The sequence below is a fragment of the Rhipicephalus microplus genome, chromosome 7 (assembly GCF_043290135.1).
Source record: "Rhipicephalus microplus isolate Deutch F79 chromosome 7, USDA_Rmic, whole genome shotgun sequence".
Taxonomy (NCBI): Eukaryota; Metazoa; Arthropoda; class Arachnida; order Ixodida; family Ixodidae; genus Rhipicephalus; species Rhipicephalus microplus.
The window spans coordinates 36770402-36842490 of NC_134706.1; the positions used below are offsets into that span (position 1 = coordinate 36770402).

The 72089-nt window shown below is 47.2% G+C and overlaps 3 protein-coding genes across 3 annotated transcripts; all 3 read right to left on the bottom strand.

Annotated features, from left to right (window-relative positions):
* Positions 1–15587: 15587 nt before the first annotated feature.
* On the bottom strand, positions 15588–31272 carry LOC142767749 (neprilysin-1-like). The gene is made up of 6 exons (XM_075869979.1): positions 31145–31272; positions 29118–29388; positions 22640–22948; positions 19880–20286; positions 18378–18843; positions 15588–15893 (listed from the first exon to the last, which is right to left on the bottom strand). The coding sequence occupies exons 1-6, from the start codon at positions 31270–31272 to the stop codon at positions 15588–15590; spliced, it is 1887 nt and encodes a 628-aa protein (XP_075726094.1).
* A 721-nt stretch (positions 31273–31993) lies between these two features.
* LOC142767417 (uncharacterized) lies at positions 31994–38565 on the bottom strand. The gene is made up of 2 exons (XM_075869035.1): positions 35388–38565; positions 31994–32675 (listed from the first exon to the last, which is right to left on the bottom strand). Exons 1-2 carry the CDS (start codon positions 35445–35447, stop codon positions 32061–32063), a joined length of 675 nt encoding a protein of 224 aa, XP_075725150.1. The 5' UTR covers positions 35448–38565; the 3' UTR covers positions 31994–32060.
* A 15158-nt stretch (positions 38566–53723) lies between these two features.
* LOC142766905 (venom allergen 5-like) lies at positions 53724–54901 on the bottom strand. The gene has a single exon (XM_075868110.1). It carries the CDS (start codon positions 54662–54664, stop codon positions 53750–53752), a length of 915 nt encoding a protein of 304 aa, XP_075724225.1. The 5' UTR covers positions 54665–54901; the 3' UTR covers positions 53724–53749.
* Between the last annotated feature and the right edge of the window lie 17188 nt (positions 54902–72089).

The window sequence follows — 72089 nt, forward strand, 5'->3', positions numbered from 1 at the left end:
CCTGAATTTAAGAAAGCTTAGTTTACTTTTGTTCTTTTTCTGTTTTTATAGTCTTTTCTTTTGCCTTGCGCTTAGTTTAGTTCCTTATTGACGCCTAGTATAACAATTTGTTCTGTTACGTATGCACGTATGTATAGAATCTTTATACAGGAATTTAAATAGCAAGCATTATCTATAATATGGACCCCTTCCACATCTCATGTTCAGTTCTGGTGTCACAAATGTATAATTATTACACACTATGCTCCATTTCTGACGAATATTAGATTGCTTGATTGCTTGATTGCTTGCTTGCTTGATTGATTGATTGATTGATTGATTGATTGACGTTTATTGCAGTTCGGCGGTGTTCTATTCAGCCTGGTCATGCACAACGTCATCCTCGTCCTCATCATGCTGCTGTCCTTCGTCCTTTGCGTGGTGATGCCCGCGGTGGCGGTGGCGACGATCGGCTTCCATCGTCGGTGCTACTGCTGCAAACCTTGGATGACAACCGAGCATAATAGTGATACGACGCCCGAGATCAGATCGCGCAAGAAGTGGACCGGCGCTTTCTGCGTGCTCACAGGGCTCATGTCGTGAGTTCGAATCTCGTGATCTGTCACCTTTATCTGTGACTTCACCTGTATAATCAGGTGAATTAAAAGGTTGCCACACAAAGTGAGCGGATCCCGAATCCCATGGTTACGGTTCAAATTGCACGATGCACCTGTCACCTCTGTCTTTGACTTGACCTCTGTAGCGAGCACACTTGAGCCGCATGAAGTGAACGGATCGTGAGTGTAGTGGTTATGGTGGTTATTTTCAGACCGAAAGGTTGCAGCATCTGAAGCCTCCCGTGACGACTACATTTCGGCGGGGGCTAAATGCTATAGAGGCCCGTGTGTATAGATTACGTGTAGGTGCACTGTAAAAAAAATACCCAGCAGCTTTACATTTCTGGAGCTTTACGTTGCGGTGTCTCTCATATTCTCACCCTAGTTTTGGGACATAAAACCACTAATCTTATTACTGTAATACATCTATGAAAAGCACGTAGCTGGTCATTCGTTCTCCTAATTAGTGTGTTGTAATTGGTCGTTATTATGTATGCAAATTGAATGGAAGAAGACGAAAAAAGCAAGTTACCACGCATCCAACCCGCAAACTTCTGATCGCGCACGCGATGCACGATCAGTTGAGTTGGGACGGCGGCCGACCCTTAGCAACTTTCTTTTTTACTCCTGTATGCGGAACACTGGCAGGTTACCCAGCGTCTGTCATTGCCACCACGGTTCTAGTGACGTTGATTGCCACGGCGTCACGCGAAAGTTCGACTTTTAAATCCCACTGGCCGAAATTCGTTTGGATGTCCACTTTCGATTTCATTATCACATGGGTGTTATCTTCCATTATCTCTACTAGGTAATGTCCCACATGTTTTTGTTCCCACCACTACCCGTTGGCTTTATATAGATCTGTCTATAAAACAGGTCACTGGTTGTTCTCTGAACGAGACCTTGCTTAATTGTTACAGCTTCATGTGTCTTAGCAATCGCAATCGAATGGAGCAATCCAGCACTTGATATCCGGTGCAGAAATGTAGCACTTGCTATTTAGCAAAATGTGGCATCATTGAGTAAAAAAAATGTGGCAGTCGTGCTATACAGTGGTTTAGCCGCTCAACGTTAAGATCCCTTGCTGAGTGGCAGCACCATTTAACAATCAAGTAATATAAGACCGGAGTTGGTATAAAGCAGGCAATTAAGCTTTCAGCTAAACGTACATTTTTCAACTTCTTTGCACCCCGTACGCTCATTTTTCAACTTCTTTGCACCCAGTACGTTCATTATTCAACTTCTTTGCACCTCTGGTACCTCAAAAGGTAGCCATTAGTACTGATAGTTAACTTCTAAATTAGTGAAAGTAGAAGTGCCGGGGCGAAAGGACTTCGAGAGACATACCCCATCGTCGTATTCCTTCCATACACTGCAGCATATAAAGGGTCACTTGGTACAGTTGCATATGCAGATCAGTTGGTCTTGATCAGTTGGTACAATCACAAAATAAACAATAACAACCGTGCCATCGAGTGCCATTGTTACCATCTGCACTGTCGAGAGGTGAGCCGTTCGATTGATATGTGAAGTTTAACGTCCCAAGACCACCTTATGATTATGAGAGACGCCATAGTGGATGGCTCCAGTAATTTCGACCAACTGGTGTTCTTCAAGGTGCACCCAAACCTGAGCACACGGGCCTATTGCATTTCCGCCTACACCGAAAATGCAGCCCCCGCACCCGCGATTCACTCCCGCGACTCTCGGGTCAGCAGCCGAGCACCTTAGCCACTAGAATCCTGTTGCAGGGCAAGGAGAGCCGCCTGTTGTCGAGTTCATTCGCTCAGACGAATGCGGGAGGGCCGCGCATTCGCCAGTATACAATGTTCTCTCTCGACATTAGACGACTCGCTTGTAGATTTCGCTGTTGGTGATTTCGCCACGTGCTCTCGTGGTCTGTGTGAATTTGTGGCGGACTGTACACTATGGTCCACTGTTAAAGGGAACACTCGAATGCACATCATCAATATTCCTGGTCCTCTAAGAGCAAGTGGATTCAGAAACGATCTTCATGCAATTCAATGGTCTGTCAAGAGGAATCGGAACTTTTAACCACCGGTAGCCTCATGCATATCTGAGCCACAATGATTCCGTAAAATAGCGAAATCAAAACATGCTGCTCAGGCAGGAGTTCCTTTTAACAGTGAACCCGTCTGTACATATCCTTGAGGATTCAAAAACAGCTGAAATACGAAGAACGGTGACGCGTGGCACGCAGCGGCTACACTGACAGGTGCGCTTCAATGATAACAAACCGTCTCTTATGAGAGTCGAAGTTGCACGCGCAGCTCAAGAGCGTGACACGCGCCAAAGAGCACTGGAAGGAAAATATATTTATTTGTTAGTTTATTTATTTGTTTAGTTATAAATACATATACAACCAAATACACACTAGATACACTTGCACTTACATGCGAAAATGTGCGACTACAGATATTCTTTTATAATACATGAAGAGTATAAAAGCACAACCTGTGTTTGTCAGATACACACGAAATTATTATACTACGTAATCCACTGATAACACTGACATATTCAAAAAGCAACCAAGAGCTGTACAAGCGAGAAAAGAAGCATAAAAAAACATAATTTCAGCTATGAGTGTCACAAATGTGGTTTTCAAGTAAAGTTTAAAAAGTACCCAAATCTTTAGTATCATCCAGACAAGCGGGCAATCTATTCCATTAAGAGTGTAATAGCAAGTTTAGTTCCTCCTGCATCAGTGAAATCCATGGTGTACTGATGTAATTGGTATGTTGGTGTCCTGTTATATGGTGATCATCTCTTCTGCATTTTTTTTACTGGTTCAAATTCTTAGAGATACATCTCCCCCTTAGTCGTCTTGATGACTTGACGTACTAGTTATCATCATTTGTGGGTGAGAAGTGGATTTACGCTCTACGATCAAATCGGCAAGCCTTGCTGCGTCCTTCGTGGTTCGTTGTCCTCGCAAGTTCATGGCCCTTGGTGCTCTGGTAATCTGTAGCCACTTATCGAGGGCATCCACTGGTATCGTGGATCAGTCACACTTCCTGAGCTCGGCTCTGCCGACAATCGTAGACAGGCTGTTCAAGGTTCGTCCTTCGTTCATACTGCGGGCACTTGAAGTGAAAACCCGATCGCTACGCCAAACCTGTTCGAAAGACGTACAGCTTGCAACAGATTCAGGTGGTGAATAAACGCACCTCAACAATTTCCGTACAATTGTAGGGTAAAAGTCCCTTTTATCTGCTACCGCCTCTACGCTGGAATAACCAGAGATGATTAGAACACAAGAGATCGCTAACTGGAGGCTACCTTGTAACCTTTATTTATATAATCGAGAATGGAAGTGCATGTTAAAGTGCGACAAATGTGCAGTTTTGTACACTGTCGTTCTTTATGAAAGGGAACACGCGAACGCGTGGCCTGTGCTCTGCGGCGACCGCCTACAGCACCATCAACCGACAAGTGAAGAAAGCACGTTCGCTTTTGGCGTCATCTATGGCCAAGTAAAAAACGAGTCATAGCCTGTGGACAAGCGCTGCTAGATTACGTTCCCTCCCCGCTCACGCGGCGAGCGATATCGGGCGATTACTGCAGCTTGCGCCGTGGTCGCGCACAACGTTTGATATGTTGGCTCTCCCTCGTTGGCTGTTCCAACAATCGCTGCTGCACCCTTTCTCTCTAGTTTTTAGCTGTTGCGGTCATTCTTCTTGCGCTCTTATCTACGCGGACGATTACAAAATCGCTAGGAAAGCTGGGGTTCGCCACTGCTTCGACAGCTTCCTTAGACGAAAGTGATCACGGCTTAAGGAACACCAAAAAGAGTGACCCCCGTGTTCACAAACGCTCCTCGATTTCCACCTTTCACTTGACAAAGTTGAGCACTGCGCCACCGCTCGGCTGAAAATGACGCTGCGCTACTCAAGAATCGCAGCATATTATCGCTTATATGCAGTGACTTGCCGTGCCTAGAGGCGGCACTCCCATCGGCTTTCTCAAGTGAAGGGGAAGTGTTGAGGGAAGGGACGTTCTAGAATACGGGGGGAGTCAAGCTTGCGTGATGTAATCCTCTTTTCAAAAAAGCATTGTGCGACGTGGCGCTGTTGTGGTTCTAGGTCGCTGCTCGCGCGATATAACCTTAATTCAAATCGGACTCGACACTACTTAGCGTTTCGTGCGCCGCAGTGGTTGCCGATGAAACAGTGCATTCGGCCGTCATCTCAGCTCCCACTGAGGAGCTGCAGCTTTTTTGCAAGACTCGAGTTGCGCCCATTCCGCAAGTATATCTAAAGCCACGTTCTCTTGGCGGAAGCTCAGCGTACTCGAAGGGATACTGTTAGTTATCATTTATTGGTACTGCATTCCTAGACGGAATTTTGACATGGTGAAATATGATATACAATGCAGAATATGCGTATATGCCTGCAATGTTACAGTGAAGGAACACTGTAGAAGTAACTAATGCATATTCAGCAAACCACAAATGCGAAAATAAAAACAGAGGAACGGCCAGGCAACGCCGATATAACATGCAGAGTTTTTATGTTTCTCTCACCAAGAAGAGATGAAAATGCTGACAAAGAATCTGCGTGAACGTTTGTGTTAAGGTCATTTCAATATCTGACAGTGCGCGAGAAAAACGGAATACTTGAAAGAATCATTATAATGTACCGAAGCATAGTGGCGCCAGCTCTGTGCCAGCGTGAAAGAAGACGTTGACGTCCATGTGTGGCTCGTGCTTGCCGGATTCCTGCCTGTACCAGCTCGTTGCGGCTGACGTTTCTCGAATAACAACCTGTGTTTTTACGTGACCTTGCTCGTTGCATTTGGTGGAAACGTGCTGGGTAACGTCCTGGAGCCTTGTTCGGTCACTGTGAAAGAAGGTATCTCTGATCACAAATTACTATTTGTAGAGTGTCCAATTTCCAGCTTTCGACCCACTATTAAACATTCCGACTAATTTGCCAGAGACTACAAGCATGCGCTCGATGATGCCGTACCTAATTACATGGAATCCTCATTTTCTTCTTTCAGCGATTTGGTTCATGTTAGTGAATTGTGGTCACGTTTTAAAGCTATAGTATTACAATGTGAAAATAGCTATGTGCCATTTAAAAAGACACGTATTAACAGAAAATACCCATGGATGAACCGTGATTTGATTGATATGAAGCACAAAATCAAACGCTGTCGTAAACGGGGTGACAAGAAACGGCTACAAAGTCTAGTACACATTTTTCATGAAAAGATGCATGTAGCAAGAGACCAATTTTTTTCGTCTACTCTGCCTTCCTTCATCACAGACCAACGCGAAAAATTCTGGCGTTACTTATCGAAAGATGAAAAAAGCATCACAGAGATAAAAAAATCTGACGGAACTACTGATAATGCTGCTGTCATTGCTCAAAGTTTCAACGCCTTTTTTCAGTCCGTATTTACGCGGACGGCCTCACATGCGCACTTGCCACCTAATACGCTCGTCAAACAAATGCCTAAAGTATATTTAAGTAAAGAAGGTATTTTTAGCCTCTTGTGTAAATTAGACACAAAGAAATCTCCGGGTTCTGATGATATATCAAACGTTTTTCTTAGTAGATATGCATTCTAGGTTTCAGAATATTTGTATAATATATGTGTACTTTCCTTAGAAATTTGTGTGATACCCGATGACTGGCGCTCTGCAAGAATAGTCCCAATTCATTAATCTGGCTCACCATTAGAATTAAACAACTATAGGCCAGTTTCCCTTACATCCACAGCTTGTAAGCTACTAGAACACATAATATTTAACGCGATTAAGACACATCTGGAAGAGAATAAACTTCTTCACGACAACCAACACGGATTTAGGTCTGGCCTATCCACTTCAACTCAATTAGCCGAGATCACTCATGACATTGCATGTTCACTAATCTTTAAGACCAGATCGATGCAGTGTTTTTAGATTTTTCTAAAGCGCTGGATGTAGTACCACACGATGATTTATTTACGAAACTGTCAGCTATTGGTGTTGAACAGAACATTGTCCGTTGGGTTGCATGCTATTTGTCATCGCGGAAACAATATGTGATGGTCAATGACGGCATTTCTGACTCATTAGATGTACACTCAGGAGTGCCGCAAGGATCCGTGCTTGCACCATTATTGTTTTTAGTGTACATGAATGATATTTATTTCTCAGTTCAATCACTTGTGAAAAACCGACTTTTTGCGGATGATCGTGTTATTTATGCCGACATTGTTCAGCATTCTTATCAAGCCAGACTCAGCGATGCGTTGCAATCCATCTGCACCTGGTGTGGTAAGTGGGGCTTGAAGCTCAACGCATCAAAAACGGCATCCATCACAGTTGCGAACAAACAAAATCCATTAGAATTCCAATATACTAATAATAACGCTTATGTTAAAAAGGCTACGCAAGTGAAATATCTGGGTGTCACACTTAAAAGCAATTTAAATTGGGAAACTCTTATAGATAACATTTTAGCAATGCGCTAAAGAAGTTAGCATATTTAAAAGGTAAACTGCGTCGCACTTCACCTTCTATGAAACTAACAGCTTACAAAGCGCTTATCAGGGCTAAGTTAGAATATGCAGACCTGGTCTGGGCACCGTTTCAAAAATACTTATTTTAAAAAATAGAGATGATCCCAAAATCTGACTCTGAGATTTATTTATTCTAGCTACACTCGTTTTGCAAGCTACTCTGCCCTTCGCGAGAAGGCAAATCTGAAAACACTCGCTCATCGTAGAATAGTTTCGATTGAAATTCATCTACCAATTGTACCATGGTCACTTCGAAATTCCACCCTATCGCTACATAACCAACCCGTCCATGCGCTTTCACCGAATTCTTCATAATAAAACAGTTAGACAACCATTCAGTCATCTGAACGTTCATCAGTACTCATTATTCCCTCATGCTCTTTAATTATTGGGCAAGTTACCTCAGGAGGTCGTTAATGCGGACGTGACACAATCGTTCGCCCATCTCGTCAATGACCTAACAATTGATTTTTAATATGCAATATATTATGTTCCTCATTAGTGCTGAGATTTTTTGTATTTCGGTATGAATGCCATTATTGCTATGTCTTCTTTATATTTTCCGTCATGTTGAGAATTTCCTTATTTTTCTACTTAGTATTGTATTTTCTTATATTTTTATATTCTGTTTTGTCACTGACATTTGTTACCCACTCCTGCTTGGGCCCGAACAGGACCTGCAGTATTTGTAAATAAATAAATAAGTAAAGAACTAACTGCTTGCGCGCTCTACCAATGCCACCTAGATAATTTCATGCTTGCTGATCTGCCGCGAGCTCTGACGTCACTCCGTTTAGACCACTGTTCCCCTGCACATGACTTGCCTACGCTTGTTCTCGTTGTTCGACAGACATGGATTGCCAAGCCTGACAGACGTTTTCGTGGCGCGCTGGTGTGCTTGTTGGCGACTCGAGAAGACCGTGTTTTTGTGTGTCCTTTGTTCTGCTTTACGCGCTCAGCAAAGACACAACCACACGAGACGCTAGCTAGCAAGGGACTGTTTATTGATGGCTGCCGCGCCGCGCGCGCGCCCTCTCTCAAGGTGGCCAGGTGAGGTGGGATCATCCCGATTTATTAAGCGGTGGCCCGCCTGGTACATCCTCCTTTTTCTTTAGGTGATGTAGTCGGCAAAGCGCGTCGGTGCTCTACGTGGCCTAGTTGATCTTCTGAGACTCGAGTCGGCTGCTTCTTGTGCCTGGCAAGTGACCTTATGCTGGGACGGGACCACGTCGGGGTCCCTTGATGGTTGACTTGCAATGGGTGGTGCACGTGCAGCTGACTGGTTCAGTAGAGCATCCGATGCAGGCGCCTGTTGTGACGGATGTCGTTCCTTTCGTGATGCGGATGCTGTTGTCAAATCGGGCGCTGTATCTGATGTTGAATGTTGTCTATGCTGTATAGGCGACGGGATTATCGGTGCGACATCCTTGTCATCCAGTGGGTCTAAGTGTTCGGGCGTCCTTTTTAGATGCTGACGATTCCTTCGATAACGCCGGCCTTCATCTGTACAGACTATGTAAGATCTAGGGCCAGCAAGTTTCTCTACTCGGGCTTTCGGAAACCACCCCTTGTCGTTTCTTATTCTGACGACGTCCCCTTCGGAGAGAGGTGTGAGAGGTATGCCTTTGCCGTGATCCTGTGGATGTTTCCGCACTGACGATGTCGAAGCCGATGAGAAGTCTGGAAGTCGTCCCCGAAGCATCCGTCCCATAAGGAGCTGACTTGGTGTGCGTCCGTCTATCAGGGGCGAGATTCGATAATTGAGCAGTGCAACCCAAAACTCCTCGCCAGCGTACTCACTTTTCTTCAAGAGGCGCTTTACGACCTGTACCCCTTTCTCAGCTAGACCATTGGCCCTGGGGAAGTGTGGACTGGATATGGTATGAGTAAAATCGTATTTTACTGCAAACTGTCTAAACTCTCGCGATGTGAACTGTGGTCCTCCATCGGTACAGACTTCAATGGGTATACCGTGGCGAGCAAACATGGTCCCTAGTGTGTCCACTACGACCTGACTTGTTGACTGAGGCAACTGTTCCACTTCTGGGTAGTTGGAGTAGGCACAGTACGCAACCAGGTAACGCTTGCCCCCATGGTCAAATAGGTCGACACCAATTCGCTGCCACGGCCGCGTTGGGATTTCCCTCGATAACAGTGGCTCTGAAGGTTGCCGGTAGGCAAAGTGCTGACATGTGGCACACTTGCTAATGAGTGACTTGATGTCAGCATTCATCCCAGGCCAGTACATCAGAAGGCGTGCTCTGGCTTTGCACTTGCTCATTCCCAAATGGCCTTCATGAAGACGTTGCAGCATGGATCGCCTCAGACTCTTTGGGATTACCACCCTGCTGCCCCGCAAAAGCACTCCATCAACATATGACAGTTCTGACAAACATGGAGCTAGTTCGCCTGAGACTGGTCGTCCTTCCTGGAGTGCCTCCACCACTTGCTTGAGGTATGGGTCCGCCAGGATTGCAGAGGTCAGTTCAGTCTTCGTGTTCTCACTTACGATGCTGGCTAGCACGCGAGTCGCATGGATGCATACGTCTTGTTCGCTTTCTCCGTCACTCGGTTGGGTTCCTGGAATTCGGGACAGTGTGTCCGCCACTAGCAGATGCTTCCCAGGAACATATTGCAATTTGATATCAAAAGGCATTAGCCTCAAGAAATAGCGCTGCAATCGTGGCGGCATTTCACTCAGGTTCTTTTGTGAAATAGCAAGCAAAGGTCGGTGGTCTGTTTCGACTGTCACTGATAACCCCAGTACGAACTCCCGGAAACGCTCACAAGCAAACGTCACGGCCAGCGCTTCCTTTTCAATTTGGGCATATTTTGTTTCAGCCTTTGAGAGCACCCTTGAAGCATAACCCACTGGGCGCCAATCTTGGTCATGGAGTTGAAGAAGAGCAGCACCTACTGCAAAGCTTGATGCATCAGCTGAGAGTTTCGTTTGCTTCAATGGGTCAAAAACTGCGATCACTGGAGCCGATGTCAAAGCCTTAATAAGATCTTTCCATTCTTTGTCATGGTGAACTTCCCATATGAATTCAACATCATTCTTTATCAATGACCTAAGGGCGTCAGTTCTTTTTGAGAGATTAGGTATGAATTTGCCAAAGTAATTCATAATACCTAAAAACCTTTGAACTTCCTGTTTACTCGACGGCTTTTGCATGTTGGCAACGCATTCAATGAGACTAGCATCGGGTTTTATTCCTTCTTTGCTGATACAATCTCCCAGGAATTTAACTTCGGCCTTCGCGAACAGACACTTTTCTTTGTTCAGTGTCAGGCCAGCCTTTCTCGCTGCCATCAGTGCTGCACGCAGGCGTTGATCATGCTGCTCTTTTGATGCACCCCAAATTAAAATATCATCGACATATACGCGTGTGCCCGGCAGGTTTTCAAACACTTCCGTCATTGCCTTCTGAAATACTTCGGGGGCGGACGCGATACCAAATGGCAGGCGCAAAAATCGGTATCTTCCGAACGGCGTGCTAAAGGTGCAGATCTTTGAAGTGTCTTCGTCTAAGGGGATCTGGTGAAACCCGCTATTGGCATCAAGCTTGGTGAACATCACCGCTCCTGCCAGCTCTGCTTCTATTTCTTCACGTGAGGGTAGCTGATAATGCTCGCGTTTAAGGCTTCGATTAATGTACCGCGGGTCTAGGCATATTCGCATGCGGCCATTCTTCTTCATAATAAGAACAAGTGGACTCACCCAGTCTGACGGCTCTTCCATTTTGCATATGATGCCCTGCGAGACCATCCGGGCCAACTCCTGCTTAAGTGGCGCTCGCAGTGCGTGTGGCACTTTCCTCGGCGGCATGATCGTGGGGCGCGCATCATCCTTCATTGCCAGCGAATATGGTCTACGGATGCAGCCCAGACCGTGGAATAACTCCGGGAACTCGGTGACCCAGTCGGTGCTAACGTCACTTCTTGAAGATACATCGTGAACGCGGGAAATCAGCCCGAAACGTTCTGCTGCATTCAATCCGAGTAGGACTTGCTTGCCTCTCTTGACCACAAAAAAACTGATATTCTCTTGCTGCTCTCCTAGACGTAGTGGCAGACTGATAACGCCCAAATGATGTATTTTGCTTCCTTCGTAGTTAGTAAGTACTGTGGTCGATGGCCGCACCATGGTCGGCAAACGCATCCTGCGAAAGTACGAGTACGGCAATATGTTCGCTTGCGCTCCTGTATCCACTTTCAGTTCTGTCGGGTGCCCGGCAAGGTCCCCTGCCACCGTCCAATCCTGATTTTTGGACACGTTTCTGATTTGTACCGTGAGAACTTGAATGTCTTCATCGGTAGCGTCCGAGGACTCCTCCAGTGCATCTTCTGTTGCAGCGACGCCTAACTCATGAACGCCGCGTCTACTCCTGCAGCAAGCTGCAAAATGGTTTCTTTTGTTGCACAGCGTGCACGTTTTTCCAAACGCTGGGCAGCGTCTTGGTCCGTGAAACTTGCCACAGTAGCCACAGCGTCGACGTTGTCCGCTCGTACGAGACTGTCCGGCAGCGTTTGCAATTTTTTCGACTCTCTGCACTTTCGCTTCGCTTTCAAGAGCCCGGTTCTGCGTTGCTGCCAGTTCCGCGGCTTTGCAGATTTCTACAGCTGATTCTAGGGTTAAGTCCTTCTCCTGAAGCAGGCGTGCACGTAGCTTCTTGTCGACGATACCGCACACTATCTGGTCCCTCACCATCGAGTCCCTAAGTTCGCCAAAATTACAAGTCTGTGCTTTCAACTGAATATCGCGCAAAAACTGTTCGAAAGGTTCACCATCCTGTTGTTGCCGACTGCGCAGAACGTACCTCTCGAATGTCTCGTTGCACCGAGGCGTGCAGTAGTCTTCGAAGGCTTTGACGATCGAGTCATAGTCCTCTCGTTGTTCTGCTGATAGAGGTAGGGTGTTAAACACTTCAATTGCCTCTGGGCCCGCGACGTGTAGAAAGATGGCAGCCTTCTGTGCTGGCGTCCGTTTCTTGTTGGTCTCAGTAGCTTTGAAGTAGAGTTCGATTCGTTGGCGGAACCTTTTCCAGTTGTCGGCCGGAGTATTTGTCAGTACAAGTGGCTCGGGTGGTGGTAGGCAGTCCATCTTCAGCGCAGGGTTCGACTGTTACACTTCTGACACCATGTTCTGCTTTACGCGCTCAGCAAAGACACAACCACACGAGACGCTAGCTAGCAAGGGACTGTTTATTGATGGCTGCCGCGCCGCGCGCGCGCCCTCTCTCAAGGTGGCCAGGTGAGGTGGGATCATCCCGATTTATTAAGCGGTGGCCCGCCTGGTACCCTTGAACTGCAGCGTGGATATGTGATGCGCTTTCTGCACTGGATACGGCCGTAAATCCGAACGGTTGGGCGATGCTGCGTGGCGTGTTGCCGCGGTAAGATGGACCGAAGTTTCGAGTGTTCTCGTTTCCTAAGGACAACCGAAGAACAAAATGGGGGCGTGTCATTCGTCAAGCTGACGTCGACATCAGTTTTCTTCGTGACCCGGAGGTACGTGTGTCCGTACTACATATTTACAAGTCATTCCAATGGCACCATCTCCATAATGTTCCGTTCTTGCTCTAAAATAAAGGTGTCATGTGTGTTTCTGACTTCTTGGCGTAAGTCCTGGCATAAAATTGGTAAACGCGCCTGGCAGTACGTTTTCAGAACATTCATTTTACCTTGAGGGTCGGCAAAAATTATTGCCATCGGTAATTAGCGCAGCGAACTTCTTGTATTACCTCTGCTTACTTGGTTGAAAAAAAAATAGAAGGAATGCTGTTGCATTGCACAGTTCATCGGTGTTGTGCATGGTATTTTCTCGCTGGTGTTCCAAATACTTTTTTATAATTTTGCGCCTGTCTTGCCAGCACTTTAGCCTAATATGTTTCCTTGAACTTTAGATGCGTGTAGACACTTATAGTAAAGCGTTTTCTTAAATAGTGTTCTGGTGTGTGACCTCTACTTAAAAATAAAGTATTTAAGAACCGCTACCAAATATACCGATCCAAGAACCAGCAGTGCACTGAAAGCACCCACGGGGCTTACCCGGTATAATGTAGACCCAGTAGAAGCATTTTCCCCAGGCCCTAAGTTATATGAGTGACTACGCACCTTTGTGACAAGGGCGAAGAAGCGCCGCTTCTTGTGTCGGTCACAAGAGATTTTTGTGAAAGGAAAGGTTTTGTTTTCTTTTGCGATAGACATCATCCCGATATTGTGCTAAATAGCATATTTGGAGCAGCAGCACACACACTGCTCAATAACTACGTGCCTATGTAGACAGATGTTCGAAAGGGTACAAATAAAACTGCAAAAACTTCGCAAATGAGTTTGGGACAGTTTCTCTGCAGGAAGTGTGTAAGTAAGTGCATGTGTGTAAATAAATAAAGAATGAATAAAATGTATCTTATTTTTTTTCCTCACTTTGTTGGTCCGTCAAATTTTGCTCTTATAGATCTACCACACCTTTGATACCACACCATCTTTCTTTTATTTGTTCGTGGAAGAAATGGCTCACAAATCAAACGCCAAACGCTTTTAAGCGGTGATAGATTACTTAAACCAGTGCCTTTTTTTTTACGCAAAAGGCAGACTAACGATATTCAGCATTTAAAGCTCACCGCGAACGTTTTATCTCTTCACGGGAGGCGACGGTGGCAATGGATTCATAGCCTCCCGTACGCACACTCACTCGGGCTTGCCCCGCCGCGGTGGTCTAGTGGCTAAGGTACTCGGCTGCTGACGTGCAGGTCGTGGCATAAAATCCCGGCTGCGGCGGCTGCATTTCCGATGGAGGCGGAAATGTTGTAGGCCCGCGTGCTCAGATTTGAGTGCATGTTAAAGAACCCCAGGTGGTCGAAATATCCGGAGCCCTCCACTAAGGCGTCTCTCAGAATCATATGGTGGTTTTGGGACGTTAAACCCCACATATCATCATCATCATCATCGCTCGCTCGGGTAAAACGAAGGACGTCACGAAGGACGTCACCTGCTTATCTCGTGAATGGAGGCCTGTGGAGTAGCTTTAAATGTTGTTTATTTGATTGATATGTAGAGCTTAATGTCCCAAAACCACAATATGATTATAAGAGACTCCGTAGTGGAGGGCTCCGGAACTTTCGACCACCTGGGGTTCTTTATGCTGCTCCCAAATCTGAGAACACGGGCCTAAAGCGTTTTAACCTCCATCGCAAATGCCGCCGCCACAGCCTATCCCTCGACCGGCGGGTCAGCAACCCAGCACTTTAGGCACTAGACCACCGCGGCGGGGCAGCTTTAAATATTGTTTCCTCGATTTCTGGCGGGGACGTTCAGCTTCGGAACATAAAAAAAAAACTTAGCGAATAACTTTGTGATGTAACAACAGTGCGCCGTGCAAATATAAACAGTTTCATGCACAAATAAAACCAATCATTTCTATTACCACGCAAAAAAAGAGAAATAGTGTTAGACTGTGCCTGTGTGACCTAGCTAGAACCCGCAAAGTAAAGCCCCATGTCACATGCTCGAAATGGTACAAAAGGTGTAGCCCGTTTGTCAGTTGTGACTATGACTTCACGTTCAGTGTCGCTGCCCTCAAGGATAGACTTGGGTGGAAATTACTAAGTACACGAAGTAGTAAAAGAGCCCCGTTTGCGCTCTTATAACAGTCTGGACTTGCTGAAAAAACAGAATGAAAGGGCGATGGTACTACACTAACATTACACGTTTTTTCTATAACTTACACACCCATCTTTACGTGTCTTTGGCACCGTGCTGCAGGGCGTCTGCACCACGATGCAATACGCGACTACAAGTTCCATCGATCGGATACATGAAACTGTTTAAAATACAGAAACAGCTACAGAGAGGGCTGCATCTCCATAGCACAGGTGGAGTAAAAGTAGTTATCGACCAGTCACATTTCTTGCTGACAGATATGTCCTGGTACACCAGTCTGCTAGCATGCGCTCTAGGCCGCATGCCATCAATGATCCTGTTTTTCGTAGGATTCGCGTCACTTTGCCCACTAAAGGGGAGCCGACAGTGGCACGTGCTTCCATTTTCGCAAAGTGGAACTTCACGTTGATGCTCCATCTGCGGATCGAGAGCATCGACAAATCACTGCTTCCTTTTGTGTCAAGGTGTGTCGCAGCAGGTGCCACACTACCCTTCACTTTATTTACACTTTCTACCCTATCGGGGTTCGTTTCTGGAAGGGTATGTGCTTTCATAACTTAAGTTATAAAAATAGTGATATTAGTAATTAGAAAAACAAAACAAAACCTTGGGCAGTAAGCAAATGAAAACAATCAAACGTAATATTACGTCGTAAGTGTGTCAAGTCAGAAAGGTGGTACACAGCAAATAGCACATCTCAGTGCCGAGAAAACATAGGCGGTTAGTAAATGAAAACAACGAAACGTTATATAAAATGCATCGCAATTATAGTAACTAATGGCGTGCAAGGCGTTAGAAGCCTTTGCACTGCCTCGCTGCTCGCATGTCGCTTCGCGGCGCGCACGAGAAGGCGTCCGCGAAGTCGGCCTTGTGCCTCAGCGGCTGGTTGCACGAGAACTGGCCGTACTCGTCGCCGCAGTACGTGTAGCAGTGGATGACGTAGAAGAGCTGTCGAGCCGTCAGTGGCACGTCGCCCAGCCGGTCGTCGTCGAAGGACGGCGACTGCTTGAGCACTGCGAGCGCGACGTCCAGGGCGGCCGCGGTCATCACGCTGTCCTCCAACCTGGCGATCCATTCAGCGGTGAGGTCCGGCAGTCCCTGAAAACGGCGAGGACGATAATGAACCTGCAGGGCTCTCACGGTGTTCTTAATGAATCATCGCCTGGGACGAGTATATAAGGCAAAAGCCATTTTTCCCCCCATCGATGTCCTAGTATTATCTTTTGCCTTGGTTCTCGGTGCAAACAAATAAGCAAACTACCACTACGGCGTCTCTCGAGGTGGATTTGGGACGTTGAAATCCACATCTTAATCCATAAATCAATTAATCAATCGATCGATCAATCAGTCAAACATACAAAAACAAAATCAAATCGCTGTTTCGCCGGAAGGAAAGAGCAGTGAATGTGAAAACGATAAATGGACATGTCACAGGAAGAACGGCAAGCAGCTAAAAAGTTTACTACGCTCTGCCCAAACAAAAGAAATGACTCATGAAAACGCACAAATACACGCAGAACGAGCCTGAACTGTTGTAGTGAATAGTTGTCGCTTTAACTATATAGGCTCCATTTTGGCACTTCTAGCTAGCAGTTTACTCCATTGGCAAACGCGATCGCTGCAGCCAGCAAAGTGACCTTGTTGTGGTCTGTAGCTTGAACGCAAACTCTGCCGTAAGGGCATTGTAGACGTACGAAATCGCCCCACAAGAGATAAGCGTTGCGGGCACTTGCGAACATGCCTTGTATGTTCGAATCCCAATTCCGGGGACGTCGCGATTCCAGCCAAACTTGAGGAAATTTCAGAATTGGGTACGCAATAAATACAGAGTGGCACGTGAGGCCGCGGCTCGCGTCCTCCGCTTGCGTCGATTCTGGACTCCAAAAGAAACTTTTTTTGAGCCTATAGTTCGTACATATTCCTCAGGCTAAAGTTACAGCGCAGACGCACTTGCTTGTCGTTCTTACTTTTTTATTTATTTGTCCACGTACCCATCTAAGTATGATTATATGTCCCACTGTACCTTCTGGTTCTGAGCTATTGCGTGCACCAATGCAGTTATATTGCGTGCATGAGGCGTTTGCCGCCCGGTCATGTAGGCTTCCTAGTATGGTCCATGGCGCAATTGCCTAAGGCAGCGCGCTGCGCAGAGAGAGGTCGCAGTTTCGAATTCCCTGTCGCTCGCTTGAAAAAGTTGTCTTACCCGTTAGTTTCTTTTGAGGCTGTCTTGTGCATATACATACATATGCGGGACATGACTGCGACGGCTGCGGCAAAAGTCCACCGAATGTGTCTATGCAATAAGAGCTGTCAACTTGCAGTTTCCATTACGTCTCAATGGCGCAGTAGCTATTGTTCTCGGCTGCTGACCCGACAATCGTTGCGGCCACATCTTTGAGGAAGGTGTAAGCATTTGAGCGTGTGAACCAAGATTTAGAAAGCCATGGTGGTCGAAATATGCGGAGCCCTCTACTGCGACGTGCCGCATAATCATACGCTTATTTTAGGACGTTGAATCCATACAGTTATTACTATTGTCTAAGGTAAGACATTTACCCTTATTGCGAACCAAGACTACTTGAGCTATAAAAAAGGCCGAGCCGGCTCACGCAAAAAAAAAAAGTCTTTCTCGTTATGCGCTGTACCAGTTCAAGTTCTCCAACCGACTCGACCAATCTTCAAACTTTCGGGGTAACGGAGATACCATTTGAGGAGGCAAAACACCCCTACATCCCCAAATTCGCATGTTCATGGTTGGCGAAAAAGTTTTTTTGCTTGCTTGAAATAGCCTAAAAATATGAAAAGTGGGTTATAGTGGGATATATTGGCTTAGGGGAATAATTGAAGCGGTTGTCTCTCTGTTGGGCGCCAGAAAGCAAGTTTTGGCATTAAGACACAATAGCGGTGCCTAGACTGGAAAAACAGCGGAGCTAGCTCATGGCCCTCTTCACCCTTGCTTCTTCTTTCCACTCCTGTGATATTTTAGAAGGCTGTTCTATGAAAAATTAAGGAGACGGGCCATAAAAAAGAATACGAAAAAAAGTAATTTTTTGCTGAGCCTTGTTCACATAGGAATTCTAGTTTCGTTTTGAACGGGGCTCTTGCCAGAAGAGTCGAAACATCATGTATCGCAGTCTTTTTTTTTCACTTAGGCGATGTTCTTTTAATTATTGCGACATCGCTCCCGACCAGACGGGCATTCGTCAAAAGCTCAATTTCGTGGCTTCGCATTGCTTCACACTGTCCCCTCCACAATTATATTCCCCAATTTTCTCATTACTCCTCGCCCTCACTTCCTTTCCTACCCCTTTATATAGTATACTATGCAAAGCTGTGCTACGCTTAACTCTGCCATTCCCCCATTTTCTTCATTTACTGTACTTCCTTAACTGTGCTATACTCTTCTTCTACCGTACTATTTATACTCTCCTGTTCTTTTCTTTTCTCCTCACTTTCAAATCACTTCTGCTCTCTCTCACTCCTTTTCCCTCCGCTTCGTTATAATACACCATGCTCCTATCTCGGTTTTGCGTGCCATGGCATAGCTAGCTAGGCTGGGATATGGAGGCTAGCTGGACTCACCCTCTCATGATACGACTGCTCCTTGCTCGAACAGTTCATTCGGGGCGAGAACAGAGGTTTGGTAAGCGCAAACAACTCGCATGTGAGAAATGATTGTTCTGAACTTGCCTCTTCTCTCATTGCGGCAAGTATGCAGTCCTGGAAGTTGTCTATGGCCGTTGTCGTGTGGCCGTGGTGTCGGAGCTCTTCGTAGGCCTTGATGGTGGCCTTGGCCAGTTCGACACCGAAGGTGCCCATGCGGAGCGCCCTAGGCGCGCCCTCGTGGTACATGGGGGGCGTCAGTATGGACGGCTTGAGAACGTAGTCTGCCCTGTCGCCCAGCGAGAGTGCTTGGTACAGGTCGTCGGCCAGTATCCACGACGGGTCCATCTTGCCGATGGAGTCGAGGTTCGTTAGGCGGTTGGCCTTGGTCGCGTCCCGCAGGTTCTTCACGAAGCTGACCTCCATGTTCGGGAAGTGGGCGAACCTGCGAAACGAGAGGCTGTTGGGAAATGACTCAACACGCGACGATTTTCGGGCTGTGAATTTGCTTGCAGTGAAAAAAAAAGCCAGGTCCGATCGCCCTCTCCGCAATGGTGAGTAGTGAACGACTGACGTATGTCGGTGAACTCACTCAGACTCACGGCTCATGTCGGCGAACCCACTCAAAAGTAGCCAATCTGGCATAAACTTAGCCAAATCTGGCAATCCTGCTTGTTATTGATTAATTCGTCTAGCAGCAGTCGATTAGGGAAGCAGTTACAGTACAGGTGTCGAAGTCATTCAGCGGTTAGTTAGAAAAGTAGTTAGGACTCCTGTGAAGGCGGAGTAGTTTAAAAGTAAGAGGCTTGGTTAAGGCAGGTGCCACTGGGCTACTGCGGCGGATGGTATAATATCTATTCACTCTTTTGACAATAACGACAATATTGCGCAAGCACTTCTTACCCAACTTTCAGAAACGTCTCAATTAGGTTACGGCTTGAACCTAGAGAACTCGGAAGTGCGCCGTGGCAGAATATCGTAAAGCTATCGCAGCGTTTTTTTTTCGAGGATGACGGTTCTATTTCAGTTCACGTCGGCAGCTATTCGATGGGTGAGAACTCGGTTCACCTTACGGAACCCTATCGTAAAGCTCATTTGCATTGCCACACTGACGTGCCTCGTATTTACAACGTGATTGTCGTGACTAATACTACAGATTTACCTGCTCGGAAACACATAACAGTTTTCAACATCAACGTGCCGTATGCTAGGGTGCTTTAATATTTCACCGACGCAGTTTCTGTCACGGGAGTGACGTTCCCTGGCGTCAGTAAACTGGGCAGGAAATATGACAATAAAATTTTTTGTTTACGCGGGTGGTTTGCATTGGAGTTGAAGCGAGTTCCCCTTAGTCCACGACGGTGGGTTTCGGGTGCTCTACCTATTGTGCTACCGCCAGACGGGTTAAAAGGTTCACAAACGCGCCTTATAGCGAGGACGGTGTTTCGTGTCAGTTTGGTGTACGATGCGTCTCAACTGACCTGGCCTCGAGGTCATGCACGACTGCAATGTCGAGGAACCTGAATACCGAGCTGATCTCGTGCCACGGATAGGTGGCCTCGTCCAGCGTCTGGTACACGGTTCGCCGCACGGCCCGAGTGATGCCCCAAACGTCCTTGCGCACTGGTTCGGTGTAGACGCCTTGCACAAACGGCACGACCAGGGCGATCCCGGTGAGCGATATGGTGAAGGCAAGGCATATGCGCCGGTGCCGCAAGTCCGCGTTCTCTGGGTAGCCGTAAAAGTTGGCGATCAGCTCCCGGTTCGCGAACCAGGAGGTGTACTGGACGCAGAGCCAGCCGATGACGAGCTCGAGGACCTCCTCCTTGGTTGCGACCAGGTGCAGAATCAGCTGGAAGTATTGCCGATTGTTGGCGACCGTCTCGATCTGTGGAAGCACAGGTGATGTGCACGAGCTTCGAGCTTCAGAAGGTCTGGTGAACCTCGTAACTTGTATTGTAGTTGCGAAAACGCGGTGAGGTCTTCAAGAAACTATTGAGCTGAATGCCTTAGATGCGTCATCAAGCTCGTGATTGTACCGTCAATGGCGTCAACACGAGTGGTGCAAACAACCATGCGATGACGCCGCCACATGACAACACAGGACACCGAAATGCATGACCTCATTATGAAGTCGCACGAGATGTCACGCTTGTCACAGTGCAGGGGACGGGAAGAAAGAATAGACATGAGTGAGAGATCTCCGTCCGTTCTTCATGTTTCAAGCATTGCACCGGGAAGAACACGTTTAATATTCATAGGCGCCAACTCGCTGAGGTGCAACTTTTTTGACGTCGCATAACTTGACGTCATTCCATGACATCGTTGTTTGATTAAAGGTGTGTGGATCCCAGAGGCGTTGCAGAGCCAAACCAGGTGCAGAAAGGTTCCAATGCTTCTGACCTCGGATACATAATAAACAAAGTGGCTGGCTGGGCCAGTTTGTTTAGCATACTTTAGGTTTAACAACGCGAAAAAAATCACGGTGGACAGGAAAAGGACGAGAAAAGCGCCGACTTCCAACTAAAATTTTTTTGACAAGAAAGCTTGTCCTGTCTTTTTCCTGTCCGCCGTGTATTGTTTCGTGCTGTTGAACCTCAAGAAGACATAATAAAGACATGGAAGGTGGAGAAAGCTTTCCGAAGGGGGATGTAATACAAATGACTCGGGAGGAAACTAAGAATGTAGCTTTTTATTCGAGTCGTTTTAGTCAAATGAATGAAGTACCATGTGACACGTCTGAGTTTAATTTACTGCATACTTATGTCTAGTCCACTACTTATTTGGAGCTGTAGCACTAAATGAGTCAATAGGTTTAAACTGATCTAACGTGATTATAGCCTTGAATCAGCTTCCCGAAGGGACTACCTCCTCGCCTAACAAGCAGACACTGTAAGCACTGAACCTTAAGCTTCTCAGGATTTCGTGGTTTTCGCCTACACGGTGTTGTTTTCTTTTGCGCATGTCACATACGTTCGCAGCGAAAAAGAAGCACAAACAAAATGGTTGGGCTGCCATGCGAGTAGAGATAGAATGGGCGTGCGATCGCATAATTGTGGGGATATTACGTTTCAGAGCACGATGTGGTTATGAGGGACTAACTAGTGTTTTTTAGAATGCTAATAAGTCAAAGCCCACAGGCCTCACTCATTAATACTCCATCAAAATGCAGCCACGGAAGCCGTGATGCGCTCCCGCGCCGCCTTGGGGTTCAGCATTGGAGCACCAGAGCCCCTGGACCAACCTGACGGGCGCTGCGTGGTGAAGGAGATTACGGATACACAAAACTTCCATGCCTCGTCTGTGTATTAGTCGAGAGATTATTTGAAAATGACATCACGCGAAACAGACTACTAGCGCCATGAGTTAACGCGAAAAGACGGGGAACACCGGGACAGGATAGTGCACGGGTTCTTTTAGTTGATGGACGCTGTTATCGTGTCTAAGCCGTCATTTTGTTGGGTATACAATGGAAATATACAACACCGCCCGCCGCATCGTATGTTTTACGCACGCGGAAAAGCAGGCGAGCGGGACGCAGGTGGGTGGGACAGATAAAACAGGCCAGCCATATCACTGCACAGAGCGTGAATGCTATAACAACCAGATTTAGCTGGGCGTCTACGCAGCAGTTTTGCGGACGCACCGTGGCAACAATTTTGAATTGCAGATTGCATTCGCAGAGCCTTTGCGGACGCTCAACTAAACCTGTTTAACGTCGCACAGCGCGTGACGCTGGCAGCTGGTGGCCTCTCAAACCGAGAGGAATCGCCGTGACCGTGTTTCGTCGGACGAAAGAACGTGATCGTGCCGGGGAGAAGGGGGCTGCGTCTCTGGTGCAGCTGCAGCGAACTTTGCTCGTAGACACGCTCAAGAGCTCTGGCGCACGCGCTAGCTCGACAAACATCAGGAGGCTGCAGGTGAACTGTAGCTGTCCTCTTACCACTTCGCTCTTTGGGGCCACCGTATTTCCTGCGTGCTCTTGTTTTACGTGAGATTCGATTGAAAAGTGATAGCTTCTGGCCTTACCGTGAAGCCAGAATCTATCTGAATGCGAACAAGAATGCGATAGCAACAGATTTGAATGTCGGAAGGTGGCCCATTCCAACATCGCCATGTTGCTATCGCATTCATTGCTTCGTGTTTGGGGCTGGTCGCATTTTCTTTATCTTTAGAAGTTGTTTAGGGTCCTCTTAATTTTAGGTTTACCCGTAAGGCTTGCTCAGTAAATGGCTCCGTACCAGCTCGTTTCCGGTGAGATTGTAGTGCCTGGCGATGGCGCTCGTCCAACGTTCCCACATTCCGAACACGTCCGAGGGGTCCCTCTCGAAGACGTATGTTTCGGGCGGCGAGAAAAACTCGGTCAGTGCGGGGTCCAGGATCTCGGCTTCGAAGTCCATCATCTGTTCGAACGTGACGCCGTCCACGATGCCGCCTCCGTAATGCGAGTACAGTGTCTCGAAGTACCTCCGATGAGCCGGTGACCCCACGCCGAGTTTTACCGCGTTGTACTTGAATTGCTCGAGGTGTACAGTGGGGTGTACGGTCAACTGCAAATTCGAGAAACAATTCGTTAAGGCGTGAAAAACTCTTTAGAACGCTAAATCCTGGTTGCGCTCACGTAAACAAGCGAGCTGCTGCGAGCAAGTGAAGTCGGCATCGTAAGTTTGGATATCTCCATGTCTGATAAAACCTAAAAAGACTAAGCATTTTTTTTTCTTTAGTATATTCGGCTGAACTGTGTAGTACAATTATATAGTGCGTTGAAAAACAAATGAGAAATTTCAACTGACTGGTGGCTTCCGAAGAACGGAAGTGCTCCATTTTTTGTCTTGCCTTTAGCAGCTTCTCAACTTCGGCCGCTAATTCTACAAAGTTGTCCGTTGTTAAAGCGAACATTGGAGCACTTGGCAGGCCGCTGGAGTCGGCTGGCGGTCGTAGCGAGTGTCGCGCAGGAACAGCTTGTTTCGCGACGATTTGCAAACGGTGGCGAGTGACGAAAGAACACGGCTCACAGTACACACAGAAAGCACGGCGCCTGCGCGAAACTCGTCCCAAGGTCCGTCACCAATTACAATGTTACGTTCGACAAAGCAGCGATGACCGAATACCCGACGAAGTTTACCAGAGGGTTCCCGATGTAAAATCAGTGACAAAAACAGCGCTGCGTACGGTCAACTACCTGGAATGCACAAGAGGTCACCAGAACAAGTAAGCGCTATTAAACGGTCTATACTTATCACTCAGTGATAGAGACAGTAAAAGCTGTGGCAAGAGGTGACTCTAGCTTTTTAGGTTGTAACAATTGCCCCACCGCGGTGGGCTAAGGTACTCGGCTGCTGACCTGCAGGTCGCGGGATCGAATCCCGGCTGCGGCGGGCGGCTGAATTGCTGATGGAGGCAAAAATGCTGTGAGCCCCTATGCTCAGATTTGGGTGCTCGCTAAACAACCCCAGGTGGTCGAAATTTGCGGAGCCCTCCACTATAGCATCTCTCAATGATCATATTGCTACATGCATGTATACTGATATTCTAGGGGGCGACGCGCGTGTGTGCCTGACGAGGAAGACGAAGGGTGGTCTCCGCTCGATCGCTGGTGAACCGGGCACGCCATTACCGCTGGTTTGGAATATATCTAATCCCCAGCCTCGTCGTTACGGCGTCTCTTCTTTTCCGTAACATATTTGGTGGAGGTGGAACGTTCCCCGTCTTCACCACGAAGCTTCGCAGTGGCCGCACCATTCAGTCTCCGGCCATGGCTACCAATGACAACAGCCTGTCAGCGTCTCCCTCTGTAGCTCCAGCCACTACATACCTGACGATGCCCACCCCCCGTGATCCAGGTACATTCTCCGCACAACCTGGGCTCGACGTCGACTACTGGCTCCGTATGTACGAGCGTGTTAGCCACACACACCGATGGGACCCTACCATGATGCTCGCCAACGTAATATTCTACTTGGACGGCACCCCACGGGTCTGGTTCGACGCCCATGAGACCGAGCTCACCAGCTGGGATACCTTCAAGGAGCGACTACGCGACATCTTTGGGGACCCGTCTGGTCGCCAAATGGAAGCGCGAAAAGAACTCGCCACTCGTGTGCAGTCGTCAACAGAGTCGTATGTCTCGTACATACAGGATGTCCTCGCGTTGTGCCGAAAAGTCGACGAGCAAATGACAGAGAGTGTCAAGGTAGGCCACATACTTAAGGGCATCGCGGACGACGCCTTCAATTTGCTCGTCTACAATAACGTCACAACCGTAGATACGACTATCAAGGAATGCCGTCGCTTCGAAATGGCCAAAAGCCGCCGTGTTCTGCCACAGTTTACGCGGCTACCAAACACGGCTGTTACATCCACTTGCACCGATCTCGGTGCCGCACCACCCATGCAGGACAGCGTGACACGAATAGTTCGACGGGAGCTTGAGGCGTCAAGTCCGGCACCATTTCCTCCACATCCGCTCGATCATGGCGCCGCAGAAACGCCTCCGCCGGTCTCCGTTATTCACGCCGTCGTGAGGCAGGAAATTGCAAAGCTTGGTTTTCCTGTGGCCTGCTCTGTGTCCCGACCCGTCTCCAGACCAATGACAACAAATGCACCACATTTTATTCCGCGATCCCGCAATCCGGCGGAATGGAGAACTGCAGACAAGCCGATCTGCTTCCGCTGCCACCGAGTTGGCCATATCTCCCGCTACTGCCGCAGCACTTGGACGCCCTCAAACTGGAGTCAATTTTCCTCTAATCGACCATACGAGGACTCCCGTCGGTATTCGCCCAGTCGTGTGTACCTTTCTTCCGACATCCCCAACAGCCGCTCCACTGCTCGTTCGCCGCCACCTCAACGTCGCCGTTCCCCATCGCCCCAACCACGCCGCTATCCGTCGCCGGTCAACTGTGGATCCTCTCGGACGGAAAACTAGATCATGCAGCTCCGGGAGGTAGTGCTGCATCGCTTGCGAATGATCCAAATCCTCCATTGACGCTCCCCACTGATACGAACTTGATTGAGGTGTATGTGGACGGTATTTCCTTGACGGCGTTAGTCGATACCGGAGCTCAAGTGTCTATAATGAGTGCTCATCTGTGTCGCCTGCTCAAAAAAGTCCTCACGCCTGCAGCAACTAAAGCCCTCCGTGTCGTGATGGTGGAACTGTGGCCATCACTGGAATGTGTACCGCTCGTGTTAGTATTGCCGGCCGCCATGTTCCCGTTTTATTTACGGTGCTTGCAAATTGCCCCCACGACCTAATCTTCGGCATGGACTTCCTATCGACGCATTCTGCCCTCATCGATTGTGCCGCCGGTACTCTCTGCCTAGAACTTCCTCTTCTACCGGATTCTGACCCTGAACTCCCGAACAGCTTGTGCACCACTGACTTCTTCCGGATACCGCCTAAAGCTCTCACATTCATCGAATTGGCAACACCCTCTCCCGTGCTTGACGGTGATTATATCGTGACGCCGATTACTGATGTTCTCCTGGCGCGTGACATTACTGTCCCACACTCTGTCGTAAGCTTGGCCTCTAACCGAACATATTTACCTGTTATCAATTTCGGTTTCATAAAACAAGTGCTACCCCAAGGAATTTTGGTCGCCACACTAAGGCCCTTAATTGACGACCACGTCACCTGTTTTACGGCAGACGTATGTCCCGAGCACCCACATCACTCACAGGATGTCACGCGCCTCGATGCGACCTTACGCTCCATGATCGCCCCGGACCTCAAACCTGAGAAGTCAACCGCGCTATGCCGCCTTCTGGCTTCATACCGCGACATATTCGACGTCGACCACCGTCCACTCGGCCGGACTTCACTCGCCAAGCACCGCATTAACACAGGTGATTCTCATCCCATTCATCGGCGACCATACCGGGTGTCTGCTACCGAGCGTAAAATAATTCAACAAGAAGTCACCAAGATGTTAGCCAAAGGAATTATTGAACCCTCTTCGAGCCCATGGGCGTCCCCCGTTGTGCTCGTTAAAAAGAAAGATGGCACGTGGCGCTTCTGCGTGGATTACCGTCATCTGAATAGAATCACGAAAAAGGACGTTTACCCTTTACCCCGCATCGATGACGCTCTCGATTGTCTCCACGGCGCCCGATACTTTTCCACAATAGACCTACGTTCCGGCTACTGGCAGATTGCTGTCGACGAAAAAGACCAAGAGAAGACTGCATTTGTAACTCCAGACGGCCTATATCAGTTCAAGGTTATGCCATTTGGGCTATGCAACGCCCCAGCCACGTTTGAACGCATGATCGACTCTCTGCTACAAGGGTTCAAATGGTCAACATGTCTTTGTTATCTTGACGATGTCGTTGTACATTCCCCAACATTTGAGACCCACCTTCAGCGTTTGTCAGCTATTCTCGACATATTCCGCACTGCAGGCCTCCAATTGAACTCGTCGAAGTGCCGCTTCGGACGCCGGCAAATTACAGTGTTGGGCCACCTTGTCGACGCCTCTGGTGTGCAGCCGGACCCCGAGAAAATTCATGCAGTCACCAGTTTTCCTGTACCCCAGTCAGCCAAAGACGTCCGGAGTTTTGTAGTACTTTGCTCCTATTTTAGAAGGTTTGTGAAAGATTTCGCAACCATCGCTCGACCCCTCACAGAGCTTCTAAAGAAAGACGTCACATTACGTGGGGTACCGACCAAGCTGCTGCTTTTTCTCACCTAATCACGCTACTGACGACTCCACCCATATTGGCTCACTTTGACCCATTCGCTCCGACGGAAGTTCGAACCGATGCTAGTGGTCACGGAATCGGAGCCGTGTTAGCCCAGCGCCAACGGGGACACGACCGAGTTGTCGCCTACGCTAGCCGCCTCCTCACAGCTGCTGAGCGCAACTATTCTATTACGGAGCGTGAATGTCTTGCTCTTGTTTGGGCAGTCTCAAAGTTCCGTCCATATTTATATGGCACTAATTTCACTGTGATAACTGACCATCATGCGCTATGTTGGCTTACGTCACTGAAGGATCCTACTGGCCGGCTCGGGCGCTGGGCACTGCAACTCCAAGAGTATATCTTTACGGTGACGTACAAGTCCGGACGCCTACATCAGGACGCCGACTGCCTGTCGCGCTACCCGGTCGCTGAGTCAAGCACTATGCATGACACCGACACCGAGCCTTGCGTCTTTTCCCTTTCGCAAGTGACATGCATCGGTGACGAGCAGCGCTATGATGCATCCTTGCGTGCTATCATTGAGAGCCTCGAATCACCATCTTCCAGTCAGTCCTATCGCTCGTTCGTGCTCCACGATGGTGTATTATACCGCCAAAGTTTTGAGCCGGATGGACCGGCTCTGCTGCTTGTCATTCCGAAACACCTTCGCTCGGAAGTTCTACATGAACTTCATGACCTTCCGACTGCTGGTCACCTTGGTGTGTCACGCACTTACGACCGAATACGCCGACGCTTCTACTGGCCAGGGCTTGCACGCTCAGTCAGAAGGTACGTTGCGGCTTGTGAGAAATGTCAGCGCCGCAAAACGCCATCGACACTTCCCGCCGGACGCCTTCAACCACTCGATATTCCGTCAGAACCGTTCCTCCGCGTTGGCTTGGACCTACTTGGCCCTTTTCCCTTGTCTTCCTCGGGTAACAAGTGGATAGCCGTGGCCACCGACTACGCCACGCGTTATGCCATCACACGAGCTCTCCCAACAAGCTGCGCCACAGATGTCGCCGACTTCCTCCTTAAGGACGTGATTTTGCAACACGGAGCCCCACGGCAGCTGCTTACAGACCGTGGCCGCACCTTTTTGTCGAAGGTCATAGCCGACATCTTGCAGTCCTGTAAAACGAGACACAAGCTGACTACGTCATACCACCCGCAAACCAATGGATTCACGGAGCGCCTAAATCGAACTCTTACAGACATGCTCGCTAAGTATGTTTCTACCAACCACACCGACTGGGATCTCGCGTTGCCGTACGTCACATTTGCCTACAATTCTTCGCGCCATGACACTGCCGGTTACTCTCCATTTTTTCTGCTGTTTGGTCGAGAACCAACATTGCCTCTAGACACCGTCATACTGTCTCCTGGAGTACCCACCAGTGAATATGCCATGGACGCTATCACTCGGGCCGCTCACGCACGCGAAATCACCCGTACTCGCCTTCTGACCTCTCAAGAGAAGCAACGGCGCTTGTATGACCAACGACACCGCGACGTACACTTTCCACCCGGTTCTTTGGTACTGCTCTGGTCTCCGACCCGTCAAGTTGGCTTGTCAGAAAAACTGCTTACTCGCTACACAGGCTCATACCGTGTCCTCCGTGTGGTTACGCCTGTAACATATAAAATTGGTCCTGCCACCCCATTGTCTTCATGTGCCCAACAGGCTACCGATATTGTACATGTTGCGCGCTTGAAGCCCTACAACTCTCCTAGTGACGTTGACATCTAAATGCGCCGAGACGGCGCTTGCGCCGCCGGGGGTTATGCTACATGCATGTATACTGATATTCTAGGGGGCGACGCGCGTGTGTGCCTGACGAGGAAGACGAAGGGTGGTCTCCGCTCGATCGCTGGTGAACCGGGCACGCCATTACCGCTGGTTTGGAATATATCTAATCCCCAGCCTCGTCGTTACGGCGTCTCTTCTTTTCCGTAACAATATGATGGTTTTGGGACGTTAAACCCCACATATCAGTCAGGTTGTAAGGACTGCAGAACGAACGCGACGACCTCGAACGAATCGCTGCTTCCTCGCGTGTAGAACTCGAAGAAGCACGGCCAGCCCCACTTGTCGCTGATCTGAAGCATGCTGCTCAACACGTCCACCGCGGAGTGATCGCGTGTCGCCGGGTGCTGCGGCCAGTGCAGGTTGGCGTCGTGCATGTATCCGCGGATTCGAGGCACGTAGTCCGTCTCTTGCGCCACCACGTCGTCGCACGTCTTGAAGAGACGCGCCGCCCTCTGCGACGCGGTCTGTTTCTCGGCGGGGACGTCCTCGCGTCTGCATGGAATGGAAGGCGCGAAGTCATCTATAAAGGGGCCCCGAAGCACTTTTTGCAAGTGGAATGAATTCACTGGAAAAGCTTATTGCCTCGCAAACTCAACGCCGCAAACATTTGAGAATCCGTCCAGTACAATCGGAGTCACAAAGATTTGTCGCACGCTGCTATTGCATTCTTTTTTCTCTCATCCGGATGAAATCACTGGAAGCTAAGCACGAAGGGATGGCAGGGGCAAAGAAAATACGTCACGCCCGTGCCTCGTGAACTTGAGCACTCTTTTTTTTCTAATACGTGGCTTTTTCACTAAGATCGCGCGCGCATGCGTGAACAAGTGACGGCCTTCCGCGGCGACCTCTGCAACGACTGAGCACGCCATGTTTAAATTAGTTAATGGCTGATAAGTTAGCTTTCTACGAGTGATTTTTGAGCATCATCCATCATTTGACAAAAGAAGAGAAAGCAATTTTTAGTCGACCTTGATAATTTACTGTGAACTCCAGGCCACGTGCGGCGCTATATTATTTGGCTCGCGTGTTGTCTGGAGCATCTACTACCGATGGGTAGCGTTTTCCGGCCATGCTCAAAAAGAGTTGTAGGGCCACTTTAAACCGAAAACTGAGAGGTTCCTGAACTTCGAAGTTTGCGGCTTTCTGCTTTACGCGAAGACATGCAGAAAGGTGACCATGTTGGTAGCGCGGACTTCTGCATCACGCGAGAGACTAGCGAAATGGCTGTTTCCCTTTTATGGGGTACTTATGGTCGAGCGCTTACTTCTGCAGAAGACGTGTTTCCTGAATAAGACTGGTGACACGAAATCAACTGCTCAGGAGAGTTATATTGGTTACATATTGCTACGTGAAAGCACACAGGAAAACCAGGCATGTTTTACAATATACTTATACGACGCCGAAGCGAATAAGCATTCGCAGGGTTTCCGCTTCCGGGGGGGGGACAAGGTTCGTCGCAGCGCCTCCCCCCCTAATATGCCAATGTGTGGGGATGACATTGGACCCCCTCTTGCCTAACATGACTGTTACACGTTATGAACAATAATAATTATGTTTGTGCATTGTTCAGAGTGTGGTTGCGCACCAATGTATGATTGTTGCACAGTAATGGCGAAGAACAAAGATAATAGCTTGAGAGGTCCAGGTAATTTTTTGCGAAAATGGCTTGGTTTGAATGCACCGTGAATTGATCTTTTAAGTCGGGAAAGAGGTTTTGTGGTTGGTTTGTGAATAGACTGGTAGCGCCACTGTACACGGATAAACAGTTTGACGTTTTCTGGAAATAAAATTGTTGAATTCAGCGCATGGTGCTGTCTTCTTACATCCCTGTTCGCTAGCGCTGAATGTGTTTCCGAGTTATGGTCGATGTTTGTGTGGTCCTGTTTCTGCGTGTTTGTGTTTGAGTTCTCTTGCGTTATCGACAGATTTTTTCCCATACTTTTGAGAAAAACTCGAGTATGAATCGCACTGTGGTTAGGGGAATCTTGCGGCGAGAGAAGGCCGTTATGTCCATTACATAATAATGTCTCTCGTTACCGGTCCTTCCTGTGCCATCACAGCACCAACGAGGACCCATGGTCGGCCCTATATAAGGTCTCATGACGAAACGCCATCGGACTGGACGTAATGTCGCGCTAAGGTTTCATGTCGTAGTCTATACCGACCAATGCGATGTTGCTTTTTTCCATACTACTCTATTCTTAGTATTTTATGATAATTCTGCTAGGATACGAATGCTGGTTCCTACCTGGCAGAACTAATGACAGCATCGATGAAGCGGCGGTTCAGGATGTGACGAATTGCCGTAGCGTTTTTCGCCATTCGGCCGCACACGAACCGGTGGAAGTCGTGGCACGGATGTACAGACCAGTCCATGGTTTCACCGAGCATCTGACCGGGAAAATATAGCTCGTTAGAGATGGGTCCGGACAACAGGTCGGGCGAGCTCAAAGCCCGATGTTTTTCTTCGTGGACAGCAACCGACAGGTTTCCAGAGGTAATATTACAAAGTGCTATTCATTGTGAAAGCAGCGCGAAAAAGCAAACAAAAACCAAACTCAGTTTCGATGAAATGGCAAAGCAATGAGCGTGATAGATAGATAAATTGATTGATTTGCGGGGTTTAACGTCCCAAAACCACCATATGATTACGAGAGACGCCATAGGGGAGCGCTATGGAAATTTCGACCACCTGGGGTCCTTTCACGTGCACCCAAATCTGAGCACACGGGCCTACGACATTTCCGCCTCCATCGGAAATGCAGCCGCCGCAGCCGGGATTTGAGCCCGCGACCTGCGGGTCAGCAGCCGAGTACCTTTGCCACTAGACCACCGCGGCGGGTCGAGTGTGATAGAAATAATTTGGAATGATTTGCAAAGTAGGGTTTGCATCTAACTCTGTAAAGATCCGATCTGGCGCAACTACAGAACTCTGGCGTTAGAGAATACGGCCGCTCCATCAAGCGAAGAAACGTTCGTGCCGCCTGCCGCCTCAACGCGAAGTTGAGGCGGCAGACGGCATGGTGCCGCACGTACAGAGTTATATAGCAGCCAAGGTGCAGCACGTACAGAGTTATATAGCAGCCAAGGTGCAGCACGTACAGAGTTATATACAAGACATCTGCTATATCCGTTAAGATGGCGCACGCTGCTGTGCCCTTGTGTTAAAATTTCTCGATTACTGCCGGACCAACGCCGCTCCTTCCCTGACCTACCGGTGCCCCTTCACACTCTGACGAATGAAGGACTGGGAGTTTCCTCTCTGTTTTAGGAGCATCGATAGCAGGCCTCGCACGCGGAAAGTTTTTCATCGCCGATTTTTCGCTCACGATTAATGACAGCGACGTCAACATTAGAGTTCCAGTGAATCCCCTGGCGTGAAATGTGAGCAACGCTAGCAGGTCACACGCCCCCACACGACTGCACGTGACTGATCGAGTCCATACCATGGTGTATTCGCTGCAAGCCTCGTCACAGATGGGCTTTTCGGCGCCCGTGTTCCAGGCGACAAGCAGCACGGCCCCGCATATGGAGGCCACCAAAGCCAGAGCGACGAGTGTGTACATTGTGCGACGCCAGGGGAAGTCTTGGGCCCAGTGTCTCAGTTCCTCGGGCACAGGAACGGCCGCGACCATGCGCTGGCGTATCAGCTGGGGCCTGAGTCGGTTGCCGAGGGGCGTCTGCTGGTTCGGTTGCGGAGCCGCAGACGTGGCGGTCGAAGTGCTGGATGCCTTGCTCGCGTGTGCGTGGAAGTCCAAGGGTTGATGCAGCTTGACCCTCTGGAGTATTGGTGGAGCAGAAGCCGAGGCAAAGGGTCATCACGCACAGTCGATGTCATCGTCATTCTGATCGTCATGTTTTACGGCAGCTATACCTTAGTAAAACTTGTTGTTGGGCTAGTTGGTGCACGTTACAAGAAAAATTTGACGATGCAGACCACCAGGGGAGCATTTTCTTTCGCCTATTCTTCCCTGGTAGTTTGTATTGTCTAATTCTCTTGTAACCTAGGAAATCATTTCTAGTAGCAAGTAGATCGCCCTCTTGGTATAAGCTTTTAATATTTTATGCAGGGGCAGTGCCAGGATTTTTTAAACTTGGGGGACTGGGATGCACGCATGACAGTCAAGTTCCTTGAGGGAACAGGTAGGCTGGGCACAAAGACACTGTGTTTTTAACGCGTTTTGTCTTGGAAAAGCAAGTGGAAGGAGAGGAGGGGGGGGGGGGGCTTGTGAAAATCTGAGGGTGGCAACTGTGTCTCCTCCCCCCCCCCCACCAATACAAAGTCTGAAATGCTGTTAGCGGGCTGGGAGACAAAGTAGCAGATTGAGGCTGTACGGAGTGCGGCTGTTTTAGGTTTTACCATCTAATTGTTTTTTGCAGCACTCGTTCGTGGGATTTTTAGTGCATTACTTTGAAGAAACTATTTGATGTATTGAGCGCCAGGTGTAGGGAGATACAAAAAAAGAAACAGAAGAGGCGACTCGTGTTTTTTTCCCTCTTCCCATAGCGGTGGCGCAGCTATGGTACTGGTTTCTATTTCGAAAGTTCGCCGGGGACCTACCATTTTTTTTTTCGCTGAGAGATAGTATTGAGGCTTGCTGTGGCGCAATGACAGCCCGAAGCGTTAGTCAAATATGTAGTCCCAAATGGCTGTAATGGGACCATTAGGTTTTTTTGTTCAGCTGAACATGCTATTTACGGCGCAATGCTTTAAAGGGCCACTCACCAGATTTGACAATTTTGAGCTGACAAGCGCAATGCGTAGACAAGGCGTTCATAATCACTTCTGCCAAAATTTTCAACGCTACGTTCTGCGGAAACGGGTCAACTTTCCATATGAACGCTGCTCCCCCTCCGCTCTGCCGGTGCACGCTTAGAAAATGAGGGCATGACGTGGGCGTAGGAATGGCCCCACGTACACGGCAATGCGGTGACGTTGGTCCTCTACGTAGACAACTCTGCTCTGACGTTTTCAACAGTATACCACGTGACATGGCCAAAATTGTTTAACGCAACATGCGTAGTTTAAGTATTTGTTGCTTTAAGAGAATAATAAAGCTTGAAATTAATAATGAGACGCAATAAAAAATTATGCGTGTTTTTCCTTCATTTTTCCCGTGAAATGCTACGAGATGCGGGGCTAATGTGCCAGTGTTTCGCATGTGTTCGGGTCCCCGCGGTCAGCGCATTGAGCAGACGACCGCCGTGGAACGCTCCTACGCGTTCGCGCACTCATTGTGTTCATCTACTCTACCGCGTCTAAGCCAGCGTTTCCAAACAATCCCGCAGAAACAGGCAGAATACCACAAAATAACGCTGGTCAACAAAGCAACGCTGCTCGTGTGCTCGGGAGTTGGACTTGTTTGCGAACGTCATGCGCACGTCACCTCATGGTTGGATGCTGGAGAGGGTGGGGAAGAGATTTGGCTTACGAAGGCTACGCGGAGGAGCGGCAAGGGTTTCGAGCTCGCCTCCTCTCATCCTCGTTTCAAGCCGCTTCAAAAAACCTGTTTTCTCCGCTCGTAATGAACCAATTCGAAAAATTTTTGTGGCAAAATGTTCCTCATCGGACACCCAACAAATTCCACTGTCTAACTAAAATTCGGTGTGGGGCCTGGTGATTAGCCCTTTAAACATCAAGAAAGAAGGATGAGTGCCAACTACCAACTGTGTATTGACAGCAATTGAAGGCTGCAAGCCAAGAAAGCTTCCGAGCATGCGCAGGTGCGTGAAGGGAGGACATGTCATCCTGGAAGCTGTGTATTGGAAAAGGATAACTCGAATCTATATAGTGCAAGTGATGTGTCACTGACACAGGCAGATCCCTTCCCTCTAATCTTAAACGCTTGTAGTAGCTCTCTGGTCGTTTGATCCTGCTCTTGCCGATAAGCTTGCGCCAAACCTGCCAGTCATCATCGGGACTTAACATTCGCCGGAAGACTCGCGCCGTCAGTTTTTCCAATGTTATTGGCATGCTTCTTCAGGCGGTCATTATTGCACCGTCCCGTTTGTTTTTGGACTTGTCACAGCTCAGGAGAATTCTCGTAGACTACACTCGTGCAACGCCCGAAGGGGTTCTCGTGCTCCTTGATACCTTTGTGGCTTAGCATCGCAGATTCGCGGGCACAACTGCAGAAAATGAGTTGGAGAGAGAAACACGACAAGATTCGCACATCTCATGGCCAGGCTAGCTGATAGCGAATGCGAGCCAGCTTTTCGGATGAAAGCGGGACTAAACAGCGTCCCGCAGGAAGGCTGTCGGTGCTGCGAGACTCCATCCGGAAAACCGGGACATAGGTCCCGCCCAAGTCTGGTCGCTTCACTTCAAAGGTAAGCCTTGCCACAGAGTAAGAAACATGGCCTCCGGGGAGCTCTGAACAGAAATGCCAGTAAGGAGGCCATTCACTTTCAGCGCTCCAGCTGATCGTGTACTGTGATCTCGATCGTGGTTGATCATGCAGATGTACGAATGCACTAGGGTACGTGCTTACCGAAGGCTTCTCCTTCTTCTTCCGGGTGATGATCTTTCGCAGGTTCGGCAGGTAGTGCATGGCTGTCAGCTGAGAAAAACGCAGGCACTGCGAAGCTCGGCGAATACGTGCACACCTTGCAATTGCGATATTCTTCTTCTGGCGCGTTCACGTTTCCACGAGCATCGTTTTCCTTGGAGACGTGGGCACTGGGCACTGCAACGGGGGCATATATGCGACTGTTTTTAAATGCGTAAAACAGACAGAAAGATTGCCAGGGTCTTATAATCGTATCTATTTATTTGTTATCATTTATTCATTTGTTTTCTCTGTGTTTGCAATTCTATGATTTTACATGAGTTTAACATTTCAATAAAACAATGTAACCACAAATATTTTTACTTTGAAATAAAAAAAAAACTTTCCGCATGCCTCCCCCTTCCCCCCACCCTACAAATTTTACTGGCCACGCGTTTCGTGGCCGATATTCCGTGGTGGGTTGGGCCATTCTTCGAGGAAACATCATCAACCGCCAACACCGCTGAGCGAGATGATAATGAGGATGACTTCCTTTGCGTATGGTGCGTAAATAAACTTGGGGGATTGACCGAGGAGTGCTGAAACATGATTTTGAAGAGTATTTGCGATAATAATAATGAATAAACAGGAAATAAATAAGCAGCAAATGTACAAAGGAGAGAGTGTAATATTTATGTTTGTGCGCAGTAAGACAAGACAGCCGAATGGTTATCCTGAAGATGAATCAAGGTAATGTGATGAGGCTAGAACCTTGTCTGGTGAGGGACGTCTAGCTGTACTATTCGAGGAGCTAGAGGGTGTTAATAGGGATATAATAGGGCTCGGTGAGGTTAGGAGGACAGATCATACATATACGGTGCTACAGAATGGGCACGTCCTTTGCTATCGGGGCTTGGCTGACGGAAGAGAACTGACAGGGGGTTTCCTTATTCACAGAATCATAGCTGGCAACATAGAGGAATACTATAGCATTAATGAAAGGGTGGTAGGTGTCGTAATTAAACTCAATAAGAGGTACAAGACAAAGATGGTACAAGCTTACACGCCTACAGCCAGCCATGATGACGCTTCAGTTGGAAGCTTCTATGAAGACGCGAAATTGGAAATGAGTAAGGTAAAAACGCAGTATACTATACTGATCGGAGACTTTATTGCAAAGGTAGGGAAGAAGCAGGCTAGAGACCAGGCAGTAGGAGATGATGGCACCGGTACTAAATATTCCAGAGGAGAGCTACTAGTAGAATTCACAGAACTTAATATTTACGGATTTTGAATGCCTTCTACCAAAAACGAGGAAACCGACATGGAGGAGCCCCAATGGCGAAAGTAAGAACGAAATAGCCTTTATAATGAGTGCACACCCAGGCATTGTGCAGGATGTGGAAGTGCTTGGCAAGGTACGATGCAGTGACCAAAGAATGGTGCGGTCTCGAATTCGCCTAGACTTGAAGAAGAAACAGCAGAAACTGATACGCAAGAAGCCAATAAATGAGCTAGCACTGAGAGGGTAAGTAGAGGAATTCAGAGTCTCACTTCAGAACAGATACTCGGCTCTTATCGAGGAAACCAACCTTAGCGTGGACGCAATGAATGATAATCTGATGAGTATCATTACGGAGTGTTCATTGGAAGTTGGAGGTACGGTACTTAGACATGGCACTGACAAGCTGTCCCAGGAGATGAGGAACCTTGTTAAAAAACGTCAAAGCATGAAAGTCTCAAGCACAACAGAGAAAATAGAATTGGCAGAGCTTTCGAAGTTGATTAATAAGCGTAGGTATCCGATGTAAGAAGGTATAACATAGACAGAATTGAGAACGCTCTGAAAAACGGAGATGCGTCAAAGCAGTGAAGAGGAAACTTGGGATAGGCAAAAATCGGCTGTATGCACTAAGGGACAAACAAGGCAAAATCACTACCAATATGGATTGGATAGTTGAAATAGCGGAGGAGTTTTACAGAGACCTGTACAGTAGCTGTGACAACGCCGACTTTAATACTATAAGAACTTGCAGTAACCCAGATGACATCCCACCATTAATGATAGAAGTCAGAAAAGCCTTTGGGAGCATGTGTCACAAACGAGCGCTCAGAAGGGAGCGCGCCGCCGAGTTCTGGCGGCGATGATGGTGCCGGGCGCCGGAGCGGCGCCTCAAGGTCAACACTAAAGAAGAAAACAAGCATCCGAAGACTCCCCGGGCGTGCCGTCTCTCCCCCTCGGAAGCGTAGTTTCGCCGACCTACCTCCTAACATCCGCCGCCGAGCAAGCCCTGGAAAGATCTGGAATGAATGGGGCGTGGTGATATAGAGTTGCGTCACGTGTCGTGGACGGTCTTCGAAACGTCTCGCTCTTTCCCCAGCCTTGGCTGTGCCTCGTGCGAACGAAACGATTAGAATTTTTCTGGAATCTAGCGCGAAAGGTATTCAAGCGAGCAGCGGAGAAGGGAGATCAGGAGACGAAGACAGTTCACGCCAGCGTGCGTAGGCAGGAGATGAAGGAAGTTATGTGCAATAGTGCGTAGGGTCATTCTGCTGTGTCAATGAAGGTTTTTGTCATCAGTGACAAAGCAGGTGATGAAGAGGGTTTCCGCCTGAAGGATGAAGGCTGGTGCTACCAGCAGAAGAATAGTGTGAGGCTACCGCCAGAGAGCGAAGACGCGTCCTGCAATCGCAACGCGTGGGAAGCCGACGTGTTTCCGAAGAAGAAGAAGTTTGGTGCTTGGAGTGCGGACATTTGAAGACAAGGTCTCCTGGAAGAGAAACTGCGGGGGCAGCGGATCGACAACAGCGCTGGACTTTGAGTGAGTGATTCTTGGAAGAGTATTATTCAGACTTTGTTCCAAGGACTTTGGACTGAATAAGTTTTCGAACTCTTTAGTCTTTAAGTGTCTTGGTTCTTCGATGCATGGGATTGCATTGTAGCGCATACTGTTGTTTGCGTCCGTTGTTTGGAGTGTAGCTGTTTGTACTCTGTAGTACGTTGTTTTGATTGTTGACATATCGTATTCAACTACTGTCGAGTGTGCATATTTGTGTATCGTTTGATACATATTTGAGAATATATTTGAAAATATTTGAGAATCGTCTGCCATATTTGAGAATATAATTTTGTTTTGTTAAACAACTCTCGGCTCTTACTTGTTCTTTGGGCCACACCCAGTGTCCGCTGACACGCCAAATAGGACCAATTCTAAATTGTCCACGCCTTCGTGGTGCAGTTCGGGGGCCGATACTTCGGCCCTTGGAATTAGCCCGGCGATTGCCTCACTAATTATTGGGACCTGTGGCAGCATGCAAAGAGGTAAAGCTGCTGGTGAGGACCAGGTAACATCAGATCTGCTGAAAGATTGAGGACAGATTGTGTTAGAAAAACTATCCACCTTGTTTACGAGGTGCCTCCTGACGGGAAGAGTACCAGAGTCTTGGAAGAATGCTAACATCATCTTAATAGATAAGAAAGGAGATGACACGAACTTGAAGAATTACAGGCCGATCAGCTTGCTCTCCGTATTATACAAGCTATTTACAAAGGTAATTGCTAACAGAGTCAAGAAAACATTAGAATTCAATAAAACAAAGGAACAAACAGAATTTCGAACAAGCTACTCAACAATCGACCACATTCATACTATCAATCAGGTAATAGAAAAATGCTCAGAATATAGCCAATCACTATACATAGCCTTTATAGATTACGAGAAGGCGTTTGATTCAGTAGAAATAGCAGTCATGCAGACATTGCGGAATCGGGGCGTCAATGAAGTATATATAAACACCCTGAAAGAAATCTACAGGAAATCAACTGCTACCATATTGCTTCATAAAGAAAGCAACAGAATACAAATCAAGAAAGGTGTAAGGCAGGGCGATACGACCTCCCCAATGCTATTTACCACGCGGTTACAGGAGGTTTTCAGAGGCCTAGAATGGGAACAGTTAGGGATAAGATTTAATGGAGAGTACCTTGGTAACCTGCGCTTCGCCAATGACATTGCATTGCTGAGTAACTCAGGGGACGAATTGCAACTCATTATAACGAAGTTAGGCAAGTAGAGCAGAAAAATAGGTCTTAATATAATCTGCAGGAAACGAAAGTAATGTACAACAACCTCGGAAGAACAGCGCTTCGAGAAAGGTAATAGTGCACTTGAAGTTGTAAAATACTATGTCTACTTAAGACAGGTAATAACCGCGGAGCCAAACCACGAGACTGAAGTAACTAGAAGAATAAGAGTGGGGTGGAGCACATTTGGCAAGCACTCTCAGATTATCACAGGTAGATTGCCACTATCCCTCATGAGGAAGGTATATAACAGCTGCATCTTGCTGGTAGTTAGCTGCGGAACAGAAACCTGGAGACTTACAAAGAGGGTTCCGCTTAAAGTGAGGACAACACAGGGAGCAATGGAAAGGAAAATGGTATGTGTAACCTTAAGAAACAAGAAGAGAGCAGAGCGGATGAGGGAACAAACCGGGGTTAAGGATATCATAGTTGAAATCAAGAAGAGGAAATGGACATGGGCGAGGCATGTAGCACGTAGACAGGATAACCGCTGGCCATTAAGGGTGACTAACTGGATTCCCAGAGAAGAGAAGCGGGTTAGGGGGAGACAGATGGTTTGGTTGGCAGATGAGATTAACAAGTTTGCGGGTATGAATTGGCAGCAGCAAACACAGGACCGAGTTGACTGGCGGAACATGGGAAAGGCCTTTGTCCTGCAGTGGATGTATTCAGGCTGATGATGATGATGATGATGATGATGATGATGATGATGATGATGGTGGTGGTGGTGGTGGTGGTGGTGGTGGTGGTGGTGGTGGTGGTGGTGGTGAGGCTGCGTGTATAGAGAGAACTTATACTGCGAAGACAAAAAAGTAGGACATTTTCTCACACTAAGGCCAAGACTGCGGAGAGTATACTCTTCTGACCCCTCTGCTGCACTGTGCTATCCGAGGCTATAAGATCTGCTGGCATGCCTGTCTTTGTTATTGGTCACGGCGCTAGTTTTCGGATCGTGCGTACGTTGGTTCCAATTCCGAAGTGTAGTGAGTCATTTTCGAGCAGGTTGAGCTCACTCCGTCTATGGCGAACCGAATGAAACTGTAGTGTCCGTCACAATACGTACACTACGGTAGTTTGGTGTAATAAATTCGCACGCGACGACTCAGTTCTCCTCGGCGAGTACGCAATTATTTAACGTGTTCACATTATTATCAATATTCGGGCTTTTATATAAGCGTGGAGTATGCATAGTTGCGTTTGTAAAAGTGATTTAACGAATTTGTTTGATTACGTGTGTGAGTATTTTCTCGTGTATACGCTCGTTTTCTGCGCAAGTCGTAGTGCTGCCCATTCTCAGAGTAAGCTGCGTTAATCCTTTCCCCTGAACTATTTTTTTTTTTAATTTCGCATATGTGTTCAGATGCACGCACATGAACGCGCACTCGCGAAAGTCGCGCGTGCGTGTATGTAATCTATGTTCGGGCGCATACATGATGTCTGTGCATTCGTAGTGTGCGTGCATATATCTGCTATCAATGTCAACTACTGCCAAGACGAACGAGTGAGTGCTAGCACACTTATTCATCAAAAACCTAATAACATGGATCGCTGAACAAGAAGGAAGGAAAAAGAAAGGTGCACTTCAATTAAATTTAAACGACGATTTGCCTTATCTTAAGATACTCTGGCCCAGGCAGAGCTCTGTTTTTTAATCAAGTGGTCGGCATGCGTATTTAGCTTTTGACGGCACAACGGAACTCAATGGGATGCACGCAATTGTCAGCACGAGTCATAGCATAGTTGCCCTGTTGTGGTGGTCTAGAGGCTAAGGTTGAAGTTGAAGTTTATTCATCATTGAAGCATACATCTTTATCCAATGAATTGATGGGAAGGAAGGGGCGAAAAGGCAACTAAACGCCTGACAATGCGCCAATCCCCGCCCAGACCAAAATATAGCACAACACTCAGTATATCTTTAGAGCATGAACACAAATTCAATACAGGTTCAATACACAAGTCAATACAAATCAACATAATTCAATACATAACACAACACAATTCAATATATATCAATCAATCAATCAATCAATCAATCAATCAGTCACAGCATAGTAACCTCGAGTACTGTGAAGGCCTTGATTGATTGATATATTGGGTTTAACATCCCAAAACCACCATATGATCATGAAAGACGCCGTAGTGGAGGGCTCCGAAAATTTCGACCACCCGAGGTCCTTTAACGTGCCCCCAAATTTGAGCACATGGGCCTACAGCATTTTCGCCTCCATTGAAAGTGCAGCCGAGTACCTAGACCACCGCGGTGGGGCAACTGCTAAGGCCTTGCATGTAGCAGTGTAGCAATCAATGCAGCGGAAAAGTGCCAGCACCTTTTGGAGAGGCCCGCTACTCATAGGCAGTTGCTTTCTTCAACCTTGGGCTCGCTTGACAGGTTGCCGAAAACGCGCTATTTGCGTGCACAGCGCAATTATTTCCCCTGTTTTGCCAGTGAAATCCTTTATGTCCATGAGAACGAGGTGGTTTGCAGCCAGAACCTTCTCGCCTTCGATGAAGCAACGTGATCCAACGCCACAATCAAGAAAATTCAGCACAACGGCAAGTGAAAGTGCCGCATTTACCCTGTTCAGCGTAGCCATCTTTGTTTTTTCGACCAGTGTTGTCAGCACGCGGAGCTTTTTTCAGAGTTGCGAGTATACTACGGTCCTTTCTGAATAAACATAATTGGAAGTGGAGTTCCGTGTGTCTATCTTTCTCCATTTTTGGTCGGGGTCGCGCCTTACACACAAAAATTTGTTGCCTTGATTGATTTTGAACACAAGCTTGACTAGTCATAACATGAAAATCATGACATATATATCATTATTTTCATTTTATGGTACTGCTGCTCTTGCGGTGGTTTCGTTCACATGACATGTCTACGTCACTGGCATGGTATGATATGATTGCATGGCGAACACAAGCGACAGACCCTAACATGAAAATCATGACATGAGTGTCATGTAACAACATGGCTACATGCCACGCTCACGATGCGCTCGCGATCATTACGCTAGCGTCACCTAGAATAAATTTTGTATTACGGTACGTGAATGGATGACGAAGCTATGCGGATGGTGCAAACATGATAATCATGAGATGCGTGTCATCTAACAACATGACTCCTCCCACGCTTATGATGTGCTGGCGGCCGTTTCGCTAGCTTCACTTATACAAAATTTGGTATTACAGGGCGTGAACGGATGACGAAGGTATGATACTTACATTTACATCTCCTCACTGAAAATTGCTGAAGTGTGTTGCGACAAGGTCCTGTTTTCAAAATATTCTCAGCCAATGCATCAAAGGTGCGTGTTTGAATGGCTGAGAGGGGACTACGTTGTCACTGATGAGCTTTGAATGCAAGTTAGCCATAATTCTCAATCCCTCAACGTTAGCCTATTGTCACTTTATTGGCGATGTATAATTCCTATCGATGTTTGTTCTCACTAAATACATCTCGTGGAACTCGCAGGCAAGCCAGCGCCGGGCGGGAGAGCTGCTACATCTGCGCGCTGTTCACTCTGGTCACCATGGCGATCACCATCTCGATTCCCATCTTTCTCTACCTAGGTAAGACGTCTTGTTTAAGACGAGCTATAGACAATGCCTCAAGAGTGTTAGCTAAACATTTTACTTTACGAGGTTCGGTAGGAGGCCACCTCTTTGTACACAGCCATGGGTTTAAGCTGATAGGTAGTGATAGCCAATAGATAGTTCACACTGACGCCGATGAAGCAGCCCTGTTGGAACGCCAATGTTGGCGGGACGCGAACTTTGCAACGTCGCGTTAGCGTTATCAGTGCGTGGCAAGCTCGTTCCTTCGTTATTCGTGCGCAGATATCCATTTAAAATTCCAGCGACGCCGTAACGAACACCGAAGTAGGTAAACTGCTGCGTGATTATGTTGCCTTGATGTCATCTACGCCGCCATGCTGGAGCTATCTTGCGCTTCCACGACGTCGCATGCAATAATAGATTGCAAATCCACATATGAATCAGCTGATAGCTGGTCTCGGAAAATTGGGCTTGTCAGCTGTGCATCCCACTGGTGCTCCGTTAGCGATTGCATACAGGCTTTGCGATTGCTCCTTGTGGCAGTTCCCAGACCATGCGATAGAGTGTGTCCGGCCAACTTACGTATGTGCTGCCAAGATGGTGCACAGCCACTACGGTTCAGTGAACGCTGAATATGGACACCTGATAATAATATCGGTGGTTTTACGTCCAAAAACCACGATGTAATTATCAGGGATGCCGTAGCGGAAGGCTCCGCCAATTTTGACCTTCTGGTGTTCTTTGAGGTGCACGGACATCATACAGTTCACGGGCCTCTTACCATTTCGCTTCCATCGAAATGTGACCGCCACAGTTGGGATCGAACCCGCGATTTTCGGTTCAGTGCCGATAATGACACTTAAACGGATCTTTAAGGTCGTCTAAAGTCTTCTTGTCGCAACGCGTTCTTTAAATTGATCTACAGCATGTGTTCTTTGTAATGACTGCAGCGTTATCCTAAGCTCTCCACATGAGAAATTGACTTCACCGCAGTTGACGTCGTCAGCTCGCTCATAAGTACTGTGATCATCTACGTCACCCAGGAGGCCATAGAGGTGCCCTGAATAAGCGGCTCTCCCACCCGGCCGGGTCTTCTGTGAAGACACCGTGACGTCACCCAGTTGAACGGTGGTCACCGCCACGACACGGACCCGGCATTCTCGAGCACGCGAGCGTGTCGCATGTATGCCTTACGTGACGAGCGGGTTGGACTCGATGACAGAGCTTGTACTCGGTTGCTAAGGGAAATGATAATCTATTGTAGCGAATTTGAGCATCAGCGCATTATAACGCGGTCTTCATTTCGATATATAACGCACATTATGGACCGAGTCAGTAGTATACACCAGCTGCAACCACCCCCGGACAGCAGCCGCGGAACACAGGTTGTAAATAAATGTGCTGCATCAACGTCTGCCAAACAGTGCATCTTTGGTGCTTGTCCACACAGTAAAAATTTTTACACCCAGAAGGGTGTAAATGAGCTTGTCCCGTGGACGACACCCTAAGGGTGTTAATTCAGCACCTTCCAAAAAGGGTGCTTTTTCATGCACCCTTAAAATAGGGTGTACATGTAAAAAACTGTAGGGTGTTACAAAAACACCCTTAAGGAAGAGTGCCTTCGATGTCCATCACTTTTTTAGCACCCTCTGAGGAGGGTGCGAGAAGGGTGCACAAGGGTGTTGAGTGCCCATGGCAGGGGTGCCAGTATTCTTTTAGACTGCACTAATAGATATCAGCATGCACTGATTACACACTACTTGAAGAAAGTGGTCCTGATTATCAATGGTGCGCCACCTGTCGAGCTCCATTCATTGCGTCTGGGCAAAAATATAAACGCGTACTATCGTGTATGAACCTGTGCTGGATCTATATATACTTCACAGTATATGCATAATGCGCGTTACAGAAAATGAAGCCTTGCTGTCCTTGCATATTGCGTTTATTTAATAGGCAAATAAAACATGAACTTTTCTTCTGCCACACAACTTTTTCACCAGATATACGTTCACGTATACGTACACTACACATGCAACACCTCAAATGTTTATTATATTTATTCAGTTTCACTTCATTGACAATTCTTTGCAACATACAATTACACTGGTTTCTGTTTAGTATACTGCTTCAAGTACATAGAGGCTACAAATGAAATATACGCTAATATATCCTTATAATTTTTTCAAGTATCTACAATCCCAGTGGTTTCCAGTTTAATGCTACTTCATGTACACAATCGGTTAATAGGAATGAAATACAGGAAAATATATACTTATGATTCTTTCAAATATATACGATCACCATGATTTCACTATATACGCCTTCATGTACACAATCGTTCCCAAGAAGTGATGCACACAAAAATATATATGGATAGTGTTTTCAAATGTATACAATCACAGTGGATTAAGTTTTGTATTCCTGGATGTATAACAATTGGTTATGAGAAATGATGTACATGCAAACATATACGGGTTTTCGCACATATAACTTTAGCGAATACTTAAGAAACCAATACAATGATCAGAAACACAATAAGCTAAAAACGAACACAAAACTGAGTCAAAACACACAAAAAACAAGAGGTAATGCATAATTATGGCTAATGACACAGCTGGGTCACTTTATGCAAAATATCCCAGCCATTTTGGCAACCATCTCAAATGTATTCGAAAAACTCGTGCTGCATTGAAAATAGTGAACTTCTGGAATATTTAGGAGAGGAAAAATATTTGGTCACGTGGCTGCCCTCTGAACTTCCTGGAATGCCGTCTAGGTGTTGTATGTGAAAAATTTTATTTTAAAAGCACCGCTCCTTCTTTCCATACGAAACTCGGTCTACGTGTTACGTAACAAGAGATTAATTTGGCAGAGTTGGTTCATCGTGGTTGTGTGCTAGTCACAGCGCGACAACTTTAGGAAGAGACAGAAAGGACAGGAAAGAGCACCGACTGTCAACTGAATTTAATTATTGTGCTACGAGCGCTTTTAAACGGAGTACAAGAACCGTGTTCATGCGCGACGACACGTGTGAGCACTACAAAATAATCTTAACTGTGAAAAAAATACTCCCTCTCGGAAAGGATAAGTGAACGTGTAGTGATGCACTGATCATTGGTTTACCTGATAAAAAATACTTCTACAAACGTTAAATTGGCATTAAGTAAACCTATTATCGTGACCAATGGGGCAAGATTGACTATTCCTGTTGCTGTTTAGTACACACACTTTTGAAAGCTTGCAAGGGGTGGAAAACAACATGCTAATATCATATCTGCTGGCTATTTTTTCAATTGTGAGACACATGATGTGGTATAACATGCAAAGGTTTTGGTCATTGTTTTTGTTGGTCCTGTCTTCTTTAACTTTACTTTCTGCAGGAGGGTCTTGCAAACGGGTGTGATGATTCTGTTGGGATACCCAGCATCTTTTAGTCTTTTAATCTGGTTTTTAAACCTGACCTCACCCTTGTGCTAACATGACTTCTGAAGGGTGGCCTGAGTACATGTGGTACCAATTCCTCTTTCTACTAATTTTGAATGCCCACTATGAAAAGGCAGAACATTCTTAGCACTCCTGGGCTGATAGCACCAGCCAATACCCCAACAGCATCATCACACTTGTTTGCGAAACCCTCCTGCAGAAAGTAAAGTTAAAGGAAACAGGATTAAAAGAAAAAGAGAATGACCAATCACCTTTGCATGTCACACGGTACTACGTACATAAGGTGTCTCACAATTTTAGGAAAAGAGCCAGCAGATATGACATTGTTGTTTTCCACCCCTTGCAAGCTTTCAAAAGTGCATGTACTTACAGCAACAGGAATAGTCAATCTTGCACCATTCGTCACTAGAATGGGTTTACTGAATGTCAATCTAATGTGTATAAGATGCCGCTAACATGTGGAAAAATAAACATAGGACAAACTGGGCAATGCTTCTATGATCAAGCAAGACAGCATGCTTTAAATGTTAAGAAGGGCTATAGTAGTCTCATGGCCGGGCACCGTAAAGAATGTAAGTGTAGTCCTAGGTTTCATAAAACACGGTTTTTGAAAAAAAAGCAAGCAGAAAAATGAGACATTTTAGAACTTTTTATCAGGAAGGCCAAGCATCAATGCATCAGTACACCTTCACTTATCTTTTCCGAAAAAGAGTACTCTTTTCTCGGTTAAAATTATTTTGTCATGGTCACACATGTGTTGTTGCATATGAGCCCTGGTCTTGTGCTCAGTATAAAAACGCTCGTAGCACCTTCAATAAAATTCAGTTGACAGCGCTCTTTCCTGTCCTTTTTGCGATAAGATTTTTATTACAGAAAAAATTTCATTTTTTTACAATTTAGGTATAATGATGAGTTTTCATTGTATCACAACATGGAGCAAATTGCATCTCAATACGGACAAAAATCACAATTTTGTAAAATTCGTGATATTTTCTCGTATATTTCAGCAGCTTGAGAGGTCTAAAAGTTATTTTTCCTCAAAATATACCTTCTGTAGAGTAAGTATTCACTGCTCAGATATTCATACAAAGTGCAATATTGCAATAAAAAATGCAAACATAACACATTTTGGCTTTATTCTTGGAAGCGAATGTGGCAAAAGAATTGCACTATTATTATTGAGCTTCAAATACCTTACAGAAGCACATTTACTTGACAGGTAGACCGAATTTGCTTTAGAAAAAATAAGCGGTAGTTTTAAAACGGAATTTTCCACAAACAGCAAACAGACGGCATTATGCCAGGAAGTTATAAGCCAGCCACATGAACAAAACTTTTTTTCTCGCTGAAATATTCTAGCAGTTCACTGTTTTCAACGCAGTAAGTCAGCACTTTTTTTTTCAAATACAATTCAGATGGTCGCCAAAGTGGCTGGGACGTTTGACATGGAATGGTCCAGCTATATTTAAGCAAAATAACTTACACAAATAAAAATGTTTGTTCATCTACCATGACCACACTAGAAAAAGTTGTTGAGGCATTGTGACACTAAAATTTTCAGCGTCGTACTGCCTGAACAGCTTCTTTGATAAACTCCAAACTCACGCCGAGAAAAAGCCGCTCAATCACAGTGGATGTTAAAGGCCTTGCGGCCGTAGACAATGTTGAAAATAAAAAAAATGAACTCATCAGTGCTGTCACTCCTTCTTCGTCATTACTGACACGGAAGGTTTTTCGGTTATCCATGTGGAGGTTCAGGAAGTCGGCTTGCTCTAGGCTGGGGCCGGGGGGTAGACTAGGCAGGACGTCAGCGGCACCCTCTCATCCTGTAATAAGAGCAAATATGACTTCTCATAAAAGGATGTTCGTGCTGTTCTGGCAGCATCATATATAAAGAATGTGTAGTGTGTATCCTTCAAAATGGCGTGTAATTGACATTACACTGAACTCGAAACATACAACCCATACATTCCAATAATTTCGTATGATAAAGATAAGAGTTTTCCAGCATACAGCAAATTCCCGAAATGAGGTGAAGTGTAAGACTACAGCTAAAAAATGGCACTTACGAAAGCCTGAACTCACCTAAGAATCAAATTCCTTCTAGGGTATACAGTGAGCCAGCGTGAAAAACAATTCCTAAAGTACAAACGTTCAGAACATGTAACAATAATCAAAATGCACAAGAAACTTACCTCTTCATGTACAAACAGTGAAGACATCTCTGCTTTTTCTTTTACATGAGAACAAATGATCGTGGGCGTGGCTCTAGCGAAGAGGTCTGCAAAAAAAAGTAAAAGATTTACTGACTTTAATCACGCCTCTAACAATCTGAGGAATTGTTAGAAGTCACCAATCAGTGCAATTCCGACTGCCTCTATAAGGGCATCAAAAATTAACAATTTTCTCGTTCTTTCTACTCTCACAAGACGCTCCGTCAATGGAATCTAATCCAAATTTGACGCTGTGCTTCCTATTTGCCTGCTTTCTAGACGTAAGGCTGCGAACATGTGTTTTGTGCACCTAATCTAGCACATAAATTCGTATTCTAGAATTCAATCATCTTAATTCATTGTAATTTGATAAAAGATGTGATAGCTCGTCCAGTTTTTAAAGAGTTGCGGGCCTGCAATAGGCACTGCCTTGCACGTTTGAAAGTACTTCTTTTAAAAAAAAATTCAATGCTTGCTTTCAGAAAAAGCGTCTGGCATATTTAGACAACCAAGCCCATCCTCTGATGGCAATCAGGGGCACGCTATTAGCGATTATTGACTACGGGATTTACAAACGTAACCCGTGCCTAAATACACAGTTAAACACAATCACGCAAGTAAGAGCGCTCGAACGACACCAACGCGCGCGGACGCCGACTACGTTGCAGCAGCCATGGCTTATGCTAGAGCTACCGCACATAGCTCCAACAGTCACGTTTACTCTCTCGATTCTGTTATAACGCCGAACATTATCACAGATGAAAGCGAAGCACGAAAACAGCAAACAGAAACGAGGGAAAACAACGCACGGCGATGGCCACAACAACGCGCCTTTGGAAGTCTGCTAGATCTTTCCCTGTTGCTGGTGGCACTTGTCCTAAATAGCTTAAAAGACCGAGGCGCACGTGCTGGGAGCATCGCGGCATATCAGCACCTCCACTATACCGTCTTTAAGAAAAAAAAGCCATTTCGTACAGTGCGCCTCTGTACATAATTTTCGCTTTTTCCTTCTTTTTTTACGCTTACACCTACAGAAGCACGTTGCACATTTGAGTAATAATAGAAATGTTATTACGATGTAGCCCAAAGCACATCTTAAAACAATATCAATCCCTTTGTGCAGTGTAGAGACAATGTGCGATCAGCAACTAATCCCGCCCTTGTTAAGTGATCACATCACTCACTGTATGAGTGATGCAGGCACTTACACAACATCGCGCATAGCAGTGTGAACTCGTTAAGCCACACGTTTAATCGGGCATCTTCAACAGGCCCGCGAACGCATGCTGTTGTAAATGGCTGGCAGCCTACTTCGGCAGAGCTGCTGCAGGCGCCCAGCTAGCGCTGCATGATTACTACCTACGAAAACAGTACACTCACCGTTAACAGGCCCACGTTGTCCGTGTCCGCGACTCCATGAATATTCCTTAATCCGAGCGTCACTTGGAACACGGTGTCATGCGTGACCACCAGTGAATATGCGCCTGTTCGCTAGAACACACACAGCGACCAAGACCCCAGACCAACGCAACGCATTTGAAAGACGATGAGACAGAGAGAGCGACGTTGAGAGAGAGAAGGAGGAGGCACTGGCGGCAGCGCCGCAGCTGTCGATGCAGGTGTTCGGTGACGCAACTATTCGCTCATCTACGCCGCCGTTGTGGGAGCAACGCTGGCCGGGGTGAGCGGGGGGGGGGGAGGAGCGGGAAACCCGCCAGGACGGCGCCGAAAGGCAAACGCCATGGCGCATACGGCGGACGGCCGTTCGTCGCGGAATGACAGCTTGTAAATGGCAACTCTCCTTCCAGCCAGTCACACAGCGACGCAGGTTATTTACCAGCCTCGGGTTCTTTGAGTATTTTGACGGATTTCGATTGCAGTGGGCGAAAAATAGTGAAGCAAAACTTGCGGATAACAAAGTGCACCATGGAATGGCCAGAAACAATAATTATTTCGTCCTCGGTGGCATTAGCGGGAGAGCATCGCTACACCTTTTTCCAGAGGAATTTCCTTTTGCATTGTCTGTGTCTGGCACTTCCGCGTATGGTGCCGCAAACACTGAATGCGTAGTCGAAGCTGGAACAAATTAATCCACAGTCGCGGATGTTTAGAAGGCTTGTCACGCACCACGAAACGTGCCGAGGTTGTTATAACAAACTTTTTGCTGACCACATGATCAGCACATAATTCCATATGGTTACCCAATGAGCTAGCTAAGCACCTGTAGCAAAGGCAGGGCACGTTCTTGTTAAACGTTGTTAATATAAACGATGGTTGTGCATAAGTGCAGTGACAACTTTCCGTGGGAATTGGTCATAACCCACGTTTTCGAGCGTAGAAGCACCTCAGCGGACCTAATCAGCTACCACAGCAAGTTCGTAAGCAATGATCAGGTACGAAAATGTGCAGCTGTTTTCCATGTACTGAATAGTCCATGTACAGTGCGTTGACCACCGCCATTCCTTAAGCCACCTCCCATATAGACTCCCAGTCTGAACAGCTGTGGGACCTTAAACAATAAGAAGCAGTGCCTCCCCCCCCGCACACACACACACACACACACGAAATTCGAGGGCACACGGGCTGATACACACGCATACTTATTCACAGGCGCACACACATACACGTATACACACATACGGCCACACACACACGCGACCGTAAACGCACGCATGCATGGGCGTACACATGTGCACAGGCACGCTTAACACAAGCACGGACTCGCACATACACGCGCACGCACACATGCACGGGTGTACACACAATCGCGCTTACACGCACACACACCCATACTCGGGCGAACATTATTTGTGTGTATATAATCCATAGCAAACATGCAGCTTATAACCAACGCTAAGGAAAGCTTTCGTAGCATAGATTGCAGTTAATTGCCATTATAGATGAAACGTGATTTGCTTCTGCTGACATTCTGCTGTATTCGGAGAGCACCTTCACACATTCTAAGTCAATTAGGCCGTCATTTAACGCAAGGTCCACATACTCGTGCAGTAGCTGCGCTGCTCGGCCGCCAATCCGAAGGTCGCGGGTTCGATGCCGGCCGTGGCAGTCGAATTAAGGCGGAGGCGAAAAGGTAGAAGCCTTTGCACTGTGCGATATGAGCGCTCATTAAAGAACACCAAATGGTGAAAATCTCTGCAGCTTTCCACTACGACGGCCCTCATAATCATATCGAGGTTTTTGAGACGTGTAAAATCCCAAATATTATAATTATGTGTTCTTCTTATGCTGCATATTCCATCTGATGAATCGGCACCTACACCCTTCTCAGGCACAAAAGCACCCTTAGATCCTATTTTAGGGTGCTATTGAGGCAAGCACCCAAACAAAGGGGTGCTTTTTTTTCAATCGACCATTTATGGGTGTTAAAGGGTGTTGCAAAGGGTTCTTTCTTGTAAAAGCACCCTTTTTACACCCTTTTGGGTGCAAAAATTTTTACTGTGCAACGTCAGTTGCGGTTGCACTGTCGGCAATCCGCTTTTGAACGGTGCAATGAACATCGCATATTTACATCACTCGGTAAGCTCTAGTGTAGTGTCGCAGTAGTGTGGACGTCTTTATTTCGGCGCTAAATAAGGCGAACACTGCATACAGCTCGAGAACTCACTGACTGGGACTCCGGTTTGCCCTGGTCGATCTGGGAAGACGCGCGCTGTCAGCTCCGACTCACCAACACAAGCACGCTTAATACTGGAGGACGAAGACGCCGCAGCTACCACCGAGCAAACAAGCTAATATACTCGTCACAAAACAAGCCCAAAATAAGCTGGAACATTATTTTCCCATTCTTGAAAATGTTTGTAATTGTGAATAAAAAATAGCTCTCAGGTTACGAAGGAGAGCTTGAAGAATACCTAATTGTGTTGTACGGCGAAAACTCCCGCAACTATAAACGACAGCGCACAGCTACATATTAATATTGTCTCCGAGGCAGTTTCTATTCGGCTGAAGACACGTTTGCCAGCGCATGATTAGCGGATGTTTGACTTCAACAATCAAACATGAGTTTTCGCACGCATAGGGGGAGGGAGGGTAAGGGGAGGGGGCCAAAATCTGCCCAATGCATTCACTCAGTAGGACGGGGGGGGGGGGTACTATGAATCTTCACTCTCTTTAAGGGAGAAACCTCCACGTGTTATACACTCGATCAACTACTTAGCCATACACAGACATGCCATTAGTGATCAAAAAACGTACGTTGGCGAAATGGATGGCCACGAAAGTAATAAATTTGCTGGAAAAATGCAGATAACCTCCCCCCCACCAAAAATAAAGAAAAACACACCAAGCGACTGAGAAATTCTACGAGCGAGTCGGCGAAAAAAAGAGCACGAATCTGCTGTATACTAGTGGAATTTGGAACTCTTAGACTTGCACCGGCCCATTAGATCATAGCCGTTAAATAAAGTTTGTTCATCATTACATGATTTACGAAGGTACATGCGCTAATAACAAGCCAATCATTAAAACTGCATAGCATGTCATCTACGCCGCCATGTCATCTACCCATGTCAAGTGGGTAGATGTTAGGTATAAGTGAAGTATAAGTTCCTATTTAACCCTAAAACAGAGAAGACATCGGGTATTTAACTCGCCCTTGAGTATTTTCTTAAACCTAATCTGAATCGAGCGCAATCAGGATCGGTCGAGATTAAGAAATAAACGCTCAAGTGACACTGCTACATTAAATGGAAGATGGTACAATAAAGTTAAATACAATAGCCTCGGGTGCACTGGCGAAAATTCATGGCATTTTACTGTAGTTCGAGATATTAAATAAAATGTGTGAAACAAAGGTACGTGAAATACAAAAAAATATGTGTACAATACACGCGCGTCAAAAATGTTAAAAAATTAAAAAAAGTTCCTGCCGCCCGAAAACCATTGTGGTGGCCAAATGGGTGCCCAACGTGGCAGCAGCCTGTAGTGCTGCCTCTCAGGCGTCACCTTGGCGCCAGCCGTAGAGGGCCAGCAGGGCCATGGCAATCGGGGACACCACGGAGACGACGACGGTGACAGCCTCGGAGGCCGCCTGCTTCCCAGTGCTATTCCCGTCATCCTTCTTGGGCTCTGGTGGTGGCGGGTGCCTGGGGAGGGGGCGGTATCCAGCTCCTTAGTACGCAGAGTCCACAAGGAACGTCGCATATTGTGTCCTGCGGACAGAGCGAGCAGTATGGTGCCGTGTAATACAGCGGCGTTCCCACCAGGGGCGCCCTGGGCCCGTAGAGACAGACGTAGATGTGGAAGTACTTCTGCGGCAGGGCCGTCTTGGGCATGATGTTGCGCGTGTAGCTGCATCCGACGGCGCACGTGTCGGCGGCGGCCAGCTGGACAAACTGCTCGGTACCGGACGTCTCGACGAACTTGGCGACATGTTCCTTGGGGAAGGAGATGCTCTGGTCAAACCAGTCACGCACCACGAAGCGCCATATGACGGATGCCGTCTCGTCATCCGTTTTCTGCGGGTGCATGCTGATGCCCACGTCGGGGAAGTCGACTGTCCAGATGCCTCCCACGTGGACGTTCAGGCTGCCGAGTTCGTCGGCGCACAGCCGGGCCTTGGCCTCGGCGACCCTAGCCAATTCGTCGTCCCAGCGCAGTTGGAGCATGACGCCGGCCGTGGGAAAGTCGGCGAGTCGACCCAGGGCCAGGTGGGACCTGTAGTGGTTGTGCATCCACAGGACGCTTTCGCTCAGTAAGGTTGAGTTGACGAAGTACGTGATGCAATCGGTCAAGGGCTGCGTCATGCACATGACGTGCGAGTCGTTGTACGGCGGCTTCTGGCAGAAGTCCGCGGGTCTCGGAATGTTCGGCGGCAGGGGCGACGTCGTTGTATCCGCAAGCTGCCAAAGTCTTAGGTCGGGGCCTCCGGGACGAACTGATGACGACGGCTGTTCCTGCGGCTGGGCCGGGAAGGGGAGCGACAGCAGGAGCCACGCTCTACGCCAGAGCATTCTTCGGGTCGACATTCGCCGCTGCGTATACTGTGGCTCGCGCAGCTCGAGCAGGCGGGAGCTCACGCAGCGATCACGCACTTTCTCGTGTTCGCTTTATACTGTGCCTGACACCCACTGTGGGGTAGTGCCAAGGATTTCGTGGTGTTATGAAATGTTATGCTATTTCCTTGCTTGCTTGCTTGATCCTTTACAAGTGGCTAGTATCCTCAACTGGAGATTGGCCACTTTAAGCCGTATAATAAAATTAAGTTTAGATGACGCAAAAGTACCTAATTGATTGTCTAAGGATTATGTAAGTACGTAATTCTTATATGCAATGCGATCAAACCAGTCAAAAGTCCAAAGAAATTTTTGATTGAGAATAACTTAATAATTAATTCTGGTTGGATCTCTAAGAAATTCCTAGACGGCAACAAAAACGTTCTTTTTGCTGCGGTCCAGACATGAAGCTCAAAGAAAATGAATACTTTGACAATAGGGAGTAATTCCTAATTTTCAGGTAAAAATTTAGAGATGCTTTTTTCTAAAGCTATAGTGGAACGACCGCAAAAGTAAAAAAAAAAAAGTGATCAATTTTTTTCTGGCTCTCGACCGTAAAAGCATAAAGGAGACGGCACCTAACGAGACCTGTGTTAGTAAAAATAAGAGGAGGAATCCAGCATTAAAGTTTTGTGAAAGACAACTCCGATTTCTGAGTGGGGCAACATTTATTATCCGAATAAAAAAGAAAGTTGAACTTATTTTGGAACTGGTAAACTATAATGTTTATGTAATTTTGAAGTGATGTATATTTGCGAAATTTTTATTCGCTAATAAAAGCATCAGTGTGAGGGAGAATGTACAGTACCGGACCAATTATGACCACCCGAGGAGGTTTAAAAAATGCTGGAGTGGGAAATATCGCCAACGAGTGATGTCATACCCACCGTAAGATGGCGGCTGCAGCAGCCATCTTACTAGGGGCATCATGAGCTGTTGGGGGTTCTGCAATTGTGACGGAGCATTGTCCTCGCGCGCTCGGCAAGTTTAACGTGGCAACCTTTTTTGGTTAGACAGTGCTCAAATGCGTCCTTGTATAGCTAGTTTTCTTTAGTAAGCCCCTAGTTCGAGACAAATTTTCTTGGAGATTAAAACACTGGTATTTGTCTCTGTGGGTTATTTCATCAGAAACAACCTTTTAATTTATGATTAACGCAGGCTTTAGAGGGACAGGTCAAAGCCACTTGATGTTTAAAGTGCACCACCAGGAAATAGCATGTTGCTGAGATCATTCGAGGGCAAAAGCTGGCTTCACCATTGCTGGCAAAGCATTGCGGAAGCTTTTACTCCAGCAATTAAAAAACTTTTAACCTCCTCGGGACCACCACACGAATGCATCAGCCTTTTCATTAAAAAAAATTCCATGATGACCAGCAACCAAACCAACTGCAGTGTATGCTAGATTTCTGAAATGAAAGAAGTAAATGCATTCTAATTTCGAGACTCGAAAACGTTCGCTGAAGGTGGAAATTTACATACAGAGAGCGAATTGGTAACTGCGACTTACTTGAAGATTTCGAAGGGCTAAAATAATTGCAAGGAGCTCTATTTGAAATATTGGGGTATAACCAGGGAGACGCACTGAAAATGACCAAGATATAAGGCTTTGAGAGAATGCCTACGCCTGCTTTTTCGTCTCGCATAATTGCATAACTGGTGATTAATTACCAATTCCCAGTTTAAATAGATGATCTAACAAGCGTATTAGGTATGTAGGAGGTTAAAGCTTGGAACTAGAAGGTAATAGGTAAACCGAGTTGTTATTTGGAGTGATGCCACATATGTTAACATTTACAAGTTCTAGTTGTTCTTGCACAAAGAAAGTGTGAAGCCTATATACCCGAGACCAAGACTCATTAATCATTTTCCTGATTTAGGAATGAATCTGTAATCCGTAATCATCTCAGTGAAGATGCGCACGTTTTAAAATCTGTTTAGATGGTTAGACTGCCGAACCTGCTAGCTATACCGTAAGGGGGTCAGGCTTCTTGGTATAAAACACTGCCATGAATTTCACATCCTCTAGGCAAATACGAACAGCGCCATCCTCAAAAGTCATCGAGAATTCGAGTGACGAAGGCATTGCTTAATTTCCTAAAGACAACAACAACATACATATTTACACGAGCGGCTACAGACTCTTAATGATGCCGTATACTGCACAAGACTGCCACTCTGCGTGGTGACGTGTTTTGTGTGCATGTCTGTGCTTCACTTCTCTTTCTTTACTCTTCTTTCACTTTCCGCCATCCCTTCCTCCTGTGCAAGGTAGCATACCGGTTCTAACAAACTGGTTAACATCCCTCCTCTCCCCCTTTTTCACTTTCCTTCCTTTTGTCTACAAGCACCAGGGGATTGATTTTGCACGCTGGCCCTTCGAGGTATAAAACACGACCTAATTCTGAAATTGGACATACATGCATACGATAAACTATGATTACATTGTCGCTGCGTAGGCCCACTTGGTGTCTACTAAGTTTAAGAATTTTCAGTCATAAAAAGCACCTAAATGTTTAGCGCAGTCGTTTTGAGGGAATCGCGTTTTGGCGATATTAAGGATAAATGCTAATCGGAGAATTAAAATGAAAAGTGAGGCGGGCGTGCGCGCCCGTCTCAGAGGTGATAAGTTGTAGAACGCAAGACGACGGGTAGATGACACCACCGTGCAGTCTTAGCAAAGCGTTGGAAACACTCGTCTTTTCGTGCAAGCGTTGCATGGTCAGCGCAGCGTGATAAACGTTACGGCCCTTGGAATTACTTATGTCTGCCTTTCTAGTAAAATACGCACATACAGAATATATACGTGTTGTTATGGTGCCTCAGATATGCGCAATAATTGCTTTTTATTTGGAAATTGCACAAGTATGAACACTGAATCTTGAGCAACATTTGTGGGGGCTGCGGATGGGGTCGGCCGTTTGGCCTAACGACTAGTGCCGTTCACAGTACCCAGTACCGTTAAGGGAGGACAAACAGACAAATGTACCGACACACAGACCAAAACTTTTGCGTAGAAGGTCCCCAAGAAAAACTATCATCTTTAAGAAATTGCCAGATCCCACGAAGAGTGGGAATAGATGATATGCGAAGCACGAGTGGGGAAGGGGATAAGTCACTTTAAAATCAGCACAACGTTAAGAGGTGGAGGTATGTTATGCCGCACATGACTTCCACGTCATGATTATCATGTTTGGTCGTTTCATTTACCTTCATCATCTATTAACGTCACCTGATACAAACTTTGGTTCCACAGTCGAAGTCAGCATTGCTGCGACGGTTGGGGGATTGGTACGGGTAGGGCGACGGCGAACGGTTGAAACGGGATGGTCCACGGCTGGTGTTCGACACGTATTCTTCGATCTCAAATGGGCGCTGGCCGGCTCGTGGGCGGAGTGTGTCGACAGAGAACCCACGCAAACCTAGCCTCTTGTACGGGCCTTTATCCCTTCCCCAGTGCAGGGTAGTAAACCGGATGTGCGTCTGGTTAACCTCTCTGCCTTTCATTGCATCTTTATATCTCTCTCTCTTGTACGGGCAGCGGCGGTAGACGTGGTCGGCCTCTCCGCAGTGGTAGCACAGCGGACGATTATCTGGCGTTCGCCACACCTCGGTCTTCCTGGGCGCCTGGTTTCGTGTTACAGGGGGTCGGGCGGGCGACATTGGGCGGCGGTACGGCGGGGCCTCTTGATAACGGGTTGGGACGGGTCGGGGTCGACGAGCAGCAGCGGAGTAGGTCATCGCTTGTGGTTCGCAAGATGCTTCCGACGGCGTGGAATTCCCCAGTGCTTACTGAACCTCCTCGCGGACGACGTCAGTGAGGGAGGCGATTCGGGGCTGCGGCGTTTCTGGGAACAATTTCCTCAGTTCCTCGCGAACGACGGCGCGGATGGTCTCCCGCAAGTCTTCCGTCGCCAGTCCAGGGGCGTTTACCGGGTTCACCGGAAGGGTGTTGAGTGGTCTATCGTATTGCCGCGAACGCATATCCAAGGTCCTCTCGATCGTCGAAGCCTCGGTGACGAACTCAGCGACGGTCTTAGGGGGGTTGCGGATGAATCCAGCGAAGAGCTCTTGTTTAACTCCCCGCATCAGAAAGCGCACCTTCTTATCTTCTGCCATTTCGGGGTCAGCTCTCCGGAGCAGCATCTTCATCTCCTCAGCGAACAGCGCAACACCTTCGTTAGGGTGTTGCATTCGCGTCTCCAACAAAAGGGCGGCTCGTTCTTTCCGCACAACCGTAGCAAATGTTTTGAGGAATTCGCTCTTAAAGACAGTCCAGTCGGTTAGGGAGCCTTCATGGCTCTCAAACCACGTTCGAGCTGCATCCTCCAAATAGAAGAAGACATGACGAAACGTTTCTTCGTCATCCCACCTGTTAAAGATGCGGATGCGCTCCAGCTTCTCCAGCCACTCTTCCGGGTCTTCACCAGTAGATCCTCGGAATGATGGGGGCTCACGAGGTTGTTGCAGAACGACGGGAGGGTTGGTAGCGCTGGTCATGGTGCCTGCGTTGATCATCGTGGTTTTTACGTCTTCTTTCCTTTTTTTATCCGAGAGCAGTCTAAACTCTGGCTGAAGGCCTTGCTATCGGCGGCTGACACGAGTTGGGCGTGCTTGTCGTGTTGGGCTTGCTTGTCGGCTTGGCAATGGCTTAGGGTTCATGCTATCCCGCACCTCCACCAGATGTCACGCAGCAAAGGACGACGCAGTTGTCTATAAGAAAAACAAGTTTATTGGAGCGAACCTGTGCTCCCCTAACAACTGAAAGAATACACAAGCGGCGAAGCAGCGGCCAGCAAAACGACGGGCACGCTAGTGAGCGTCGGCGATCGAATGTCGCGGCATCGGCTGTGCGGGAATTCATATCCCTCGGCGCGAGGGTTTCTCGAATAGTCGAATTGTATTGAGAACGCCATGATAGCGTTTGTTCGAAACGCCGTTCGTTCGGAACGCTCGAAGCGCTGTTCGATAGCGTTTGTTCGAAACGCTGTGATAGCGCTTGTTCGAAACGCTGTGAAAACAGTGATAGCACAGGCCGGCGCAGCCAGGCCGAAAAAACAAAACACAAATAAACAAACCCAATGCATGGTTCGCGGCAATATGTAGCTAGCGAAATGGCCGTGAGTGTGCTATGAGTGTAGCATATGGAGTCATGCTTTACATGAAATCCATATTATGATTATCATAGTTGAACGTGTCATTTACAATCATCGTCAATTCACGTCACGTAATATGAAATTTGGTATATGTAAAACAAGTGAAACGGCCGCGAGAACGCTATGAGCATAGCGTGTAGTCATGCTTTACAAGAAACGCAGACTATGATTACCAAGTTCGGACGTGTCATTTATATTCGTTGTATATTCGTTTCGCGCGATACCAAATTTGGTACAAGTGGAGCTAGCCTAACGATGGCGAGCGCGTCATGAAGGGCCCAGTATGCTCCGACGCAACGTTCACGCACGCGCAGGCGGGGCGTAGTGACGCCACGGTAGCAAAACGCAAGCACTCTATTGCGTGACGTCAGGCACGACCGGCGCGACCAGCGCCCGTCAGCGCGGCCAGGTGGCAACCGGCGCGAAATGCGATACGCTGGATTTGGCGCCGACGACGTTACTTAGACAGCACCGTGGCGGCCTCTCTTCGTGACGGAGGGATGCCATGTGTGCTGAAATGCGCATGCGTCAAAGCAACGCAGCGTGGCACCTGCCTGCGAGTATATGGCACGCAGATACACAATGAAGGTGAGTGGGCACATCCACTGGTCTCTACTAGGGGAATATGGGCGCCTGGCGTAGTAGCATCGCCGGCGTGACGCGATAAAACAAACACCGGGGTGCACGCCAGCTGGCTCACGCTGAAGTGTATTGGCGCCTTGAGTGTGGCGTGTATTAATGTTCCTACATGCCATGCATCTCAGGATTATAATGTTTGCACAAGTCATATACCTTCGTCATCCATTCACGTCCCGTAATACCGAATTTTGTTTATGAGAAGCTAGCGATACGGCCGAGAGCGCATCATGAGCGTGGCATGTAGTCATGTTGTTACATGATACGCATCTCATGATTATCATGTTTGCACAAGTCACATACCTTCGTCATCCGTTCACGTCCTGTAAAACTAAATATGGTATAAGTGAAGGTAATGATACGGCTGCCAGCGCATCATAAGCGTGGCAGTAGTCATGTTGTTACATGACACACATCTCTGTTGTATCCTGTATATAGTACCTGTAGTTTTGGTTTCTGTGTTTGAGTTGGCAACACTGGGTCCTTGTGATTGTGTATCGTTGTGGAACGTCTAATAAAAAGGAGAGTATGCAACCGCTACCCGTGAGTGCAAGGCACGTAACTCGTTCACTACAATGGCGACGAGTGTTTGAACCCCGTCTGAGATAGTTTCCGGGGGATAACCAGCCACGCCCCCCAGATGGCTTTCGCTGGCATCGCCCCACCGGATCCGTTCCTTCCGACCCCGGGTCGTCCCGTGCAGCCATGGTTCCGATGGCACGACATGTTCAACGTCTATCTGCTGGTGTCCGGTGCTTCAGAGTTCTCCCCAGAGCGACGCAAGGCTCTTCTACATTCCTTGGTACCCGAAGGTCAACGTATCTTCAATACTCTATTTCGCAGGCGGCGGAAAAGACTGAGGAGGAAGGGACCGGAGCTACGCCCGACGTGTATAACTCCGCGGTAGCGGCACTGGCTAAGCACTTCGATGCCACCTGCAACCTGGTCGTCGAGCGCCACATATTTCACCGTCGAATTCAGTTCCCAGGCGAGTCTATTCAAGAATACGTGACCGCGCTAACAGAGCTTGCCGTGATGTGCTCATTTATGTCGCAAGAAGAGTCACTACGTGACCAGTTTGTTGCCGGTGCGTCTTGGCATCGTATTCGGGAAAGTCTTCTGTTGGAAGGGTCTTCGCTTCCGTTCAACAAGGCAGTTGCTCTCGCGAGTCAAATCGAGCAGGCAGCAGTGGAAATGAAGGAATTTTCCGTCTCTGTGCCACCAGTATCTGCGCAGTCTGGCACAAAAGGCGGTTCATCGTTGCAGTCACCGAATTCACTGCCACGTGCTCGCACTTTCAGTCAACGCGATAAGGCAGCTACATCGGGGAACCGCCCCCCCCCCCATCTCGACAGCGCTCTCCATCGAACTCGCAGAAACACGCGAATTCTTCGTATTGCTTCAGGTGTGGTTCTAAACAGCATCGCGCTTCTTGGAAACGCCGCCCAGCTAAAGGAAAAAACAGCTTCTTTTGTGGCCGTATCGGACATTTTGAAAACGTTTGCAAGCGGTCGCAAGCAGCTGTCCACGAGGTTTCAGTACATAGCCCGTTGCAGGATGAAACCGTCGAGGTTCTTGTAGTCCAACAGCCTCTTGCATCCGGAATTCACATTAACATTCAGATCGGGCAGGTCGCTATGAAGCTGTTAGTCGATTCTGGCTCTTCCGTTTCTATTCTTTCAGGCAAGGTGTTTGACCAACATTTCTCTGGTGTGCCGCTTCTTTCTGTTCCTAGTGTGACGCTTCCGGATTATTCCAAAAGACCAATTTCGGTTCGAGGCTGCTTCTTTTCTGAGGTCTTTTTCGAGAATCGCAGCGCACCGCTTTTGTTTTATGTCGTCGAACAGGGTATTTCTCTCGTTGGCTTGGATGGTATTAAGGCCTTGAAGCTGTGTATTGAAGGCTCTCAGCTGCAGTGTTTTCAAACCAGCACGGTACCGAACGCCGAAGTAGCTCGGACATGTCCAATAGAGCCGTCCATGCAGCAGCCGTCAGCACTTCAGCAAAAGTTTTGCTCGCTCTTCACAAATGAGCTGGGCCTTGCAAAAGATTTTGTTCACAGGATTAAGGCACGCGTGGGTGTTCAGCGAGTACCATCAAAACTTCGCCGGCTTCCTTTCATGTTACGACCACGCGTGTCTTCCGAACTGCAGCGCCTGGAAAGCTTGGACATCATTGAACGTATCGATGCGGCAGAATGGGTGTCCCCTATTGTAGTCGTTGAGAAGAAAGATGGAAGTATAAGGCTTTGTGTAGATTTACACGAACCTAACAAGGTCATCGTTCCGGACAGCATTACGCTGCCTCACATGGATGAGTTGCTTCAAGCCTTGGTGGGCGCCACGCACTTTTCCAAACTCGACTTAGCGTCTGCCTACCACCAAGTTCCGCTGGATCCTGAGAGCAGGGACTTGACAGCTTTTATAACACATGAAGGGCTGTACCGGTTAAAACGCGTTTGTTTTGGGCTAGCCTCAGCACCTGCTGCTTTTCAGAGTATGATGTCTCGAATCCTTCGCAATTGTGCGGGTGTCCTTTTTTACATCGACGATGTAATTATTTTTAGTAAATCAGCTGAGGAGCACCTCAAGAACTTGGAGGCAGTGTTGCAGCGTATCAAAGACGCAGGTCTGAAGCTCAACAGCAAATGTGTGTTTGGAGTTCAGGAGCTCGAATTCTAGGGCCATAAGGTGACACCTTGCGATATTTCGCCACTGTAAGGGAAAGTGGACGCAAATGTGGAAACCCCAGTTCCAAGAAATGCCGCTGAACTCCGCTTCTTTTTTTGGGTTGGTGGAATACTACGCCAAGTTTGTGCCACACTTGGCCGAGATAGTAGTACCAATGAGGGCTCTTCTTAGGAAAGGCGAAACCTTCGCCTGGTTTGTTGAGGTCAATAACAGTTTCCACGCGGAAAAGGATGTATTATCGTCAGATCTTGTCTTGCACATGTTTGATCCTGCGCTTCCAATTATCATTTCCACTGATGCATCTGAATGTGGTCTTGGAGCAGTCCTTCAGCAGCACGCCGATACGAAGCTTCGTACTGTTGCTTTTGCATCACGCACGCTATCTCCGGCTGAAAGAAAGTACGCAGTTGGCGAGAAGGAAGCACTTGCATGCATTTGGGCATGCGAGCATTGGCATGCATACCTGTGGAGACGGAGCTTCACTCTCCGAACAGACTACCAGGCCCTCGTTTCACTTCTGTCTTCGCAGGGCTCAGGCCGACGCCCACTTAGAATTGCGCGTTGGTGCACAAGGCTACTACGTTACAATTTCACGGTGGAGTACCAGAAAGGCTCATCTAACAGAGTAGCCGATGCTCTTTCGCGGTTACCCGTTCATATGGCAGATGGAGAGCTGACTTTTGAGGAGGATAGTGTTTCCATGGTTCAACCAAGTTGCCTGACCAACGAGCAGTTTGAACAAGTGGTTCTTGCTGACGCCACTCTTCAAAAAGTGAAGGTGTTTGTAAATGGGTCTTGGCCGTCACACAGAGACTTGCCGGAAGGTCTGGAACCATATTTCAGAGTTGAAGACGAATTGTCAGTGGGGAGCGAATTGTTGTTGCGTGCAGAGAAGCTTGTTGTTCCATCATCTCTCGTGGCTCAACTTGTGGCAACAGCACATGAAACTCACCAGGGTATCCGACGCACCAAAGCCAGACTAAGGGTGCAATTTTGGTGGCCCCGCATGGACAGTCACGTGAAAGAAGCAGTCCACAATTGTAGCATCTGTCAAGCAGCAGATAAATCGGCAAAGACTTCGCCTGCCCCGCTGCAAACTGTCGAGCTATTAGAGAGACCATGGCAGAAACTTGCAATGAATATCGTTGGTCCCCTGGAGAGGGCGCCTACAGATTGCAGATTTGTGCTGACACTCGTAGATTACTTCTCAAAATGGCCAGAAGTACAGTTTTCATGGGAAATTTCTACAAGAACCGTGACCGAGTTCCTGCTCAACGTATTTGCACGGGAAGGCTATCCTGAAGCGATAGTCTGTAATAATGGGCCCCAATTCACGTCAAAGGAATTTGTCAACTTCCTACAACAACGAGTGATCCGCCTGTCGCACTAATCTGTCCATTACCTGCAGGCAAACGGACAGATCGAGCGGTTCAAACGCACATTCAAGACCTACCTACAACTGGCCCGTCTAGAACAACGTCTGCTGCGAACTGCTGTACGGGATTACCACGCTGCATACAGGTGTACACCACAAACCACAACAGGAGTGGCCCTTGCGGTTCTTTTACATGGAAGGCTGCCAAGAACGAAGCTTGACATCTTCAGCTTATCGCCCGAGTTCTTCGCAAAGGCACCCTACCAGCAGCTGGCCAGGCTGCGGCAACGTGTCAAGCGCAGGCAAGAGTACAGCAAAGCCTTCACTGACAGGAGGCGAGCGGCAAAACCGACAACAGTGGCAGTAGAAGACATGGTGCGGGTGAAGAAACCATCGGTTTCATTCAAAGGTGACAGCTCTTTCTCGAAGCCAAGGAAAGTCATCGAGCAGCGCGGCCCAGCATCCTTCATTCTCGACGATGGCAAAACATGGAACGCGGCAAAGCTGTGCAAGGTGCCTGCTCGGCGCCCTGGCGACAATGGCCTTCAGCAACATTCTGCAGGGCGTGAATATTCGTTCAATCATGATCCCGTTGACGCGACGCTTCTCGCTGCAACATGGCAGCCAGCGTCCACCAAGGCAAGTGCTTCCGCAGTGAGACCTGTGCCTAGCGCAGACTACGATTCCCGCTCGCCAACGAGACCAGCCACCGGGCAGTTTCCTGCTTCAGAAACTGTTTCGCGCCCGCCCGTGAACACTACAGAAGAGCCTGTGGTGTCATGCCCACCTGGTCGTCGCATTCAGCCGCACCGAGAGAGACGGCGACCGGACAGATATGGTTATAAAGTGTGAATGTGTAAATATTCCTTAGTTGGTGTGCCTGTTACCTAATGTATTAAATATTTTTGGCACGTGTATAGATAATTTTGTGTGTATATATTGATGTGTATTTCTTGTTGTGTATTTCCCGTTCCACATATAAACTCTGCGCGATCAGCCTATACTAACGTACTAACACCTTCCCAAAATCAAACGAATAAATGTGGGAGGGAAAATGCTGTATCCTGTATATAGTACCTGTAGTTTCGGTTTCTGTGTTTGGGTTGGCAACACTGGATCCTTGTGATTTTATATATTTGTGGAACATCTAATGAAAAAGAGAGTATGCAACCGCTACCCGTGAGTGCGAGGCACGTCACTCGTTCACTACAATCTCATAATTATCATGTTTGTACCAGTCACATACCTTCGTCATCCATTCACGTCCCGTAATACCGAATCTCGTTCATGAGAAGCTAGCGAAACGGCCGTGAGCACATCATGAGTGCGGCCTGTAGTCATGTTGTTACATGACACGCATGTCATGATCTTGATATTAGGGTATGTCGCTTGTGTTCGCCATGCAGTTGTGTCAAACCATACCAGTTTTGCAACATATGTGAAAGAAACCACCTTAGGAGCAGCAAGACCTTGACATGTAAGTCATTACGTTTATGGCATACATGTCATTATTTTCATGTTATGACTAGTCAAATGTATTCATTCAGCAGTCATGTTATATCATACCAAGTTTGGTATCGATACCAGTATCCAAACGGCAGGAGAGCTAAATGTCGTAGGCGGCTAGACAGACAGACAGACAGACAGACAGACAGACAGACAGACAGACAGACAGACAGACAGACAGACAGACAGACAGACAGACAGACAGACAGACAGACAGACAGACAGACAGACACAGACAGACGGATAGATGGATATATAGATGGATAGATAGATGGATAGAAATAGGTATATATAGGTGGATAGATAAATGGATAGATAGATAGATAGATAAATAGATAGATAGATAGATAGATACGCTCAAAGTCGCCGAAGTTCGCTAAGAAATGCTTCACATTTAAAACAATCACTGAAGTGTGGCTATCGATTAGGGTCATTCGAATATGTTGAAACCATAGTTCTAATGATCCTAAATACGATTTTAATGAAGCTTACAAAAGTGAATATCACATGCAGCAGAGAAGAACGCATTGTCATTTGCATATATGTAGATGTGATTCTACTTGGATGTGATTGTGAAGCGGAACTGAGCGTATGAAAATAATAAATAAAATGAGACAGAGGCCGGAAATCAGTACTAATGATATGTTAAGGAAGATAAATCTCGTTGGGAACAGTAAAATTTCCTATCGTTCAGAAACTCATACACTCAATATTTTGTCGCGAGAAGACCAAGCTTTCTAATGAATTGAGTGGGGTGACATGCTCCCCACTGTCGCATGCCTGCATGAAGTTTCTTAATATGCACTAGAGGGAACTATGGCGCTAGTGCCTATGGGGGCTGCAATGCACGACAATTCAGCGAGCATGGGAATGATGGGTAGTACACACATTTGTCTAATATTCGTACTTCTGGCCTGCTTTAGGCTCCGTGTGTCTTGAAGCTGTTTTCTCACAAAACAAACATTAGCAAATGTTCAGCGGTGGCGCTTACAGGTCTTATTTTTTTCGACTTGCCTTTCCAAAACCGATCAAAAAGTTCAAAAGGGTTGAATCTTCTTTCAAAACAAAACCGTAACACGGCAATAAATGAAGCCGCAAGTACGAAGACTAGGCAAATGTGTGTACTACCCATCATTCCCATGGTCGCTGAATGATCGCAGCGCCAGAGTCTCCTCTAGTTAATTTTAGGAATCTATATGCATGCCTGTAACGAGCAAGCGTAATGCGTCGCTCTAAATTGATATGTGCATGCAATATGCAACATACAGGCATAAATACTATCTGACAATGGTTCGACACTGAGTTATCTTCTGTAAATTGAATGATTTTAAAGCATATGACTTTTTAAAATATTTGGTAAGATTAGAAGGTTATGGAATAAGCCTTATATTATCAAAGAAGCACCTATACTCCTTATTTTTGTAAGCAGGACGAGAACCGGCGCATTCAGCATGGTATGGCCGATGGCTTTCTAAGCAGGAGAATTATTTTTGTAATTTCACACTAGGGAGGAATCCAACCATGAGGTAGAACGAACACGTCGTAGTGGTCCTTGCGTGCTTTGAGTTCAGATTGTGTACAATTTGCCACATCGAATAACTTAGCGAACATTCAGACACTAAACTTCCATGTGCATTAGAAGTGTGGCAGCCTGGGCTAGTTGGTATGGCATGACGATAGTTAGAGCGCGAGAATAAAACGACGACACAGAGACAAGAAGAACACGAAAGACACGAGCGCTAACTTCCAACTGAGTTTATTGCGCAGAGCAGTTAGACAGGACACTGGCAAGCTTTCACAGGAAACGAAGAACCTAATTAAGAAGCGTCAAATCATGAAAGTGTCAAGTACAACAGACAAAATAGAACTGGCAGAGCTTTCGAAGTTGATTAATAGACGTAAAGTATGCGATGTAAGAAGGTATAACATGGAGAGAATTGAACACGCTCTGAAAAACGGAGGAAGTGTCAAAGCATTGAAGAGGAAACTTGGGATAGGCAAAAGTCGGATGTATGCACTAAGGGACAAAGAAGGCAAAATAACTACCAATATGGATAGGATAGTCAAGATAGCGGAGGAGTTTTACAGGGATCTGTACAGTAGCCGAGACAACCACGACCTTAATACTATAAGAACTAGCAGTAACCCAGATTACACCCCACCAGTAATGATAGAAGAAGTCAGAAAAGCTTTGGAGAGCATGCAAAGGGGCAAAGCTGCTGGTGAGGATCAGGTAACATCAGATCTGCTGAAAGATGGAGGACAGATTGTGTTAGAAAAACTAGCCACCCTGTTTACGAGGTGTCTCCTGGCGGGAAGAGTACCAGAGTCTTGGAAGAACGCTAACATCATCTTAATACATAAGAAAGGAGATGACAAAGACTTGAAGAATTACAGGCCGATCAGCTTGCTCTCTGTAGTATACAAGCTATTTACAAAGGTAATTGCTAACAGAGTAAAGAAAACATTAGAATTCAATCAACCAAAGGAACAAGCAGGATTTCGAACAGGCTACTCAACAATTGACCACATTCATACTATCAATCAGGTAATAGAGAAATGCTCAGAGTATAACCAACCACTATACATAGCCTTCATAGATTACGAAAAGGCGTTTGATTCAGTAGAAATATCAGCCGTCATGCAAACACTGCGGAATCAGGGCGTAGATGAAGTATATATAAACATTCTGGAAGAAATCTACAGGGGATCAACTGCTACCATAGTGCTTCATAGAGAAAGCAACAGAATACCAATCAAGAAGGGTGTAAGGCAAGGGGACACAATTTCCCCAATGCTGTTTACCGCGTGCTTACAGGAGGTTTTCAGAAGCCTAGAATGGGAACAGTTAGGGATAAGAGTCAATGGAGAATACCTTAGTAACCTGCGCTTCGCCGATGACATTGCATTGCTGAGTAACGCGGGGGACAAATTGCAACTCATGATTACGGAGTTAGACAAGGAGAGCAGAAAAGTGGGTCTTAAAATTAATCTGCAGAAAACGAAAGTAATGTACAACAACCTCGGCAAAGAGCAGCGCTTCGAGATAGGTAATAGTGCACATGAAGTTGTAAAAGACTATGTCTACTTAGGGCAGGTAATAACCGCAGAGCCGAACCACGAGATTGAAGTAACTAGAAGAATAAGAATGGGGTGGAGCACATTCGGCAAGCACTCTCAAATTATGACAGGTAGATTGCCACTATCCCTCAAGAGGATGGTATATAACAGCTGTATCTTGCCGGTACTTAGCTACGGAGCAGAAACCTGGAGACTTACAAAGAGGGTTCAGCTTAAATTGAGGACGACGCAGCGAGCAATGGAAAGAAAAATGGTAGGTGTAACCTTAAGAGACAAGAAGAGAGCAGAGTGGATTAGGGAACAAACGGGGGTTAAGGATATCATAGCTGAAATCAAGAAGAAGAAATGGACATGGGCAGGGCATGTAGCGCGTAGACAGGATAACCGCTGGTCATTAAGGGTAACTGACTGGATTCCCAGAGAAGGGAAGCGGGTTAGGGGGAGACAGAAGGTTAGGTGGGCAGATGAGCTTAAGAAGTTTGCGGGTATAAATTGGAAGCAGCAAGCACAGGACCGGGTTAACTGGCGGAACATGGGAGAGGCCTTTGTCCTGCAGTGGACGTAGTCAGGCTGATGATGATGATGATGAACTATAGCAATATACACTGAACTGTGATCCTCCGAAGTCATTGTTTTGCAGGCTTTCATTTTCGCAGTGAAGGAATTGGGCTCTGAATCATTACATGTACCGTAGGCACATCGTATTTTCAGCATATACTGATTACTTAATATCCTGCACCATTCCGCTTCCTGAGCCAGTCCGCCGCGGTGTTGTAGCGGTTAAAATGCTCGGCTGCTGGAATCGAACACGCGACTTTACTGCCTCGGCGGTCGCACTTCGATGGAAGCGGAACAGTGGCGACTTTTTGTACAGCGCGATGTCAGGCCACAATAAAGAACGCTAGTTGGTCAACATTTCCGAACTCATCCACTGTGGCGTCCTCCGTGGCTTTGGTGCTGCGACGCAAAATCCCATACGTCGCAATTGTCGTTAATTCCTACGCGTGATAAAGCGTTCCACCTCAATACCCCTTTCATAACCATTTTGGATTTTGCTCGAGTGCCCGCGGCGTACTTAGTAAACGTAATAATCAGGGCTTCAACTTCAGTGAACACTAATCGTAGATTAACAAACAGGGCACCAGGGTTAGATAGGACCACAAATGATAAAAGGACACGGCGCTGAAGACACGACCAAATATACTTTTGAAGAAGAAAGGCTTCAGTTTTCGCAGGCTTCAGCAGTCAGCTTTCGATCACAGACGCAGCGAAAACAGCGCGAGCATAGCAAGAAGCTCGAGCCCCGAATGGGCACTTCTCGTTTTCTTCGGATCGTGGTTCTTGCCTACTAAGAGGCCGTAATCGCGTAAACGATAGTAGTTAATATTAATGCTGTTAAAACTAGATTTATCGACGTGATGAGGCCAATCAAGTTACTTCGTGAAATTCGGATGGATGAGATTATTTTGGTCTTCAAAAACATAAAATTGTTATGTGCAGCGTCATCTGAAAGCTTCAACGCCATTTAATTTGCCATTAAAGAACGCCTGTGTATGTGAAGAGCCCATGGGGGCATGTCCGAGCGATTCACAGGCGAGGTAGATGGTCACGTGAAATTATACGACAAGCCGCCGATATTCCAAGTTAAGGCAAACGAACGCTGCCTATGTGAGGGCAAGCAGAGTGATGTGACGATTATAATATCAAGGTTTCGGTTCCGGTTCGGGAACCGGTTCGCTGGCCCCAGCCCACTAGCGTTGTGTACAGCTTGTTGTATATAGTAATTAGGATAGTTCCGTGAGTATTCACCTGGACCTTGGCGCAGCGGCTCGCTGGCGCTCCGGTTAATATTAACCCGCGGTAATATAATAGGGTCTTGTAGTATTTCTTGATTTGACTGCTCAATGTTCGTGATGGGTTTCTAATATTTATCGTCTCTGCTTTACCTTAACTTGTCCCAGTCTACGAGTTCGGTCTGTGCGAATTTCGGTTGCAGAACCGCTTTTGCTATACTGATGCTGACTATCCTGTGATCACTACCGAGGTCCTCGAAACTATTCTTCCTCTTAAGCTGCCCCGCGTTGTTGAAGAGGGCGAGGTCTGTTGAGGTGTCTATATTGAGACTAACGCCAACCCGTGTATGGAATGAGGGTTCGTTGTGCGTCGTCAGATCTGTCTGCTCTATGACTTCAATGACTTCTCCCCCTTTTTTTGTTGTATAAGCGTAGCCCCTTCGCTGGTGCGGTGCGTTGAAATCGTCCCCTATGAGAAGCCTATGATTGCCTGCAATTTCGACTGTCCCACATACGAGATCATCGAGCTCATGTTTTTTGGCCTTTATAGAGGGTTTGCAGTGGATATTTTGTACGATGGTGCTGCTTTCTTTCTTTTTGCGTGGACTAATTTCATTAAGAATGTGACTTATATCCGCCACCTTCATGTCCTGATAGACGGTGACTAGGCCCTATCTGGCCAACGTGGTTTTGAGAATTTTCCAACCATCGTATTTTGCTTGCTGCCTTTGGTTTTGTAGCCTGCCAGTGGCGGAGGGTCTCTTGAAGAATGATAACGGCTGGCTTTTCCTTTTAGTTTTTATTATACTGCGTTAGTACCAATCATTTCCTTTTAAAGCTATGACAGTTCTGTTGTTATATATGGAGACTCTCTTTTTTGTTTTTAGCCGTCATGTACAAACGTAGCTGGGTAACAAACGCTGCGTCCTTGACCAGTGGGCGTTACCTGGGGTTTTAGGGCACTGCCATTGCGCGACGGTCTGGCTAGCTCGGAACTTGAAGACAAAGTTTGCGCCATCCAGCAGGGCCGAGAAGCGGTGGAAAGCATCAAATTTATCGCAGCCGCCTGGATGACTTAGGCCTGGAGGCTAATCTGTAGGTTTTAAATAAAGTTTGATCCTTCATCCACCCATCCATAGAATGGGGAACAAGAATTATATAGTG

Coding starts and splice junctions, on each gene's coding strand:
- LOC142767417 (XM_075869035.1), bottom strand. CDS start 35,447: ATGCACTACCTGCCGAACCTGCGAAAGATCATCACCCGGAAGAAGAAG. Junction 32,676..35,387: donor AGAAGAAGGAGAAGCCTTCG/GTAAGCACGTAC, acceptor CCAATACTCCAG/AGGGTCAAGCTGCATCAACC.
- LOC142767749 (XM_075869979.1), bottom strand. CDS start 31,272: ATGGACTGGTCTGTACATCCGTGCCACGACTTCCACCGGTTCGTGTGC. Junction 22,949..29,117: donor GAAGCAGCGATTCGTTCGAG/GTCGTCGCGTTC, acceptor TCGAATTTGCAG/TTGACCGTACACCCCACTGT. Junction 15,894..18,377: donor AGCAGTCGTATCATGAGAGG/GTGAGTCCAGCT, acceptor CGCCGTTTTCAG/GGACTGCCGGACCTCACCGC.
- LOC142766905 (XM_075868110.1), bottom strand. CDS start 54,664: ATGTCGACCCGAAGAATGCTCTGGCGTAGAGCGTGGCTCCTGCTGTCG.